Source organism: Abrus precatorius, unplaced genomic scaffold (assembly GCF_003935025.1).
Source record: "Abrus precatorius isolate BTA unplaced genomic scaffold, Abrus_2018 Scaffold6, whole genome shotgun sequence".
NCBI classification, from domain to species: Eukaryota; Viridiplantae; Streptophyta; class Magnoliopsida; order Fabales; family Fabaceae; genus Abrus; species Abrus precatorius.
This window is the reverse complement of record NW_020874406.1, coordinates 14,908,672-14,980,253: the sequence shown is the minus strand read 5'-3', so window position 1 is coordinate 14,980,253 and position 71,582 is coordinate 14,908,672. Positions and strand designations below refer to the sequence as shown.

At 32.7% G+C, this 71,582-nt stretch overlaps 7 protein-coding genes across 14 annotated transcripts; 2 read left to right on the top strand and 5 right to left on the bottom strand.

The window, feature by feature from the left end:
• Window positions 1-409: 409 nt before the first annotated feature.
• On the bottom strand, window positions 410-5,365 carry LOC113868636 (cysteine desulfurase, mitochondrial). Of its 3 annotated transcripts, none has more exons than XR_003505405.1 (2): window positions 3,840-5,365; window positions 410-612 (listed from the first exon to the last, which is right to left on the bottom strand). XR_003505405.1 is itself a non-coding variant. In XM_027504403.1 (2 exons), exon 1 carries the CDS (start codon window positions 5,265-5,267, stop codon window positions 3,903-3,905), a length of 1,365 nt encoding a protein of 454 aa, XP_027360204.1. In that variant the 5' UTR covers window positions 5,268-5,365; the 3' UTR covers window positions 2,771-2,903; window positions 3,881-3,902. The 3 variants fall into 3 exon arrangements, 1 of the variants encoding a protein (XP_027360204.1); XR_003505404.1 differs by lacking the exon at window positions 410-612 and adding an exon at window positions 2,408-2,903; XM_027504403.1 differs by lacking the exon at window positions 410-612 and adding an exon at window positions 2,771-2,903 and having other exon boundaries at window positions 3,881-5,365.
• A 2,267-nt stretch (window positions 5,366-7,632) lies between these two features.
• LOC113869380 (myb-like protein X) lies at window positions 7,633-10,185 on the top strand. Of its 2 annotated transcripts, XM_027505678.1 has the most exons (3): window positions 7,633-7,767; window positions 8,086-9,498; window positions 9,583-10,185. In XM_027505678.1, the coding sequence occupies exons 2-3, from the start codon at window positions 8,137-8,139 to the stop codon at window positions 9,973-9,975; spliced, it is 1,755 nt and encodes a 584-aa protein (XP_027361479.1). In that variant the 5' UTR covers window positions 7,633-7,767; window positions 8,086-8,136; the 3' UTR covers window positions 9,976-10,185. The 2 variants fall into 2 exon arrangements, with proteins under 2 accessions (XP_027361479.1, XP_027361478.1); XM_027505677.1 differs by having other exon boundaries at window positions 8,086-10,185.
• Window positions 10,186-14,713: 4,528 nt separating this feature from the next.
• Window positions 14,714-15,973, bottom strand: LOC113869720. The gene has a single exon (XM_027506177.1). The coding sequence runs from the start codon at window positions 15,803-15,805 to the stop codon at window positions 14,828-14,830; it is 978 nt and encodes a 325-aa protein (XP_027361978.1). The 5' UTR covers window positions 15,806-15,973; the 3' UTR covers window positions 14,714-14,827.
• A 7,431-nt stretch (window positions 15,974-23,404) lies between these two features.
• On the bottom strand, window positions 23,405-25,886 carry LOC113869901 (tubulin alpha-2 chain). Of its 2 annotated transcripts, XM_027506420.1 has the most exons (5): window positions 25,627-25,886; window positions 24,868-25,102; window positions 24,392-24,762; window positions 23,831-24,289; window positions 23,427-23,745 (listed from the first exon to the last, which is right to left on the bottom strand). In XM_027506420.1, exons 1-5 carry the CDS (start codon window positions 25,717-25,719, stop codon window positions 23,452-23,454), a joined length of 1,452 nt encoding a protein of 483 aa, XP_027362221.1. In that variant the 5' UTR covers window positions 25,720-25,886; the 3' UTR covers window positions 23,427-23,451. The 2 variants fall into 2 exon arrangements, with proteins under 2 accessions (XP_027362220.1, XP_027362221.1); XM_027506419.1 differs by having other exon boundaries at window positions 23,405-24,289; window positions 25,627-25,882.
• Window positions 25,887-28,349: 2,463 nt separating this feature from the next.
• Window positions 28,350-32,695, bottom strand: LOC113868990 (LRR receptor-like serine/threonine-protein kinase HSL2). The gene is made up of 2 exons (XM_027505051.1): window positions 29,438-32,695; window positions 28,350-29,048 (listed from the first exon to the last, which is right to left on the bottom strand). Exons 1-2 carry the CDS (start codon window positions 32,001-32,003, stop codon window positions 28,678-28,680), a joined length of 2,937 nt encoding a protein of 978 aa, XP_027360852.1. The 5' UTR covers window positions 32,004-32,695; the 3' UTR covers window positions 28,350-28,677.
• An 8,005-nt stretch (window positions 32,696-40,700) lies between these two features.
• Window positions 40,701-44,738, top strand: LOC113868377 (malate dehydrogenase, glyoxysomal). Of its 4 annotated transcripts, none has more exons than XM_027503856.1 (9): window positions 40,701-41,043; window positions 41,135-41,347; window positions 41,551-41,865; window positions 42,805-42,894; window positions 42,997-43,080; window positions 43,529-43,564; window positions 43,717-43,806; window positions 43,965-44,059; window positions 44,151-44,738. In XM_027503856.1, exons 1-9 carry the CDS (start codon window positions 40,972-40,974, stop codon window positions 44,221-44,223), a joined length of 1,068 nt encoding a protein of 355 aa, XP_027359657.1. In that variant the 5' UTR covers window positions 40,701-40,971; the 3' UTR covers window positions 44,224-44,738. The 4 variants fall into 4 exon arrangements, with proteins under 4 accessions (XP_027359657.1, XP_027359659.1, XP_027359660.1 ...); XM_027503858.1 differs by having other exon boundaries at window positions 40,747-41,043; window positions 41,551-41,862; window positions 44,151-44,223; XM_027503859.1 differs by having other exon boundaries at window positions 40,972-41,035; window positions 41,133-41,347; window positions 44,151-44,223.
• Window positions 44,739-49,016: 4,278 nt separating this feature from the next.
• Window positions 49,017-53,237, bottom strand: LOC113868781 (leucine-rich repeat receptor-like serine/threonine-protein kinase BAM1). Its single transcript, XM_027504670.1, has 2 exons — window positions 50,516-53,237; window positions 49,017-49,987 (listed from the first exon to the last, which is right to left on the bottom strand). The coding sequence occupies exons 1-2, from the start codon at window positions 53,091-53,093 to the stop codon at window positions 49,536-49,538; spliced, it is 3,030 nt and encodes a 1,009-aa protein (XP_027360471.1). The 5' UTR covers window positions 53,094-53,237; the 3' UTR covers window positions 49,017-49,535.
• Window positions 53,238-71,582: the final 18,345 nt, after the last annotated feature.

Here is a 71,582-nt window from a genome sequence, read left to right as displayed (position 1 = left end):
TCATACTTAATGCACAGGATATTTTAATCTTTATTAAGTGCTTAGTTTTAGACTTCTGTTTCAAACATGGTTCATATTAGTCCATTTTCATTTTTTCTGGCATCACATGAAGGACTAACATATGAATGTCTTTTTTTTATGTAGTTTTGTTGTTCAAATATTGAATAATTAACATAATATTTAATATTATATATAATTATTTTATTCTTAAAAATATATTTTCCAAATTAAGAGACGACAAAAATTATCTCACTAGTTATACAAAAACCATTTTCCTTTTCTTAGTTGGGGGCTCAAAGAAATATGGGTTAATTCAATCTTATGTAATTTTTTGTGAACCAAACTGCGTCAAACTTGAGATGTTTTGTCACGGCAAAAGATTAAAACTTTTGTTGTAGTCCGTTGAAAGGTTGGAATAGTTCGTCTTATTATGAGTATCCGTTACAATAATGGTTTCATGGTGTGACATGAACTCATGATTGATGGATAAGATTTGTGCATACATCTTTTGCATAAATATAAGCAGCAACAGTCTTGCCCTTGGAAAATCCTTTTGTCGTGAAGCAAATCAGAACCTCATGTGCATAGCTTCCGTTCTACGAGCAGAACTTGCTGAAAAAGCAGAACAAGCATTGATCTCCTGTAGATTAAAATCCTATGCAACCTTCCAAAATTATACGGAGTATAGCCATGATGAATGAGTCTGATTTGAAGCACACAACAAGCTAGAAGCTGGCTAATTTTATTACAGCCGTTGCATGTAATGTAATTCGGTAAATGGACCAATAACGAAAAAACAATATCATTATAAACACGTATCCAAGAGAAGTCATTATATACTAGTGATTACAATTTTGAAACAGGCCATATAAAATGCTCTGAAGCGAATGAGAATGACTACAGAATGAACAGAAACTTTACGTTAAAAGTGAAAAGTGATCGAAACAACCTTTTATATTATTTTTTAGTTTGACACTTTAAGAGATAACCATAGTTTGTGGCAGTAGTTTAGATTTACCCAAGGCCCAATGAGAAGAATATCCTGTACAGAGGGTGGCAGGAGTCACGTGAGGGAGAAGTGGAAGCAACAAAGCAAGGAGCTTCATGAACAACACAATATCGCAAAGATAAAGAGAATGTTGGTGCAAAGGTCAAGACAGACACAACTGATAAGGTAGGGGACCACAGGGAGGAAAGGAATTCTGATTCCAATTTCCATATGTACCTTTTCCTCTCAAGTTTTTTGTGCTGTAAATATCAGTGTTACGGTTTTGAAGTTGCCCCATCTCTGTGGTGTGGACAAATTGTACTACGCTGAACTACACACTAGTCATACTCTAGTTCCCATCTGATGCTGATGGGCCAGCAGCACTAGTAAGAGATAAAGCACCCCACATTATTCTATTCTATAACGCCTTTGTCAGGACATTTTCAACACTACTTTCTTTTTTGGAAATGCATTTTGAAGAATGACAAGCCTTGGCCTAAAGATCTTCGGTTGCCTAACTGTTGCAATGTATCTATACCTAACTGTTACAATGTACGTAAAAAACAGTCTTAAGAAATTACTGATCATTTGCCGTCTCAAGATATTCTCTTTTTCATCAATTTATGATCCCCAACAAAGTTCTCCATAAATCTAGCCACCCAAGAGAAATGTTTTCCAACAATTAACAAGGTAATTCAAGTGAACGCAAAATAATCACAAATCAATAATCAGAGAAAGAACCACACACAAGACAGGGACTAATTCACAGTGCAAGACACAGAGTATGCACACTGCAACGTACATTAAGCTACTCTAGTTTTTAAGACACGTAGACCTAACGAAAATGCCACCCAAAATGCAAGGAAAGAGTTTTATACATTTTGAGACTAAGATCCCCAAACAGGCTTTACTAAGAGTCTAGTAACTAGGTGTCGACCTTGTGGTCATGGGGTACGAGGATTGAGCTTTGAGTCTACAAGTTTCGTTCCTTATATCTACAAGTCACCTTCGGCTCACTAGCCATTTAAAAGTTCAGTTCCAAGTGGAATGGTGGCCACAACTCCCACTTTAAGCCACAATAACGCCTAAGGACAGAAAAAAGCATAACAACGCCTACAATGATCAGTCCATACAGAATGCATGCCTTCTCATAAACACCAGTGACAGGCAGCATTGAAACAAATGGTATACCTAATGGCTCTAACAAGAACAAGAAATGCCTTATTCCACTTAGTGAAGCCCTAATAATAACTCCAGGTCAAACTTTTATTTGCAATGTAATTTTATGATATAATATGACTGTAATCTCAACTTCCAGATTTCCATCAAATTTAGTCAAGCAAGCTGTGTTAATTTTGGCAAAATTATGTCCTGCAACTTTGATGTGTAAAATGCAAACCAACATGAAACAGAATATATGATAAAACCTCAACTGAATTTTAACTGAAGAAACTCCAAATGTGTTTCTACAAGATAGAGATGTGCTTTGGAGCACAAATATCAGAACAGTCATTTTCATTTGTTAATGATCTCATATCAAGGGCATACATCTTAACAAGAATGTCACACTTGTACAACCAAAGAAGCTTAACGAACAGTAAGCTGCACTTATCAGGAGGAACATTCTCATAGCTAATCAACAAACGTGCACATTTGCAAGATTTAAAAGAATTTTACCATATATGTATCTACCATATCTGGTAAAATTATTTCACAAGAACATGCTTAATTTTGTACTGAAAATCCTTATGTATCATCGTGGTACTGAAAACTATCATTAGATGCTACAGGGAAAATGTATCAGAATCCTCATCTTCATCTTTAATGACCTCACAACTGGTGCTTAGTAATTATGCATCACAGATCAACAAGAAGATCACATTTGTATAAAACAAGAACTTTAATCAACTGCAAGCTGCACAGATCAGGAACATTCTCATGATTTCAGTCTCTATTCAATTGAGCTATTGTAAAGTAAAAGCTTATCTGCAAAATCTCACATTAACAGACACCCCAAAAATTGAATACCATTTCCAACTTTTATTACCCAAACCGGAAGTACCCAATTTACAGGGATGACGACATGATGCACACCATCTTCCCACTTCAGAGTAAGTCAGTGAGTAACTAACAAATCACCTAACATGGAATAACTGCCTATTTCAAGTGAACATACAAAGCTAAAACTATAATGAGAAATTTATATAACCTAAACCTCAGGAAACAAAACTCTTTTGGACAGAAAAAAACCTCACAGTTGCTGATATAAATAAAATTTGAACAGAGTGGAAAGTTTCATTTAGAAGAAAATAATGATCAATAACAGATAATAGATACTTATTCAAAGCCAAAGAGACAGCTTAATAGTTCCAGGATTTTTCTTGTGATAATTTTGCAGTGATTTATTGGTGAATGCAGAACAATATTTTAGCTAAGTACCTAACTACTAGCTGTTTCAAATTGAGTGTATTTGTGTGAAGTATGATTTAAATATAACTCTCTTCAATAAATTAGCTACTGAAAATAAAACAGCCAAGCAAATTAGGAAATTTACAACGGGTTATGGGCAATTTCCCTTTATTGCATTATCATCATCTAATTTAAAAAGTTGCAGGCAAACACAATCAATACCAAGAGTGCACCATATGTAATTCGCAATTCAAGTGAAAGATTCAGTGATACACAAAACAAAATGAAGACTATATAATATGTTATGAACAAAAGTATTTATTCTGTCATCACGATGTAATTTAGGTACTTGCCAATAAAATGCATGCAATACCATAAAGTTATTAACTTATTATCATACAAAACCATTCTAGAGAACTTTTCATCGTAAATTACCAAATACCTATTGTGATTCTCAAAACAGTTCTAAGAGGCTCCCAATACCATAAACTTGGATTATCAATTATCAGTGCTGTGCCCATTGAATATCCTTGATGTTGATACCTTCCTTCACCATTTCATAAAGCGGACTCATTTCCCTCAACTTTTCCACTTGCTGAACCGTGAGCTCAACTGCCCTGTCGATTTCAGCCTCAGTAGTGAACCTCCCAATACCAAACCGAATAGAAGTGTGAGCCATGTCCTCATCCACTCCCAATGCTCTCAACACATAGGAAGGCTCCAAACTGGCACTAGTACAGGCACTGCCACTGGATACAGCCACCTCCTTCAATCCCATGAGTAGACTCTCCCCTTCAACATACGCAAATGACAAATTGAGATTCCCCGTGTATCGCCTTTCCAGGCTCCCATTCACCACCACCCCATCAAGCTTCTCTCTAATCCCATTAAGCAGCCGGTCTTGCAAAGCAGAAATCCTCTTCTCATCATACTCCATCTCCCTCATAGCCACCTCACATGCTGCTCCCATCCCCACAACCAAAGGTGTAGGAACAGTTCCACTTCGAATCCCTCTCTCTTGCCCACCACCATTCATCTGAGGCTCAACGCGAATCCTAGGTCTCCTCCGAAGATACAAAGCCCCAACCCCTTTAGGCCCATAAATCTTATGCCCACTCAATGACATCAAACTCACATTCCACTTCTCCACATCAATTGGAATCTTACCCAAAGCCTGAGCCGCATCAGTGTGAAAGGGAACATTGAACTCCTTGCAAATCTTCCCAATTTCCTCCACCGGCTGAACCACCCCAATTTCATTGTTCACCGCCATCACAGAAACAAGCCCTGTATCAGGCCTTATCGCAGCCCTAAGCTTCTCCAAATCAATCAAACCATCAGCCTCAACAGGAAGATACGTAACATCGAAACCCTCCTGCTGAAGGTGGCGGCAAGAATCAAGCACACACTTGTGCTCCGTTTGTGTAGTTATCACGTGCCTCTTCTTGTCCTTGTAGAAATGCATGACACCCTTAATGGATATGTTGTTGGATTCGGTAGCACCAGAGGTAAAGACGATTTCTTTGGGGGAAGCACCGATAAGGGACGCTACCTGAGAGCGAGCATGTTCCACTGCTTCGTCGGATTCCCAACCATAGAAGTGAGTGCGAGAGTGAGGGTTTCCGAAGCGAGAGAGATAGAAGGGAAGCATGGCATCGAGGACTCGAGGGTCCACCGGTGATGTCGCTTGCACGTCTAGGTAAAGGGGTCTTCCAGAGATTCTCACCCCCTTCATCGTCAGTCCCAGCGAGTTATCATGGCTTTGGGGCTCTGCCGCCGCAGCAGCAGTGGACAGAAGCTGGTGGCGGAGGAGACGGGCTGATTTAGTGAGGTGGTGACGGAGGTTGGAAGGAAGTAGCTTAGAGGTCATTGGGTGGATGAGGTTTGAGATAGTCCCAACAGCTGTTTCCTGCGTACTGGTCTCGTAGGGTACGAAAAACCGAGAAAGAGGAACGGAAAGACCTAATTTTTGGGTTTGATTAAAGGGGTTTTATAGATAACTTGTGTGTTTATCCGTTTTATTACGCGTGGCATTGAATTTTATTAAAATTATTAAAGTTTTTTTTCATTTTTTTTTTATCCTTAATCAACATCGAAAGTTGCATTTAGAGATTCTTTTATAATCAGCTCTCAATTTTTTTTACCTTTTTTTTAAATCGTCAGAAAGTTTTTTTTGTATATTTTATAAATATTACTAAATTAAATAATAAACAAATATTTTAAATTTAACAAATTTTTAAAAATAATATATAAAAAAAGCACCGCAGAGTCTAGTAAGTATTTCACTATCCGGAATACTAAGTTTTATTTATATGACAGGAGTTCATTGATTATTTGAAAAGAAAATAATATATATATATATATATATATATATATGGAATAATATTTTATGAGAATCATCATTTTGCAAAATGTTATAACTATGCTTGAAATATTTTCAAATTTATCTTTATGAATATTGTTTAAAAGATTTATCTTTAAGAAAATTATAAATGAACATAGTTCCTATGATATTTACTTACAAATTCAATGAAAGTATTTTTAAAATTTATTAATTTTATAAAATATTTAATTCCTGTGAATTTATTTATTTTTAAAAAAAATCTGCACTGACAATTATATCATGGTTAATATATATTTTTTGTCCTGTAAATTATATTTGTTTTTATTTTAGTTCTTATCTCTACTTTTAGTTTCTATATTTTTATTCTTTTACTTCCAGCAAAAGACTAACTGCCAATCGGACTTATATAACCTAATTAAAATTAACGATAATACCGTAATACGACGTAAACAAATATCTATATTAATCTAAACATATAATTAGAAATAAAATATCCTTTTGAACTCAGATGTAAATAGAACATAATTAATAGAATATTTTAGGATACGAGTAGATAAGGGCAAGATGATAGTATGAGAATAAATAAATTAATTAATTAGAAAAATGATAATCACGTTAAAAAGCATAATTAATTGCACTGTTAAATTCAAGATATTAACAGAATCTATCAGTAACATAACTTTCAAATATGTTGAATATATAAATTTATTCTCATATACTAACTAACTACAGTTGCTATGATTGAATAAATAAATGAATTAAAAAAATTGATCAAAAGAAATTAAAACTGATCTTATCATTACGTGGTCCTATGAAATTGTGGAAGCAAGATCTTGATGGTTTCTCATCCTTTTTGGAACAAAACAATTAACAGAAGATCCCCTCACCATAACATCCGAGTCCCTTTCTCTTTTCGAGTGATAAAAGGAACAACTAATTCACTGAAATGTGCTAACTGAGTCCCATTGCAAAATAAATTGAAAGAAAATGTAAACTTGCAGGGATAGAAGAAGACTAACATTGTACATATTCACCTAAAATGTAACACAATACCTAATTAGAGAAAGACTCACATTATCACATTCGAGGAATTCAATTCCAATTTCAAATCGCTTTTTTTCTCGTCGGTCAAAATTTATCCCTTTCGAAGAATTCAAAATAAAAAATAAAATAAAAGAGGTTTATGCTTCTGTCGACGTTTATGCTAAGAGATAGATCATCATCTTACCTTAACTATTTCTTTTTCATTTTTTAATTTATCTAGATTTTCATTTTCCTTCACAAAATATAGACAACAAAACAATTAAATGAAAGTTAACAAAATATTTGAATCCATTCACATTCTTATATACTAACAATTTGTTTTTTACTATTTCCCTTTATAAAAATAGAGATTTTCATGGATCAAGTAAATATTCAATTAAATTTTTGGTTGATTCTTGTAGACAAGTATTTTAATTAATACATATGTGTGCGCTAAGTGTAATAGTAATAACAAGGGTTTTATTAATTAGTATCATAAGATAACTAATTAAAGAAATAAAAAATAAAACATGTGTTAAAAATATATTAGATTATTAACAATATTGTTAATGAAATATTTATATTCCTTAATCGTGCATAGAAATTGAGCGGGAACGTGGCAGTTGAGTTGAGTGTAACCGACTTAAGTTATCTATATAAAGATACCACGTGTTGAATTGTAATTGGAGGAAGTTTTCTTCTCGTATAATTTCATGGATGACAGGGGACCTAACTTTAATATGGGACGGCGTCGTTTCACCTTTTCTCTACTTGACTTATAATTAAAAAATTAATGAAATGATTATAATAAACCAACAATCTATCTTTAAAATCTGGGCATTACCTTCCTATAAATGACTCTCAGACCATTGCCATTGCCATCGCAGTTTCAGCATAAAAAATAATAATAATTGTTTACATCTAACATCTACTTGCTTGTTGCTAGAGCGGTATCAGTTATCACATTCAAGTGAGAGCAGCTCCATAGTTCGTTTACTTCCTGGTATGTATGCATGTTATTTGTGTTGTGTGCTTTACGATTTCTATTAATATCTGGAAAAGTGCTCAATTTCTAATGTAATAGGAATATATATATATATATATAGTCTTCTGTTTATTTGAATCAGAAGTTTAACGTTGATAGATATGGGCATATAGCCAATTCTTTACACTTACAAGTGTTCCACGTTGTGTTTTTATCTATCTCCTAATGAGTGATTCAAATATGAGGTCTTATTTTTATTTTTTTTGTGAAGCGTGATCCATGGATAGCATCAATAATGCTGGTAAAAAAACTACATGTTTTTTTCTTTCATTTCAGGTTTCTAGGAAAATTTTGTACAATTTTGAGGCTCAATCAGGAATATTCGGCATGTTCAGATCATCTCTACAGAGGAATCCGAGATCCAAAGGCTTCAGAGTGAAGCATGCTCTACAAATATGCGTTGTGCTTGCCCTTTGTATCTGGCTGGTTTATCAAGCTCAAAATTATCGACAGAAAAAAGCATCCTATGGTGAAGCTGCAAAAACTGGCAATGAGGCTGTGAAGTTAGGGAGGAAAGACCCTTATCCTTTTGTGGACCAACCTTCTGTCACAGATGCAAAGCACAAGGAGGAGGAGGGTGAAGAACAAAACAAGCCACATCATATTAACGGTGGGGAAGATGAGACGCTGAGGCATAAGAATGAGCAAAATAACAATGAAGAGAAGTCTGAGCGTAGACAGGATCCAGTAGATCAAGGGATCGAAGAGAGTTCTGAAAATGTTGCCACCAAGAAGGAAAGTGAAGAGAATGACAATAAGGTTAATGCCAACAAGGAGGGTGATAGCGTGATAAAGGAGAATGAAGACAACGAAAACAAGGAGGAGGAAAATCAAAGCAGTGAGATTAGTGAGGAAAAAGGTGAGCAAGAGAAAGAAGATACAAGAGACACGGAGACGGATGATAAGGAGAGTGAAGAGAATGAAGAGATCAACCAAAAAAGAACTGATGTGAATGAACCAAAAGAAGAGGAGGAGAGCAATGAAGCAGAAAAGGAAAAAGAAGAGAATGAGGAAGTGGTTTCATTTGAAGATCAAGATAGGGAAAGGAACAGTGAGGAGCCTAGAGATGAACACTATGCAGGAGATAATGCATCCAGTGATGTAGGTTTTAACAAGGCAGAACAATCTGGCAAAAAGGAAAAGAATGAATTTGAGCCTGAGTCTAAGACAAATGGTACTGAAGTAGCTCATCTTGATCATGAATCTGTCTTAAATGCAACAGAACCAAGAACCACAGAAGTGATTGATTCTGCTGTCACAAAAACCAACAAAAGTCACGGTAGAGGGAATCAGGGTGAGAAAAAGCACAAGAGTTCCGTCGCTAAATCAGATGAGGAGGAGCAAGAGCATAATAAGCTCTCAAGTGATGGCGTAGACACTCTTCATTCGCTGAATACCACAGCAAAACAGTTCAAAACATCAGAAAACTCCAAGGAGGAGCACTCCAGCTTGCACAATTCAATGCTAAAAATGAAAGATTCTAAATCAGATGCTGCAGGGGAACGAGCTGATTCCACCTCAACAAATTCATCAAGAACTCATGAGAGCAACGTGACTAACGGAGAATACAATGGTACCTTTGGTAATTCTGCTCTGAGCAGAAACGCCAGCAACAATCCCACTCATGAAAGAATACCTGAAGACGTTTTATCATCCAATTCAAATGGAAATAAAAATGCCAGCCAAAAGGTACAACTCACTTCTTCGAATCCTTCATCACAGCTGAAGAAAAATAAATCCTTCAAGTTGAGAAATAGTACTGATTCTGTGCAGAATCACCGTGTAAACTCTACTCAGAGTGACACCAAGAGTGATGGAAGTGCTAATCACAACACAGATGCTAGGCAAGTCGATTCCTCTGATACTTCACCCCAACAAAATAGAGAGAGAACAGCAAATTCAGAAAATAATGCTGGCCAGCAAAATTCAAAAGGCAAAGATGCTAATGACAATGGAAATGCTGGTCATGATGGGCCAATCATTGCTTCTGATTCTTCCATTTCTGAACAGAAAAATGCATCCTCGAAGAATAATGACGATGCTGGGCAGGTTCAAAAAGAGAACACTGTTACCAGTGAAAACCAAGCTAGAGCTCAAAATGAATCAAATCGCAAAAAGAGAAAGAAGAATCAGCACACTGGATCAGATGGCCGTACCAATTTCTGAGAAATTGAATGATCCAAGGCTATTCAAATTCTTCAAACCATTAGGATGTCTAGTAAGCTTAGTAGCTTTTCCAGAAACAAATGCAGCAATCAATCACAATGATGTTACTGCCACGGAGTGAATAATGATAGTGATAATTCAAATAAATCAACTATATCTTCTAATCTTACCAGCATTTTCGTTTTTGTTGAGAGATGTAATGTTCTTTACATGGCCAATCTGTATCGGATTTTTTTTTTTTCTCTATTGAATAAGTGTACCGTTCTTTAGCTTCCTTGCAATTTGTTGTAGCAAGATTGTCTGTAAAACTTCATTTATCAAGAGTTACACTACTGCTCCAAGCATTCAGTGAATAAACACACTGAGTGGAGCCTCATTGGGATTTGAAGTTTCCACTATTAAGATCCGTTAGTTAAGTAAAAAAACAAAAGTCGCATTCAATTGCTAAGATCACTTAAAGATGAACAGCCAAGGCAATTAGTTAGTCTTTTACCAAGTCGATGGTGCCTAGACAGCTAACATAAAACGACAGTATGAATATTACTTTGATGCAAGCTAAAATGGAAGATTGCTTAACTGGACAAAACCAAAAAGAGAATAACTGTAATATTTTTGTGATGCAAAATTAATTTAAGCAAAGCATCCATTACAAGATTTCTTTTCACGATATTATTTACACTATTACATGTTTTCAAAATATTACAGATTCATCGAAAAATCTGAACATTGGGAAAAAAGCATCAAATATGTTTCCAAATTTATCTTGTTTCAACAATGGAAACAAAACACATGATGAACATAAGTGACCACAGACCCTGTCAGGTGCAATTTCTACATCACATTTTAAGAAACAATGCTAAACTACCACCCTCACGGTTTCTTAAACTTTACGAAGAGAAATGGGCTATTGCTTACATGCAACAAAATACCTTCGCTAAGCTATCAAACTTCTAGCCGTTCGTGAGCTCAAAAAGCCCATCAACCATTTAAAGTATAAGTAATTATAGATAATACCATCATCTTATGTGCACAAAAGTAACTATAGATAATATTGACCAAAAAAAGGAGTAATTAATGAACCTGTGAAAGTTGCTCTCCACTTAATGAATATTGAAATTACTAAAAGGATCAGCTCTTCATAGTTTTGTTTATGCATGATTTTGGAACTTCCAATGCGTATTTTATGAAAACATTTTGCAAGATTACATTTTAAATATATATTTTAGTTTATAATATTCAAATACTTTATTCAAATAAAGATTACAGTTTTATTTCTTTATTTCTTTTTTATCTTTTACGTGTAAACGTAGTTGAAAAATAAGAGAGCAACTATAGCTATGACTCCTTCAGTCTATAGATTTATTTTTCTCTGTGCGAACAAAGAATTTAAGGAAAAGAAAATAGAAATATTTGTTTTAACCTGAAAAAGTAAGAAACGTAAGGAGAAGAAAGATCAGAAACGGACATAGTCAAGATGCTGTTTTTTTTTTTTTATAGTCAAAAGAAAAATATATTATCAATAGTATAAGAGATACTCCAACTCAAAACAAAACAGAAAAGAATAAAGCAGAAAATAAAATAACAACAGCCCTTAGTTATGATAAAAAAATTAATATTTACAATTTTTATATAATGATTGATTTTAGCATGATAATTATATATTTTTTAAAATAGAAAGAGTAAAAATAATTAAATCTCAAAACACAATTAAGAAAACAGAAGTAATAAAAAAAGTTGTATTGAAAAGAATATTTCTATCATTGTTGTAATTTATAAAAATGGGATAAAATATTTATTTTATTTTTATATTTATTTACTTGATATAATGTCTTATTTATTTATTTTAGTATAAATTTTATTTTATTAAAAAATTAAATTAAAAATAGACGTAATGAATAACACAATATTATCTTTTTCTCACATGTATTAAATATAATATAAGATATAAGTTTGTTTTATTCTTATCATATTTAATTTTTATTTAATTATCATATTTTATCTTTTCCACCGGTTAAACTCTGTGTATATTCTATCTCCATCTTGAATATGAACATATTTTATTACACCTTTTAACATATATTATTTAATCGGTATTTTTAAATAATTTTCATACATTTTAAAGATTTATAATTTATTAATTAATTTGAAGGTTTCTTTTAGGCTAATAGTTTATTTTTTAAAATATCAACTTTAATTGTTTTTTATTAAAATTTCAAATCTTGACTACTTATTACTTTTATTTTTTCCTTTTATATTACTTTTTTTATTTTTAAATATCAATTATTTATACCCGTAAGTTGTCTTTTTTTATTTTATTTTTCTTTAAAATATCAATTAATTAGTTTTTTACTTATTTGCTCTGAATTAAATGTGCATGTTTTTCGTACAATTTTAAATAAAATTTAAAAACAATTTTATATTTTACTTAAAATAAAATATACTACAACTAATACTTGCTAATTATATTAAGAATCTGAGTGAATTTTTAAAGTAAAAAGACATTTATTATTATATTGTATAATTTTTTTTTTTGTTTTTACACTCTATTACTTATTTATTATGGCACCTGACTTCATTATTATTTATTAATTATTTTTTTATATTTTATAAAAGTCTTTTAAATTTTCTTTTACATTAAATTGTTTATGTCAAGATCTCAAATCTCAATCTTAGTTACTTTAAAAAAAAATTATATTATTTTTTCCATCTTAAATGTTAGCCAGTTATGTTGCTAAAACCAAAAAAATAAAATAAAATTAAGAGTTTGTTTGTTTTTTGTTTTTTAAAAATATTTTTTAATTAAAAGTAAATAAATTTTGTTTGTTAACGTAAATTTTATTTTCATTTTCTTCTTAAAAACAGTTTTTAAAATTTAATTTTTAAAAATAAAAAACTTCTAACTGCTGTTATTTTGAAATTCATTTTTAAGTTAGAAAAAAAAATTATCTCTAAAACAAAAACTTGTTACTACAAAAGGGGAGCATAAAGAAAAATTAGAAGGCCAAAATATCCTTTAGGAATGAATCAGGAGTAAATACTATAAGTAAATTTAGATATTATATTTAATTCAAAATCATTCTTTATTACTTATTTATTATTATTATTTTTAATGTGAGACTTCTTCATTTATGCTTATTACTTTAATAATAAACTACAATTAGTATAAGATAATATTATAATAAAAAGGTATTATTATACTAAAATTAGAAATGAATTGGTTTTTTTAAAATATTGCGGAAAATTGTGTGCAGAATAAGAAGACCTACAAGATGAACAATGGTTTAAATTGTATTTAATATATAGAACAAATCACATCTACTCTAAGTTAAAGGAATATATGATTAATATGGTATATGTGCAATTAAAGGAATATCTTTTTAACAGTAAGTTGTCAAAGATTCAGCGTAGAAAACCAGAACAAAATTACAAAAGAACCAAAGGATGCGCAGTCATAAACAGTTGTAATCATGAGTCTGTGAGGTGTATCTGAATAAACAAAAGGGAGCAGCTGTAGAAACGTAAACCAGGATGCAGGTAATTAATGAGGTAATGCCCCCCTGTTCTGTGGCCAAAGCATTTTATGAGCTTAATATAACTAAACAAATTTGACTTTTATGGGCTCAATCGATATACTGTGATATATCTGTCATTCGTCTCGTATGTCTATTGCTCTATTATCACTTTTATTCAAATAACTTCATTTAAATAAATGCTCTTTTCTATGTCAATTAAATTAATAATTTGAAATATTTATTATATATAATTAGATTAGACTGATTACAAATGAGCAAACACTCATTTAATTTGTGGTTAAAACATTATCCATGATTGAATTAAAAAAAATTCAAATTAAAAACGTAGTTCATTCATGACTCCATCAATACAACTCGCTAAATATTTAATGAGTGATATAAACAAAAATTGTCACTATTTTTTAAACAGTAATGTGTCTAATGTGAATTAAAATTATTTTTTTTTGACAAAAAAGTTTTAAGAATAATTAATTTAGGATCAGTTGTCACAATAATTAATTTGTATATAACATTTCAACTTGGTATTAAATTACTGTCAGTAAATATTTTTAAAGAATCATATATAAAACATTAAGATGATATAATTAAAAATTTGGAACATTAACACAACATATTATATATTATGTAAAAAGATAAAAGTTATACATAATTAAGAAGACTATTGAGCAAATGAAGAAAGTGACAAACCAGAAAAGTGGGGGGAAATTTTGTGCATATGAAGGATGAAAATGATTCATAGGATGAAAAATCAGTGGACTAGTAATTCCAAATGGGTAGCCACTTGCATCAAAACGGGGACTAATTTTCTTTGGCCGGTGGTAAACCCCGGCTTCGCGTCACTATATATGATCACAGAAGCAGTTTCTAGAAACAAGTAGAAAGAGCATTGGATAGTGGCCAATTGTGCTAAACCCGTAAACACACGACAAACCGATATATAGTCTTGAATATGATAAAAAATGAAAATGTGATGACCACCCAAGTGAACCGTAAGAATCAAGAAATGCGTCGCGTACTATGCTTCACATGGCCCAATTGTGGTCCAAGAAGGAAGCAGCATATCTACTGCATAAGACGAGCCAATTTGTCATATTCCATGCAAATTTCGTTCGCATGATTTGGTTCCCTTTTTCATGGCAGAAAGTGAGGGGCTAGATCCTAAAATAATAATAATAATAAAACTCATGAACAGAAAGTGAGAAACATGAGTAGCAATTGTACATTGCCTCTAAAATTATGCATACAAAAAATAATATCCTGTGTTTATTCTGTAATTTATGTTTCAATTTGTATTTGCAGTGTATAAAATAAGTGTATTTCTAGAGGGCGTTGATGTTGACGGTGGGTTTTGGCTGATGGAATTCCAACCACGATTTTCCTTCGCCAGCAACGACTCCAAGCGAGTACAACACGTCTTCCCTGCTCCACCCCGCACGCAGCAAAATCGACGACAACACTCTCACGTGCCACGCCAAAGACTCTTTGTCTTTCACTTCACACTTTTGTTTCTTCTCTTCTTCTTCCTCTTCATCATTATCATAGTCATCCATCACCGTCACCATCATCATCTCGCGTATCTCCTCTTCCCTCCACCCCCCCTCCTTCAACCTCCACACCACCCCTTCCAAGCACCCTCCCAATTCCCCCTTCACGCGCCACCACCACCTCCCCCCACGCGCCTCCGCCAGCTCCGACCAGAACTTTATCCTCCTCGCCCTCGTCGCAGCCCACACCGGCTCCTCCGGTTGCCGGCACAAAAACTCCCGGAAGAATCCGGCCACGTCGAAGCTCAGCAACCGGACATCGCCGTCGTGATCGATGTAAAAAACGGGGTTACCGGAGACGTTGGGGGAAGAAGGCATATAGCAATGCCGGTAAATTGGAACGAGCGGCGGCGCTTCGTTCAAGAGGCGGCTCAGGGCGTGGGTCGGGTCGCGCGGTTCGGGGCCCCACGAAGGGTGCCAGAAGCGGGTTTTGGAGACCCGACGGAGAATTGATGAGGTTGGAAGGCTGAGGAGAATTTGGAGTTGTTGCGATGAAGAGGAACGCCAGTTTGGGAAGCCCGTTGAGATGGGAAGGCCCTGTTGGAGGATGGCGCGTAGGTCCGGTGGGAATGAGAAATTGAAGTTTGATTGAAGGTTTGAGAATTCTGCGTCGGAGAGTCCTTTGTCTATTACAACGTTGGATGATTTGAGTGTGTGTAGAAGGTTGTTAGTGTATGCTGCGAATGAGAAGCATATTGGTTTGGGCCTTGGAGGCTTCGATTTCACTCTTCCACCGTCCTGTTCTTCAGCCATTCTCTATTCTCTCTCTAAGTGAATGAATATTGTAATTTCAAAATTGAAAATTGATGGTATCTGTAATTTGTATTGGGAATGGAACGGAATCAAAACAGAATAATCAGTAATTGCGTTACGTAGATATACTCAACACTCGGGAGAGATATATATGTAGAGAGAGAGAGTTTGACTCTTTTTAAGGATTATCATTTTGTTATTTTAACGTGTAGGGGTATGTTTATCTCTATGGGGTTGTAGCGTAGTCATGTTGTCACTAACCCACGTGTTAATCTTTTATTGGCATGTTAACATTTTCTTATTTTCACCCCCACGGTCGTCCTCTTTAGGTAAAACAGTGCCAATAGGAAAGGTTGTAAATCATATAATATAATGTCCATTGGTAGCTTTTTAATATTTAATGATAAATGATTCCCCTCCCTGTTACGAATTTCTATAGCGGGACCAAGGAGAAGATTGGGATGTACTCATGCATTAGATATGTAATTAAACTTTTTTCTTTTTCATAGTTTTTGCAAAAATGTTTCCGAAAATGACATTGCAAAACCACATTTGCAATATACGTTTTTGTTCATGAAATGTACCTCATCTCTTCATATCTACATGTGAAAATTATTTTTTCCTCACCTCCTAATTATTCCATCTAATTAATAATTGTACCCGTATCATGTAATTAAATAATTACATTGTTATTAATTCATTAATAAGATTATGTAATATAATAAATGTATGTTCATATTGTAAATCATTAAAGACGTCTTATTAGTTACTCTTTTAAAAAGTTATAGAGAAAATAATTTTGCATTTATTTTGAAATTCAAGAGGAAAAAAAAAGTTATCAAAATGAAGATAGAACTTATATGTCGAGAAAATCGTGTGATTCAAAGAAAATTAAAGACATTTTGATGAAAAAATTTATTAGTGATAATATCATGCACTTAATTGAAGATTAGTTTTTTAGTTTTGATAATTTTATATACATATTAAACTAACTCAGTGATGTGAATAACTTTTAGAATATGAACTTTTTAAGTATTTATTTATAACGACAAGCACCATTTTTTTTATTTGAATCCCAACTGTTGAAAATATTAAATGAGTGCTTAAAAAATGAAAATATTAAATGAGAATAAATTATATATATTGAGAAAAATAGGTTTTAATGATGGGTATTAATTTGATGTTGATGGTCATAATTTTTTTTCCATGATTAAAGGTATTGAGAGAAATATTCACAACGGAAATCAAAGTCTTATTAGAAGTATTAAACTATGTTAAAAGAATTATTATTTTTAAATGGCGCTTATAAAATATTAATAATTACTCTTATAATTGTTGTTACTGCTAAAAGAATTCTTTACTTAAATTTTATTTACAATTAGAAGGTGGATTATTAAAATTTATGGATTATAAAACTTTGATTAATGTTCTTACAGTTAAAAAATTATTTAAAAATAAAATAAAGATAGATGATTTATACTAGATTGAGACTTGAAAAAAAAAGTTTTCCTAAAGCTCATGTATGAGTTGTATAAATACATTATACACTCTTAGAAATTATCGCTGACTAGTTAAGTTATAACTATTATTTTAGAAATTAGATGTATAGTCTTATCAACTGGATGGAGAATCAATTAAGTATATGATCTGTTCAAATCCAAAAATTAACTGAGTTTAAAATTGATGAGAATTAATTAAACCGATTCGAAAACATTTTTAAATGGTTGGGTATCAAACTTTTTTATTTTTTAAATAAATTAAACTTTAATGACAAGTCATAAGTTATAACTCATAATTTATATATAGAAGTAGATAAGTAAAAAATATTGATACAAAATATGTTATTGTCTAAGTATAATAATATTAGAATACTATAGAAAATTAATAATTTTATATAATTATCGTATATATGCTAATAATTATATTTTTTGTTACTAAAAAGTATATTATTAATGTAATTTCAAAATAATATTTTTTAAAATTATGGGCCACCTTGTTTAACCCATACCTAATTAACCCAACTCAGCCCAATTAATATCGTCGGGTTGTAGCAAGGCACGCTATTGGATCATATTGACACCTGTAGTAAAAGTTCATATTAAATATTTAACAATCAAGTTTTTGAGAAAATCAAGTAAATATGTTTATTCTAAAATATTACTATAATTTTGATCTTAAAAATTTACGAATAAATATTATTTTTATTCATTCAGATTTTAAAATATTGTTTTTTTTAATTATTTAAGTATCTGACCATTAAACGATAAACTTGTTTTCTGAAAGTGAAAATTTGTCGCTGCGTTTAACTCATACTATAGTTCGAGTCATGTCCATACAAATTGTTGACTTCATCCAATAATTTAAGTCCCGTTTAGTCGGTCCTTCCTCAAATAATAATAATAATAATAATAAAACCAACAGGGTCGTAGTCTACTTTTACCCTTTAAACATATAAATATTAAATAATTAATACTTATATAAAATTAAGCAGTGATAGGAATATATTCAAAAGCTATAAAATTTATGAAGATTAAAATCAATGAATAAAAAAGTATTTACAAAGACTAAAAATATATTGAAGTCTTAAAAAAATCATTATTGTATTAGCTTGACAGGATGTATTTCAATTTTTGTGCTGCATTTATTTATTTCCAGACCTAACTTTTAAATAAAATATTTATTATAAAATAATCACTATTTCTTTTCCTCTTCCCACTTGTGCTATATACACCCCTTTTGTCAAATGATCACTATTCTATTGGTTATAGCATATATAAATCACATACAAACCGCATGGAATTCCTTGAATAATACGGCAAAAGGTTAATGGAAATCTACACACTGTTAATCTATTGCGAGGGAACTAGAAGCAAGACGATTGTATAAATACTATGACCAATTAGTTGTTATGGCATCATGAACAATGCCATCACCCACGTATTTTGTACACCAATTTCTTTTTCTCATATCATAGGAAAAAGTGATAAGGATATTCTTTTTCTCGTATTATTGTGGTACATGGAGTCATGTCATTGGTATTTCTTCAATCATTAATTTTTATTCGTTATGTTCCTGTTATATCAGTTTTATCCCTATATACATGTGAATATTCATTCAAAATATAAGTAGCCGCGGTTAATTTAGAATTGATTATTCTGACACCTATTTTACTAGTATGGGAGTATGAATGTATATTTATTGGAACACAGTGAATTTTACTAGCTTATCATTTTCTATGTTGTTGTCAGCTGGAAAGTGCCAACAAATAAGTATGAATGAATATGCAAAGAAAATTCTATTTGAACAATAATTTGCTGTGTTTTTCAAAGAGAAAAAATGATTAACTAAATTATGTAACAAAAGAAGATTGAGAGAAATTTTCTATAAAAATAAACTCATTCATATGGCTGACAGCATCCACGCGTGCGTGGCTCCTTCTTCCCTTGTTATATGCAGCTAAAACAATTTTTTTAAATTATTATTTGATATTAACATATATTTCAGTTTTGGTGCTGATTTTCAAATCTATTTTTTAAATAATATTTTTATAACAAAACAATCGCAAATTTTCTATTTGGTAACAGCATAGACAAACTACTCCAAACGACAAACCGTGGAATTCTTTGAACGGTAAGGCAAATATTAACAAAAATCTACACACTGCTCTGTACCAAAATTCATTGTAAACCTTCTTCACCTAGCTAGAAGATTTATCCCAATTGAGCAGAATTGTCCCATTACCCAGTAAATCTATTGTGAGATGACAAAAAGCAAAACACTTGTAAAAATGCTAGTACCAATTGTTAAGGGGAGAGAGGGCTTTTGGACTAGTTGATATGGCATTATTCATGGTGCAGCCACTTATGTCTTTTAATAGACCAATTTCTTCAGCAGTGGAGCTAGTGTAGTCCCCTGTTTCTTCTTCATTTCCATCTTTGCCTGATCCTACAACAGCATCTTCCACCCCTTCTGAAGCATTCTCTTCGTTTGCAACATTCCATGCAGTAGTTATGTTTCCTCCTTGCCGCATGAAATTGCCATTGTGGAAAATACTTTGACGGGCTATATCTAACACATCATTTGCAGTGTCTATGCTAGAAGTCAACCCAAGATTCCCATTATTAGTATTTTCAAAATATTTGGCTGAAACACAACCCATGCTGTCATTCAACACTTTATCTGATTGTGATGGTTCACAGTAAGCAAGTTTCAAGTCTTTATCTCTATCCCTTCCAAAATTAACATTTACTCCCAGAGAGGCAGGCCCACTTCCACGCACTTGGATTCCCTGGTATTCCTGGTGAACTTGGCCTTGGTGTGAAGACATAATTGGGTTTCTTTGATTGATCTGGATGTTGCAGCTCACATCTTTAACAGCATTTAAGATCTTTTCATTGTTATCTCGCTGCAACGTTGTTGGAGTAGAACGAATTGCTATTTCTTTATTTTCCAGTTTTTTAAGGACAACCTTTTCAAAGATGGGTGATTTACTCTCAAATTGAGTGTTAATTAGTGCAGGCTTTCTACTGCCAGCTTGGGGGTGAGACTCACGTAATGCTTTCAACGAGACGCATGATCGCTTCGGCCTCCCTCTCTTTTTTGGTTGTCCTGTTCTTATCGGCCCAATAACTTTGTTAGTGGGCACTTCCGCTTTCTGTTTTAGGCACGAGACTTCTTCAAGCTTCTTGAGCCGATCTTTGTAATCAGAAACTTCAGCTTGCAATTTATTTATCTCACTCCACAGCTGAACATTCTCCATTGACTACGAGAATAATTTTGTTCATGTTTGTAGTCAAGGCAATAAAATCATAATGAACAAAATCTGAGTGTGTGAGTTGGGGAGAAGTATTTACCTGAGCAACCCAAAGTTGTTGGTGCTTCTGAGAAAGTTTTTCAATTGGCCTGATGATTCCTCTTTGGAAAGAATGCTCTCCATAAGCTGAGCAGTCGGGCATCCCAGGAGTTGCTGAAGAAAAGGAAAGTGCACCAGGAAAACTATAAACATAAGGATGCTGCATTTGGTACAATTGACCCAAGCAAGAAGATGGATCCCAAGGACCTGTAAACAAGGTATCCCTTTGTATGTTATAGCTTAAATAAACTATATGCTTACTGCACAAGGAAGCACATGCACTTCAAAATAGTAGCTGGGTCCAAGATCCAAGATAGGTATATACATGCATCCATCCAAATTGAACACTTTGAATGCATCCAGGTGTATTTTACATTTCTTTTACTTTTATTTGTTAAAATCTTATACCAAAACAATGAGAATATCACAATAATTAGACAAATTATAGTATTTTATTATGTATAGTTCTCTACAATGACTCATGCCCTTCATAATATTTTTGTTTTATGTTAATTTTCTGCTAACTTTATATGTTGCATTATAGCTCTATTATCAAGTCCTACAATTTTTTAAGGTTTGAAATATCCCTGTGTTCTATGTTCAAAGACATACATTCAATTCAAATATACTCTGCTTACAATCCGAAGAAATCAGGGGGAATAACACTCCTATATCTATTGCATTTGGTAAAATACGCATCCGAACTAACTCTAAAATAACTAAAGCATGCTGCTGTCACATCAAGAGCAAAAGTTGCATACTCACCTGAAAAGCCAGGAAATGTGTATCCAACGGGGTAATAGATATTGGGAACTCCAGTCTGGGTAGTTGGGGAAGCTCCTATGGTAGGGATACTTACTCCAAGTGATGGACCACCGGCAACATGCGGTCGAGGCTGCCAAAAGGGTGGTGTTGACTGTGCTAATACCTGACCTTGCTGCAGATGTAGAAACTGCTGCCACTGATTTAAGGCACCAGGTGATGGTGCTTGGATGGGAAAGTGCATTGCCAAGAACTGTTCTGTAGCATTTTGAGGAGTGTAGGGCCATTGCACAATTGGAGGTTGTTGTTGTTGATGATTTGAGTTAGGCACACTGCCATGTGAAGGACTAGTAATTTTGGCACTTGGACCAAGAATCACATTGGGTTGTGCTTCGTTTTGTTTGTTCTGATAATCATCATATTCATCATAACAAAGCGAAATGGAATATATAACAACATAAATTGCAATATATAAGTTTCCTTGCTTCTTCATATGTGAGGTTTTCAAGCTACTCCTTATCATCTTATTCGAAGACTAATATTCCTGCCAGTTAAGTAATTTTTGCTTCTCAAACGATGATATTAAAATATTTATAATTCAGCGAACAAAGCCACTTACTCACTTGTAACCCCCTAACAAAAAGGGGCACATAAACACGGTTAAAGTGGTGGCAGAAACATGGAATGTACCCAGAAAAGGGAAAAAGAAATGGGTACAAGTGAAAAAACAAAAGAGCAGGAAAAAATAAAAACAAAAATTTGGCTTCAAAAGAAGCTGAAATTTTTAAGCCACAAAAGTTTGATTACTTCCACAGAACAAACAAAAATGCGAGTTCCATACCTGAGGTTCATCATTTGTCTGAGATTCTTGATTACAAGCGAAACAGGGTGTCTGATCCTTCGTTTTGTTTTCCATATGTTTTAATAAAAATAACCAAACGATTATTTTTGCTTGAAACCTTCCTTACAGTGAGGGGTATAACTATACAAGTGAGTGCTGCAGCAAGAACCTAGAATGCAGGGACACCCATTAGGTGCGAAGCTGTAAATAAGCTTAGGAGATGAAAAGCCTCGAGTTTTCTTCAACCTCTAACCCTGAGAATTGCACGAGTATCTACAGCTTTTTTTCTCTGCTACTGTGTTCGCCGAAGACTAGTTTTTCTGTTTGCTACGATCAAAACCCATAAAAAAAAAAGGGGGCACTGTTCTGTGACTAACCAAGGAGTCAAGGTTTGATTGAATTTTGTCCCTCGTTCAAGCTTGTAACGTCACACGGGCTACACTGGTATTTATATATATTTGTGACATTCGTCACAGCTAATATATTCAATGGAATTTAATTGGTCCGCATATTATCAAATGGCAAATTATGCTAGTTGCCCTTGCGTTTACACATTTTCCTAGAATTATGCACTATGCGTCTGTTCAGATTGCAGAATATTTTCCCCCAATATCTTGAAATCCTACACTTGCAAATTTTAACTCTACAAAGAGGGAAGGTGCAAGGATGTTTAGAGGCTTTATTGTAGTATTCCCATGATTGAATTCAACGTGATATTTATATTATATATATTATTTTGTCTCTTTTTTTTTCCCATCTTTTCTTTTCATTATCTCTTTCTTCTTTCTCATTATTCTGTTGCACTGACATTAATGATAGAGGAAAATATCGCAAGAATGAGTTAGCAAAAGACAGCTTGCAACGACGTAGTTTACATCCTTTCCCCATGCATGATAAAGCACCATTTTGTTTTGTTCAAGTTTCTTTTCAAATTTTCTAATCTTAATTGTTTCAGGACTATGGAAGCAACACTGTAGAAGAACATCAACGCATGGAAGACCGCCCCAACCTGCGTAAGCTAATATTTTTGGTTGTGTGCTTAAACAAAAGAGACCCTTTTCCAACGCATTCTCTAACTACGTACCAGCACGTGTTTGATAGCTCATGATTTCATTTTAAAATGCAAATGCGCATAATAAGTTCGCAATCGCAAAGACAATCAATTACTGCGCATAACATAAACCTTTCAATTCACAACAAAAGAGCCACAATCATATCACTGAAGTTGTTTAGTGCTGGAACAGAGCATGCTCCACCATATGGACAACCGCCATTCATGCAAACAACACCAAGATGGCAACCGAGAGAAAATAAAACATTAATGGCAACGTACAAAAAATAACAACAAAGGTTAGACTGACATGCAAAGTTCCTAATACTCGTCTCCATCCTCGCCTTCGTCACCTTCTGTGGCCTCAGCACCGACCTCTTCATAATCTTTCTCAAGGGCAGCAAGATCCTCACGGGCTTCGGAGAATTCACCCTCTTCCATCCCCTCACCAACATACCAGTGCACAAATGCCCTCTTGGCATACATAAGGTCAAATTTGTGGTCAATGCGTGAGAAAACCTCCGCAACACTGGTGGAGTTTGAGATCATGCACACTGCCCTCTGCACCTTGGCAAGATCGCCCCCTGGAACAACAGTTGGTGGCTGATAATTGATACCGCACTTGAATCCAGTGGGACACCAGTCAACAAATTGGATAGTGCGCTTGGTCTTAATAGTAGCTACAGCTGCGTTAACATCTTTAGGGACCACATCACCTCTGTACATCAAACAGCAAGCCATATATTTGCCGTGGCGAGGGTCACACTTAGCCATCATAGAGGATGGCTCAAATGCGCTATTTGTGATTTCTGCAACCGACAGTTGCTCATGGTATGCCTTCTCAGCCGAAATCACAGGAGCATAGGATGAAAGCATGAAGTGAATCCTAGGATATGGTACCAGGTTAGTCTGAAATTCAGTAACATCAACATTCAAGGCACCATCAAACCTCAGAGAGGCAGTCAGAGATGATATCACCTGAAAATATAATCAAAAGAAAGTCAGGACGTGATCTCATGAGACAAAATGATAAACCATAATTTTCCTTCAAGGCTTGAAATATGTTAAACAACAACATACTTGAGAAACTAAGCGATTAAGGTTAGTGTAGGTGGGTCGCTCAATGTCAAGGGATCGCCTGCAAATATCATATATGGCTTCATTGTCAAGCAACACAGCCACATCCGTGTGCTCCAATAGGGAATGAGTGGATAGGACACTGTTGTAGGGTTCAACAACAGAGGTTGAAACTTGAGGCGAAGGATAGACAGTGAAACCGAGTTTAGATTTCTTGCCATAGTCCACCGAAAGCCGTTCCAAGAGAAGGGAACCAAGACCAGAGCCAGTGCCACCACCCACAGCATTGAACACCAGAAAACCTTGGAGACCAGTGCAATTGTCTGCAAGCTTTCTGATACGGTCCAAGCAAAGATCAACAATCTCTTTCCCAACTGAATTAAAAAATAACAGTGAGAAAACGTTGATATAATACAATCAAATCCGACACAGTGAAAGAAGAAGCACGTTTTATCAAATGCAAGGGGCAAAAACGCTACTTGTATAGTGGCCACGAGCAAAGTTGTTTGCTGCATCCTCCTTTCCGCTAATGAGCTGCTCAGGATGGAATAGTTGGCGGTATGTGCCAGTCCTAACTTCATCAATGACAGTGGGCTCAAGATCTACAAAAACTGCACGAGGTACGTGCTTTCCTGCACCAGTCTCGCTGAAGAAAGTGTTGAAAGCATCGTCTCCTCCACCAACGGTCTTGTCGCTTGGCATCTGGCCATCAGGCTACGAAACCACACAAGAACGTTCAAGATCCACTTCATTGTAAAAGAAAACTCAAGCTAGTTTTTAAATTAACAACATCTACGAAGATTGGCCAAAAAGAACGCGCATGGATTTTAAATCTTTAAGTGAAGATAGTTACGAAGGCATTGCTGTTGATCGAAGAAAGAAGAACGTCATATCAAAGCGGATCCAGACTGAATCGACCAGATTTGTGTTCATAACCAACACAATTCAAATTATGCATTATTTAAAAACGTAAAAAAGAGCACTACATTATCCGTTATTTAATTAGTAATATCAACTGAACTTGATTTAATGGCAAAAGAATAGCAACTCTTGCACGTTGGATCTGAAATTCCGTGTGAAAGGTGTAGATGCTAGATTCAGAATCGACAGTAATCTTTCAAGATTGCAATGCCATAGAAAACTGAACACTTAGATTGCGAAGCAAGGGCAAAAGCGCAATCGGATAAATGAAAATGGGGGAGAAATTAGGGATATATTGAAATTTGAGAGGGAAATACCTGAATGCCATGCTCGAGGCAATAAAGCTCCCAGCAAGCATTTCCGACCTGAATGCCGGCTTGACCAATGTGGATGGAGATGCACTCTCTCATATTCGCAGTTGAGGAGAAGAACAAGAAAGATTTGAGATAGAAAGAAGAAGAAGAGAACAGAGTTAGCGTTTATTAAGACGCCTCTCTCTGGTGGGTTTGGGTTCTGTTCTGTTTGAGTCGCTTGGTTTCTTTCTTTATAGGTCTGGATTCGGGAATTGAACTGAAAAAAGAAAACGAGTGGGTCAGTGGAGGTTTAAAATTTAACTGCGGTTAACTTTGTTTGCCTTTTCTATGCCACTGGGGAAACGTGAAACTTTTTCCTTCCAATTTTACCCTCATTCCTCCACATTTAATGCGCTCTTTGTGACTGACCAACCTCCACGTGGATACCCATCTTTGCAATGGCCGGTTATGCCCCTTTCTAAATTAAGATTCAGACAGATAGATTATTATTTGGGGTTTCAGGATTTCGAACAGGGTGTAACGGTTATTTCATCGCATTCAAATTTCAAAATTCAAAATCAAAATAATAAATGCTTTTGTGTCATTTTCAAATCACTACCTTTTATAATATTATGAAAAACAGCACTATAAGATATAAAAATAACTGAATAACAACCAATATTTTTAAGATATTAATTTTAAATTGTTTTAATGAATATAATAATACATTCTTATTTTTCAAAATATTATTCATGTAATTTTTAACAAAAGAATGCTTTTATTTTTTTTATCAATACTTTTTATACAATGATTAACAAAACTTTATGAAGGTATTTTTTTACAAAAATTATAAGAAAAATGATAATTATTAAAAAATTTACTATAAATATTTTATTATATAAAAATATATAATAATAAATTTTTAAGAATTGATAATCATTCAATAATATATATATATATATATAATATACTTAATTAAGGTATTTAAATAATTTTAGAGAAAGTTGTATTTAAATATATAATTTAATTAAATACTTCTTTAAACCAACTAAATAAAGATCCATGTTGGATCGAGCCAAATAATTGAGTTACAAGAAAATATTTATACGTGGTACTCAAAAATAATATATACTGAAATATAATATTTTAAAAAATACAAAAATAACTTAAAAGAACTTCAAAAATAAAAGAATAAAAATGAATAGTATAAAAAATTGCTAATAACAATTTAAAAAAATAAAAAATTAAAACTCATCAATGGTATTTTTTAAAATAATTTTTTATATTTTTGTAATTTTGCTAAAAATATCATATTTTGGTAATTTTTTCATTAAAAAAAGCCAAAAAAATACACTTAAAATTATTTATTACTTATTTTTAAACTTAAATTATAAAAATGTTTATTATATATATGTGCACAACAATCAAGTTCATCAAGTAACAAATGTGTTCCTAACTCAAATTGTTTGTTAATTTTTTTTAATATAATTTTATCCAAACTTTAAAATAATCCATAAAATGCTTCTAATGATTTTAATTTTTCGTAGGTGTATGTGGACATGCAAACGTACATGTGTATACATTCATGAGAAATTAAAATTTATCAGTAAGTATCTTTGTATAAAAGTAACATAAATTATTATATACACAAGTTTATATGTAATTAGTTTAATTTAAGGAAGCACCAAAAGTATTTTAGTTTATAAGGTAAGGGAGAGTTTATTTTTTTTTAGTAAATTGTAACAGTTTATTATCTTATTTTTTATAAAATTTAAACACTAAAAAGTGATAATTAATATTTTTATATATTTTTTAAATATATATATATATATATATAAATATAAATATTAATCTTAACATATTAAAAGTACCATATCATGGGGATAATACTCAAAAATACTATATGACTTTAGTTTTCTGAAATTTATTTATATTATATTGAGATGTACACTGTTATGACACTAGTCTCTTGTTATAACCTCTCCACTGAGTCTACATTTGAGGAAAACACAGTTGACATCGTTGCATCATAAATATTGCATAGTCAGTCACTTATCGTAGTCAAGTGAAAAAAAAAAAATTGTCCTTTTCTTAAAATGAAAAGGAGATGATAAGGATCTACATATCACATGCTGTGAGCCTATGAGAATGGCTGGGCTTGTAACACTTTTCTAATGGATGCCACACAATGCTTCAGAAGATGGATTTTTCATCAATCTAATTAAAGAACCATTCTCTCCATATTTTCAGAATCGCATGTGAGATGGACCTTCTCCATCAATACCCACTTGCCTTCAAGTCTCGACAACTGCAGCTTTTTTCTAGTGGAACAACTCTTGCTTGGAAATCAAGCATTCATAAGGAAAAATATTTTACCATATCAAAGCAATCGTATGCTTTCATTGTTTTGGGGGGGAACTTTCAAAAGCTTACTGCAATTCTAGTCTCTAGTAGTAATCTCGAATAAATACTCCAACACCTCAGTTTTAATTAGCAAAACTCATGATAATATATGTCAAGTAGCAATGTGACAATCTAACACTTGACATATGACCGTGAATCATGCATGTGTGGGTCAGATGAGTGATACTGTATCATTAAAGGATGCAAGCCAGGTCTAAATGCTTATCCTTAGCACCTGCTCAACCTTTCTTTTTTCAGTTATGCACCAAAATCAGATTAAGAAAAAAAAACAGAGGGAGAGAAAACATAAAAACAGAAAAGATAAAGAAAAAGAAAAGGAAAGGGACAACACATAAAGATATATATATATATATATGCAGGAGAGTATTCCTTTTCAGTATAGAGTGGCGATACTTTTCAATTGACTACTTACTTTTACTTTGATCAAGACAGGATTCAAGAAGCATCATATGTACAAGAAGATTTACATATAATGACTAACTAAACAAGCACTCATAAGAGTTATTCAATCCTTAATAATAAATATGTTCAAAAATTCCTCTTTAAGTTTCTTGCATACAGTGCCATCAATCGCTTTCATGTAGTGCCTACCACTACTGCAATACAAAATTTGGGTCCCTCCGTGGAGAGCCTGGGAAACCCAACACAGCATCATGACTTGGGACCTGACAGTTTATGGTCCTTGAGCAATTCAACTACCCTTCTCATTGTGGGTCTATTAATGGGAAACGCTGAGGTGCAAAGTAGGGCCACGTTTAAAACCTTCTCAACCTCTTCATAATCACAAGTCTCTGGGTTCATTCTTGGGTCCACCACCTGGGTCATAATATTACTTTCTCCAATATTGCCACTTCCTCCTTTAGGAGATGTTGATAGAACATTCTCAGTGACCCATTTCACCAGATCCTTGTTCTCACCAAATGAAGAGTCATTTGGCCTCTTGCCGGTGATCAATTCCATCAACACCACCCCAAAACTATAGACATCACTCTTCTCAGTCACTTTCATTGTATAAGCGTACTCTGCAATTGGATCAATTAGGTAGATATTAGCAATCAAGATTTTCAAAATATGTTCTAGTAAATTAAGTAGCCATAATTGTTGCTTAAACTTTAGATGACATCCACCCAGATTCACACATCCACACCCATCTCAATCATCTAAATTAATCACAGATTCTTCTTTCTTTATCTGGATCCCTAAATGCAGGTGCAACTATGCATTTCTTTATCTTTTTTTTTTCTTGCTATCTAGTTTGACTTTATTTTAAAAACCAAGAGGTGGAAACCAAATGCTTCCTCTTTGGACCCGCTTCGGTTGCTTGTTTTTATGGTAGAGCAAAATATCTGATGGATATACCTCCAAATCTTTTTTCATAGATAATGAGAAAAGAAGAAGAAAAGAAACTGACCTGGAGCAATATAACCATACGATCCAGCAACCCTTGACATGGAACCCTGGCTGGCCTCACGCTGCAAAGTCTTAGCTAGCCCAAAGTCTGCTACACGAGGCGAAAACTCATGGTCCAGCAATATGTTGTTACTCTTCACATCCCTGTGAACAATGGCGGGCACACAATCATGGTGCAAATAAGCCAACCCTTGAGCCACACCCACAGCAATTCTGAATCGCCTAGACCAATCCATCAACTCCACATACTTGTCCTCAACATGCAACAAATCCCCTAAGCTCCCATTCTCCATGTATTCATACACCAATATTCTAAACTCATCAGCACTGCAACTAAACAACAGTTTCACAATATTAGCATGCCGGATCCTACCCAACGTTTCAATCTCGGACCTGAACACAGAATCCATATCAGGCTTTTGTGTACCAACCCACAGTTTCTTCACTGCCACTCTTTGCCCTGTCTTCAGCTCCACCCTATAGACCCGACCCGAACTTCCCATGCCAATAACGTTCTCGCTGGTTAAGTTTCCAACCATGTCTTCTTCATTGAAACCCACTCTTTGGAACGCGGTTGTCATAAAGGAGCGTTTGGATTTGCCACCAAGAGCAAGCGACTTGCTCTTCAGGAACCACAATAAGGACCCCACAAGGAGCACAACGCAAGCGACTAAAACGACAATAGCAACGAGAGAAAAGGGTCTGCGTTTGGAACAAGAAGGTAGGGTTTTCATAACCCGGCTACACAGATCCGGGTTTCCCATTAGACCCGACAAGTAAACTTGGTGGTTGAAACCCGAAGGAAGCTCTCCATACAACTTGTTATCTGAGACATTGAACTGGTTCAGCGTTAGGTTCGTTAACTCCACCGGAATCTCCCCTGTCAGCGAATTAACGGCGAGATCAAGGTATGTTAAATCCGGCAAGTTACCAAGTTCCGGTGGGATAGAACCGGAGAATTGGTTATGTGACAAGTTCAACTCCGTCATGTCAGTCCAGGAGCTCACGTTACTGGGAATTTCGCCGGTGAACGTGTTTTCCTGCATTCTAAGGTTCTGCAACTTTCTCAATCCGGTTATGCACGTGGGAACTTCACCGGAGAACCGGTTCTTGCTGACGTCAATCTCCACGAGCTGATCGAGTTCACAGATTCCCGTTGGGAACTGACCGGAAAAGCTGTTACCAGATAAGAGGAGTTTGGTGAGTCCCTTGGCATTGGAGATGGAAACAGAGACTGAACCTTGGAACCTGTTGTTGGCCATTTCAAGAAACTGAAGCCCACGAAGGGTCCAAAACGTTGGTGGCACCTGGCCGGAGAGTTGGTTGTTCTGGATTCTGACATATTGTAGGGAATCACACTCGGCGTACTGATCAGGGAGCGTTCCAGAGAAACGATTCGCGAACGTGACGAGACGCTGAAGCTTGTTCCTTTGGCAGAGGTACTTTGGCAACTCTCCTATGAAGTCATTGGTTGAGACATCGAGATCCTCTACGGCAGAGTTTCGCCCAAGATCTTGTGGAAGTTTCCCAGTAAAGCTGTTGTTAAAGAGTTTAAGTTGCTGCAGGTTCGGGTTTGAAGCTAAACTTAGTGGGATTTCTCCATTTAGAAAATTATCGTTCAAGTTGAGAGAACAGAGATTCAATGAAGCAATCGTGTCTGGTAGTTTTCCGGTGAAGCCGTTCTGAGAGAGGTCCAAACGAACTAAACTGCTGAGGTTTCCTAACTCTTGGGGCAGTTCACCAGAAAGCTGGTTTTGGAAAAGCTCAATTTGTTGCACGTTTTTCAGACCCGAAATGCTGCTTGGGATGTTACCTGTCAAGGAGTTTTGAGACAAATCTAAGTTCTTGAGGGAGATAAGATTTCCAATGGAGTGTGGGATGTCTCCTACGAGGTTTACATTGGCGAGGAACAGAGTTTCTAAGTTTGAAAGGTTTCCGAGCTGGGGAGGTAAAGGTCCTGGTTTGAAGGGGTTATAAGCGAGTTCCAAACGAGTTAACTCACTGAGGTTGCCTAAAAATGAAGGGATTGTTCCGCTGAGAAGGTTTCCGAATAAAAGGAGCACACTCAGTTGCGGAAACTGCCCAAAACTCGCCGGAATATCGCCGGTGAAGTTGTTCCTGGAGAGGTCTAGTTCTCTTAGTTGAGTGAACTCTTGTGGGAATTCTGGTAAGTCTCCGACGAAGTAATTGTCGGAGAGGTTCAAGAGACGAAGGTGGGAACAGAGGAGCAGAGAGTTGGGGGAGATGGCATTGCCGAGAAAGTTGGATGCGAGAGAAAGGTTTTGGAGTGTGTGAATGCGACAGAAACCGAAGGGAAATTCGCCGTAAATTCCAATCTCGGATAGGTCAATTGACACAATTGATTGGTTTCGTGTGTCGCAGGTAATGCCGGTCCAGTTACATGGGTTGTGGTACCCCCAGTTTTTGAGACTCTTGTTTTTGTCTTCAAGTTGAGTGTTCTTAACCTCAAGAAGAATTTGAGACTGACTCTCTAGGGACACCCCTTGAGTTGAGCTTAGTAAACATAGTACTAAAAGGGGAAAGAAATTGAGACCGAGTTGTAGCATCTTCTACACTTTTTAAGAGAACGAAGCGAACAAAGCTTTGCTTTTGTGAGGGTGAGATATGAGAATGCTTGAATTTGTAGGGACCTTGTTTTGTAATTTGTATGAGTCAATGCCTAACCGCGTGAGTGAAGAAAGGTAATCACGGAGAGAGCTCTTCCTATTCTTCTTCGTGCATGGAAACGGTGATAAGTTGGAAGCACACGGGCAATAAGTTGGAACTCACGCGGTTCTCTTTGTTGTAGTAATTAAAAGGCTCATCTTTTGGGATTTTCACTATTCAGTGGAAGAGGGGCGTTGGTTACTATGAGAAAGAAAAAGTTGGAAGAGTAGTGGCAAAAAGGAACTACTTTTTAAGCACTAATCTGCATGCGAAAGCAGAAGCAGAGAGCATAGGACACTGCACGAAAGAGGCATACTTCCAGAAGAAGAATCATTCTTGGGATTGCTTTCTTGTGGATGGCACATTGGCACCAGCTAAATGATATTTGTTCCTGGTATCACGAAAGGGATAGGTGCTGCAGAATTTTGGATATGATTTGGGAAAGTTTGGTGTGGATCAATTCGAATTAGGAACCGATTCCCTTTCCTCCTATTGCGTCCTTCCGGAGGAATAGATTGGAAAAAAAATAATATATAACTCATGTTATTTTCTATTTTCAACAAAGTGAGAATGCATAAAAGGTAAGAACTTTGTGGTCTTAGATTTCGGACACTCCATGTTCCCAAATTGAATTCATTCCACCCAACACCTACTATCCTCTAAGAAGAACGACTTCGGAAAGATACGTATGTGTATGAAATAAATAACCACAGTATTTTCTACACATGTTTAAAATTTTAAAAATATAATTAATTTATTACATTAAATTTATATAAGCACAGAACATACTTGTAATGTACCGATAGTTCATAGAAGCCTCTTGCCTCTTAAAAAGTTTGTAGTCATGTTAGAACAGCTGGAGACTATAAAAATGATTCGAGAATAGTCTAACCTTTAAAACGCTGCAACCGTTCCCCCCACATGCCTCAAATTGAATAAGAAAATGACCTTTTGATAATTTGAGCCAAAGTTAGCTATAGTACCAAAGTCACACTTATGAGAATTTGGTAAGCCCCATTGCTGAGATGGGAAAATGACAATAACATTATGCATCCTAATTCAATTCCAAAACATTACAAGATCCATTGCAGATTTGAAAATACAATTAAAAAAAATCCAGAAATTAATGCTTGGGTTGGGAAGAATCTGTAGCTCTGGCTCTGCGTCGCCGTGAAGAATCAGCTATTTGGTACAAGACAGGAGTTGTCTCCCACTTCCACCCTCCCTTACAATGTTCCCGAGGGTCACTGTAAATAAACAAATGGTTAATGAAGCTCTCTTCTTCTCATTCCACTTGACCGTATTAATAGTTCGAATTGCATAAAGTTTAAAAAAGCATCAATTAAATTAAATAAGATAGTGGTGATGCAATCAATGGAGCCTCGTTGAAATAGATTTAAAAAAAAAAAAAGACAAGGACAAAATGTGGCAAGGTTTGCTCATTGCAACAGCCAAGAAATTAATCTAAGCATGCGTAGGAACTTAACCTGACTTTCATGATGGATCCTTTGGCAGCAAATACTATACAACATATACAAAATATGAAATAATGAACTATATAATAAATGCTATTGTTGACTCCACAGTTGTACTGATGAATATTGTCACTTTGTCAGTGCCCCTCCCCATTAAACTTGATAAGGTGAGTGTGACCTTTGCAAGTTGGCAAAAGTATAGTTCATAGGTCGGGATAGATCATCATTTGGTCATTGAACCAAAAAAATGACAGCTCTATTTACGCGTCATGAGGCAGTAGTTTCATGGTTCTTTGTCATAATGTCATGGACTAGTACCTAGTTACTGGTTATGGGCATCACTTGCAATTGTAATTATAACGCATATATAAATAACCTTTAATTGAAACAGAAAAGTCGAATTAGTTGAGCTAATTCAACCATTTGGTTTATAATATAAATTGTAATGGTGATTGGTGGTAGGTCAAAAGACATAGGCTATCACATTCCCTGTTGCCACATCTAAATAGAATCATATAAGCGACAAGAGAAGACATACTAATCTTCTGTTTATGGTATTCCTTTTTTGACTTGGTTAACGAAGATTGGGAATAATATTGTCAGTTAGTCATTGGATTGGACTCCTTAAATAATCTGTCCAAATTGAAATGTTTTTTAGCACTTGAACTTTTGTAAAGTTGTGTTGTGCTGGTGCCATAAAACCTGCAGCACGGCAATCCGTATGTCATATGATTCTATGTTGCAACAAATGCGCTACACATATTGACTTGTTTTTAATGGCGTACAAAAATCTTGTACATTCTTTTGAAACAATAATCAGCTACCGCTGCATTATAGCAAAACAAATTATATAATTCAAAAGAAAACAAATGGATAACTTAAAACTTGATTCCATGAAGATAAGCCACAGACAATGATCCCTCTGTTTCCATCTTTTAATTAACATCTTAGTTAAATACGGAATTTATAACAAAATTATATCGTAATTCTAACCAAAATAATTTTCCATTGGTTTTACAAGTTTACATTTTATATTATCTCGGAAACCAAAATTTGGTATTCAAGGAGTGAACTGCCGCACTTTTTGACTGTATAGTAACAAATAGAATCATATACAAATTATCATATGAAAAAGTACCAAATGAAAATTATTTTGAATATAGAAGCATAAAGAAAACTACGTTTGGCAAGTCACTGGTTTTTACTTCAATTTTCAAAGGTCTTCATGTCTTCATAATAGATATGATGATCTACACTCGTTATTACACAAGATATACATGAGATATTTAAGAATGTGGTGTATCGATGATGCTGAAAATTTCAAAAGTGGACATTGAAGTAGTTTGGAATATCTCATAAAAGCATTATGAATTAGCCAAACTGAATATATAAGATTGGAGTCACCTGAAATCTCACAGTTATGACCTTTTACTGAAGCATATATGTATACAATGATTCCAAATATTGGTAGGATAATAATCATTTGACATGTCTTAAGATATATAGACTCCAAGCGAAGAGAGACAAAAAGAGAAAAGGGAAAATGATAGATGAAAAGAGAGAGATAAAAAGGAGTGAAAAATTAAAATGGGATAATCAAGATTGATGATATTGGTGAATGTTACCACTTTGTACCATGCGAGGAAGCCTTGGTAGGAATTGCTTATATAGATTTACCACATAAATTAAGCATTTTTCCTGTGTTACGGGTTTGTAGCATTGGATGAGGTGTGGGTTGTTTCCAAGGGTACACTCTGTACAATTCTCATCTTCAATAAAATTTACCCGTATTAGGAACGAATGGTTCAAGGAGTGCTTCCGAATTCCAATTTCTTATTGTTATATATTCTATGAAAATGGTGAACCTTTATTAAAAATAAATAAAGGTTTTGATTAGCGTATTATTATGATACTTGCTGAGATGGCTTGTCGTGAAGAGAGATTAAGCCTGAATACACATGCTCAGTTTGTCGTCAAACTTCATGGATGATCATTATTCATATTTCTTCACGGAGGGCTAATCTAACAGCCAAACTTGCAAACTGCGTTGCTAAGGAGAGAATCAAATCAATAGGGGACGTCAAACAAGAAGAAAACTTTCTCTACAAGCTATTTCCTTTTAATTTGAATAGAAGCAACCACGAGCTATGGTAAACAAAATATAATTTAAAATATAAATACCATCTGAACAATAAGTTAAAGTATTGATTGATAAAATTTCATCATGATAATAGTTATTTCATTTCACCAGAACTCGGGCCAGATGCTTGATTCGATAATCAAATAATAAGATAAAGTTAATAAGGAATTACGTACCATGCTCGAAATTATAGTCAATAACCTTTTTTCTTGACAACTAATTTATGACAAAATTCAAAATAAAGAACAATAACAAGAACTTAAAATTTTGTATGAAACAATGAAAAGTTAGGTGAAGAACAAGAAGGCGAATGATTCTCACTATATCATTGCCACAATATCAATAATTGGGAAGCCCATACACACGCATGTAAACGACCAGAATATCAAATATCCTTCTAGATAATGATGATTCATGATCCATGACCCATGATAAAAACATTGGCCTGTTCTATGTGCTTTCTCCTCCTCCTTTTGATTCCTCAAAGGAGCAACAGTACGAAATAGAACTTTCAACCAATTCATTTTTCTTAAATAAAAGGAACCATAAAACTAAAACTAACACTGCCTGGCTCCATCCTGTCTGCCTATTTTTTTTCCTATCTAAAAGATAAATATTTTTTATTTTAAGAAAATAAAAAGTGGGAATTAGAGCAAAGTTACATTGCAATTCTTCGCCTTCCAAACTGTGCAGATATGATATGACCTCTATCAACTTCACGGTTCATACAGACCAAGGAGTGTTAGCTTATGTGGGAGGGTCTTTTTCTTTGTCAATAAGGGTATGTGGATGTTGGTGTTTTCCTCTTGAGAGAAAGTTGCGAACAAAAGGATGTGTAGTGAGTGTGTAGAGCCCATAAAGTAGTGTTTTCTTCTCTTCATTCTTTTCTCTCAATTCTCAAAGTACAACTCAGAAGAGAGAGTATGAGAAAGAAAGAGAAGGAAGGAAGAGAAGTATGGAAGAGAGAGATGAAAGAGATTGGTATATAAGAGGAGAGGGCCCAGATTGGTTAGAGAGAGAGAGAGAGAAGAAGTTTCGGCTAAGCAAATGCGTTTCTCGGCCGGTGATGGGCCTTTTTCGACTTACGCTTTGTCCCCATTTTTGGTAAGACACAAAACTCTCCTTTTCTCTTTCCCATAATAATAATCTATCTATTTAATTATCTTGTAATTGTAATTGAGGATTAATGTTTTTGTGTTCACCCTACAACGTAAATCATTGATTGATGTCCCACCCCAACAGCTACAACCTCATGGATGGTTGATGCTGACGGTTTTTTATGCAGTTTTTGGCCGGTTTGTGTGACAAAAATCCTGTCAAATACATCATTGTTTTATTAGATAGATGACATCCCTTTTTCATGAAAATTCTTCCAATCAAACCATCATTCATTTCTTAAAAGATACCCTTCTTTCTCTTATAACATATTTCACCCTTTTAATTTATATAATGTATGATTTTCAATTGAGTTTTTTTAGCTAATTATTTTTTAAAAATTGAGAAAATTTATTTATTTTTATTTAACTCTCCAATTCTTATTTCTTGCTTAAAATTTTTAGCTATATATATTGAAAGTCATATATATATATATATATATACTGTTTTAGCGGATTTTCTGCATGTGAAATTAACCCTCGTGTTAAGGACAATGATTCAGTAAAGTCCAGTCAGTCAAAAGTGACGATTTCATTATTTGGGGCTTTGAGCGTCTCAGGTTACAAGAAAAGTTTGTTTGATATTACACTTTATTTCCTTCATAACGCACAGCTATTAAGTATATATTTATTCACATTTAAATAAACTAATATGTTATAAATCTTATTTTTGAAGGGAAACACACCTTTCAAAATTAAAAATAATGATAAAATTTAAGCATTTTTAAGAAATACAAAATATAATTTATCTTCCTATTTTTTTTTCTTTACATAAGCTATTTTGCTTATCCAAATGTTGACTGGATGAGAAACGTGCTCATTCAATTTGCATTGTTTAATTGCACAGTGTGAATGAGATTTTCATTGAACTGAAGTTGGTAAAGGCAGACAACATCTGACGCTCACCGTGTTTACTGGAGATTCCACTTTCCAGCAAAACGAAAAGCCTTAAGAAATCATCGAACTCAACAATACCTTAACAAGCAATTATAATTATTAAATATTATATACTTATTTAATAATTTATTTATCTGCATTTTATCGTCTATTATGTTTATTATTTTTCTCTTTTTAAATGTAGACATCTCCATAAATATCTACAAAACAATTTTCATTAACAATACAAGACAGGAGAAGCTAGCACGAGAGGTAATCATTTTCTTTGACTATGAAGAAATGACGGTGTTGTGCCTTCCACTTCATTGGGCAATCCAACACGCCCAGCCCACTGTTTCTTTATATACAAATTTAATTTAATTATATATTTTATTTAAAAAATATATATTATTAGAAAAAGTTTAAAAAAAACTTAAAACGTATATACACAGAATAAAATTATTAACTCAGAGAAATAAAAAATAAAAATATATTTATACATAATTAAGACAGATGTAATTTCGTGAATTCAAATACCAATCAGCTAATAAAATAACTTCTCTATTACTAATAAGTGATAGTCATTTTCAAGATTTTAGAATAATAGAATCTAGAACTTCCTTCTTATTCAAAACACTATTAAAAAATATAATTTTATTTTTATGTAACTACAATTATACATAATTTTAACTTTATAAAATTAAAGTGTAATAATCTATGGTTAAAATTTTTAGTTAAAAATAAGATTTGATAAAATTTAGAGTTAAGAAAAAATTAATCCTCCAAATATTTATATTTTTTCAAAATTTAATCTTTAAAAAAAATCTTTATATTTTTTTATCAATAATTTATTATCTTGTTATGTAACAATCAAGTTAATTAACATAATTTAATTTAAACATAAAAGACGAGAAAGGTCGGTAATAAGATCATATTCTTTTTTTTTTTTTAAATAAAATTTTATGTTATAAAATTAAATTTTAAAAATATAAAATAAAAGTATAAATATTGTATTAATATTTATAAATTTTATGTCATGTTATATTAATTAACTTAAATATTACTTAAATAAATAATAATAAAATTAATAAATCATTAATAGACTAATCATATTTAATATATATATATATATATGACTTTATTTTTTAAAAATTAAAATTGAAGAGCTAAATAAAAAATTCTAAACTTTTTTTAAAAAAAGTTAAAAACTTATTTAAACCTAAATTAAATATAAAATTGTCAATTCAATTAAAAATTGCTTTACTAAAGTTAAGTTTACACATAGGTATTAAAACTGAATCAGCTAATTAACTTGAAATTGATCTGCTCACTTGTTTGGACAGTCCAATATTAAAAATTAGTTTCAATTGGTCTTTTCATTTTTTTTCTTTCTGTTAAATTTTTATGTGTTTGTTTTAAAAATATTTTTTGAATAAATACAAAAAATATATAATATTATTACTATGTATAATTTTGTCGTATTTTTTATGTTATAGAACATGTAATATGATCTTTTATATTAATTTTATTTTTTTAAATTGATTTTATATTTTGTATATTAATTTGTTTTAAATACATCATATAACATTTTAATAATTTTTTAATTATTACTAATTTAATTCCATTTGAATTATATTTAAATTAATAGATTATAAGATAATATTTTATCGATTTAATATTCAGTTAAATTATAAAAAAATTATTTTTGCATGCATTTTCCAATTTAAAACACTATTGACTCTTCAAACAGTTTCTATAACCATCACAAGTCATGGCAGACACCTAAACATGGATTTGGAACCAAACACGTCTAAACTGAATATGAATCCACGAGGGTCCTCTAAGGTACCTTTTTATTTCCATGCATCAATAAAAAAAAGAATATGATCTTCTTATAATCAATGGCAGAGATCCACACAACACAAAGTATTTTGAGAGAACAAAGCAAATAACATGCGCTTATATATATTATAAGGTTTAATTTTATTCATAACTCATACTTTATAATAACAATAATCATGACTAATGTCTTAAATAAATTTTTTTTGTTTTAATATTTTTATTAAAATCATAATAATGCATTCTCTTTATAATTTTTAATAAAAGATATTTATTAATTTCATCCTCAATTTAAATGTAAATATAAATAATTAAAACTACCACAATTCACTCTTTAACGTAATATTTATATAAAATAGAAAAATAATGGAAGTGCATTTTTCCGTTTTAATTACAGTTAATTTTATAATTTTAATGGCATATATTAAAGCAATAATATTATTATTATGTTAGGTGATAGCTATAATGTTTATAAGATTGAAAGAGCACTGTATATTCTTTTTAAATTAATAATTATGATTTATTTAATATCGTAAAAATTAAAAAATATTTATATTTTTAAATAAATTACTAAAATTATTATTTATTAATATAAAATTCATAGTTTTTATTATTTTACGTATAAGAAAATATAAAAATAACTTCATAATTACAAGCTAGCCTAAAAATTCTCTTATATATATATTATGCTTGGTGTCACTTCTGAATATTCAATGCATGGGCAGTTTGGGTCTGTCCCACTTGGCCCAACATTCATACCTAAAGATGTGGATTAGGAGGTACGTTATGGGCCACGCCCTCCACTAAAATATTCTTCCCGTCCTACAAGAATATGAAATATCATGGGCTTATTTAATAAGGTGAAGTGAAGACCAAAAAAGGTGAAGTGCAGATTTAAATCCGCTACTACTGGGCCTTAATCTGAACATATTTTAAAATCAATAAATTTTAGTAGTACATTTTCTAATGCATTATTTTTAATATTTTTTATGAAGGAAGATCGTTGAAACTCACCAAGCTACGTATTTCACATTCTAATTAATTGTTTATATTTTATACGTAATTTCATGAATTTCCATTAATATAAATTAATACCCAAAAAGGGGAAAATATGTTACTGACAAAAAGGTAAAAACTGAGAAAAGTTCTAAGGAAAAAATGAACCGGAAATGAAAATTCCGAACACCCAACGGGGAAGCCTAACAACAGCAAAGAGCATTAGAGCTGATAGGTAAATCATTGAGATAAGGTCAATTTGCACCTTTCCAATCGGCACACACAGACCCAGATCACATCTTTTTCCACACGCAAGCTTTTTATATACATACCAATCATCATACTCATTCACATTACAATCCTTCCCATTTCACCGTGAAAGGAAAGTATGGAAGCAAATTCATATGCCAACCACCGAATTGCGAGAATCGCCGGTCACCTCCTCCCTCCCAATCCGGAGGTTAGTTTCGTCTTTCTCTTACACCAACAGTTTGTTCGATTATTAAGAATAATATCATCGTTCGATTTTTTTGATGTATTTGATTGAACAGACAGATGATGCTTATTTGAAGCATGGCCGTTGCCGTGCCAAAGGTGGTGCCCCTGGATTCAAAGTGGCCATTTTGGGTGCCGCAGGTGGCATAGGACAACCTCTTTCCATGTTGATGAAGATGAACCCACTCGTTTCGGTTCTCCACCTCTATGATGTTGTCAACACCCCTGGCGTCACTGCTGATATTAGTCACATGGACACTGGTGCTGTTGTAAGTTCCTTATTCCTTTTTTCATTGGCATTATAGGAATTGGATTTTACAAAAATAAGTTGATTTGTTTTTCTGAATTTTATCTAAATTAATAAACTTGCTGTGGTTGACCTTGTGCCACAATCTAGATTTGTGAAATTAAGTTGATTTTTTCAATTCTGGTTGCATTGCTTGCTGGCATGACTAAAAGGGTTGGTATTTAGGTTCGAGGGTTTTTGGGGCAGAAGCAACTTGAGGATGCACTTATAGGCGTGGACTTGGTGATTATCCCTGCTGGTGTTCCCCGCAAACCTGGAATGACAAGAGATGATCTCTTCAATATAAATGCCGGAATTGTTAAAACGTTGTGTGAAGGAATTGCTAAGTGTTGTCCTAAAGCGATTGTCAACTTGATAAGCAATCCGGTTAACTCCACGGTCCCAATCGCAGCTGAGGTTTTCAAAAGAGCTGGTACTTACGATCCCAAGAGACTTTTGGGAGTGACGATGCTTGATGTTGTTAGAGCCAATACGTTTGTGGTATGTGCTACTTCTCTCGAAATTAGTATGGGTCTTTATAGTTGCTGGATAAATAGGATAGTGAATTGACTTTTATAATGTCAACTGCAAGAAAATCGCCAGTGTAGCATTTCTGTTGTTTTGAGTTTTGACCATGCTTATGCATACTACTTAATTATAACCATCTTTGGGTAAGTAGAGCTGATCTGCTCTTTTGTCATTATCTTTTGTATTCTGTAGTGCTGTTTCATTTATTGTATATGCAAAAGGCAATAATTTCCTTTGGACCCCTGTAATTAACATTGCTAGCTTAAAGAAAATTAAAACAATCTTTGAAATACCTGTGCTGGCACTGTGATTCTCATATATCACCACTACTAAGGTGTATACTACAGGGAAGGTGATTGAGAATAAAGGATTAATAGTCAATACACGTAGTAAGGAAATCAAAATGGGGATAAAAGAGAGGGAATGCTCATGCTAATAGTTTTTAGCATAACTGAATGCCAATTTGGCATGTGATTTGGTGTGGCAGAAGGGAATTCAATCATGGAAAATGAAAATATAACGGTGAAGGATAGGAAATGTGAGGTCAGACAGAAATTGAGTAGGAAGTGTAGAAGATATGCTGGTTCCTTGAAGAACCTGTGGCATTGTCCTCTATCTTGATTTTTCTTTTTGTTTTACAGAGAGTGAGAGATACAATCTGTAATCCTTCTTTTTTACTGTGGTATCAGTTTCAGAAGATGGAATACTGGTTTTGTTAATACTGTATCACTCATACCAAATTCCAGTTTCTGCTCATCCATTTAATAATCTAGATTTTGTGGATTTTTTAACATATGGTTGAAATCTGGATCCCATAAAGTTTCTGTACTTTTAGCTCTCTCGTATTATTTTTTAATCTTATATATGGAGTTTCACTTCATTCATTTTTACCTGTTGGGCATAAAACTGCAGGCAGAAGTTCTGGGTATTGATCCAAGGGATGTGGATGTCCCAGTTGTTGGGGGACACGCTGGAATAACAATTTTACCTCTACTTTCTCGGGTCTTCACCAAAACTACTACTCATTTTTAATGGTTACCATATATGGTTTTGTATGCCTAAAAATGTTATACTTTTTACCTGACAAAATCACCCATTTATCAGGTTAAACCTCCTTGTTCTTTCACCCCAAAAGAAATTGAATACCTGACTGATCGCATACAGAATGGTGGAACTGAAGTTGTTGAGGTGAACATCTATATATTTACTTCAATCTCAATTATTAACATTCCAAACTCCAATCATTACTCATCTGTCAACTGTGAAGGTCCTAATGATAAACATATTACATATTATTTGGGTTGGTTTAGGCATTAGATGATTCAAATATTACCAGGGCTCAGACGTAAAAACACTTTGCCCCCATTCTTTACATTTATTTCACTTGGTAGTAAGCAATTCTACCAAGCCCTTGGTTAATATATTGATCAAGTGGCTTGCCTGGGAAGTTTTATGAGGAAAGCTTTTCTATATGCAGGGAAACTTACACGTGAGTAATTTAAGTCTGAAAGTAATGACTAATCTGTCTTAGTGAATGTATCCGTTAGTGTCCTTTGGCAGTAACTGATTACTCCATTGCTATGGATTATCTACAACATCAGAATTTTGATTTTTACAGTCTTGTAATTTTCTCTAGGCCAAAGCTGGTGCTGGTTCTGCAACACTATCAATGGTTAGTATTCTATTTTTACTTTTGGGTGTGTGTGCACACGCTTGTGATTGTTTCCCCTTTTTTGAAATTTCGGTTATGTCATTTTCTTAACATTCATGACAAAATCATTTTGGTTCAAGTAAACGTAATATCAAACATGTAATGAAGTGCAGGCATATGCTGCAGTAAAATTTGCAGATGCATGCCTTCATGCCCTTAGAGGAGATGCTGGCATCATTCAATGTGCATATGTTGATTCACAGGTATACACAAGCCTCTCTTACTTAAAGATCATCTTAGAGTTGCTAATATGCTATCCTTCCGCCCCGTAACATTTTAGCAGATTGTAATGTTATGTTGACATTGCTAGAGTCTAAGCTTGATTGAATGTTTTCTTAAGAACTAACAAAGTCTATCATAGGTGACTGAACTCCCATTCTTTGCATCAAAAGTACGACTTGGCCGAGGTGGGATTGAGGAAATTCTTCCTCTTGGTCCCCTGAATGATTATGAGAGGTATGCAGTGATTGCTTACAAACGAATTTCTTATTCATACAGGTGAAACTGAAACATTAGAGTTTATCAACTTTTACATTTATTTCAACAGGGAGGGTTTGGAAAAGGCCAAGAAAGAGTTAGCAGCAAGCGTGGAGAAGGGCATTTCTTTCATCAGAAAATGAGAAGTTAATGATTGTAAGACCTGAAAATAAATGGTAAGATTGTTCCGTGTCCGTTGTGAGATCACAATTTTTGAATTAGTTATTTGATATGTATGAATCTGTTTAGAACTATGTAATAAAAGGATAGTATTCTATGTATCATCAAACAAACAAACAAGTAAACGAACGTGTAATAATTGCAATACTGGATTCCAATTATGTGGGATCAGAGAACAAAAATTATGGACCAGACCAGATCCAAGAGCAACCACTTTTAATAAACTCTGCCAATAACGACCAAAAACAAGGAAATTCTGCCAAACAAAGGGCCTTACGTTTACAACATGTGGATTCCGAGGACAAAAGTTTTGGGCTTTTTATGCAGGGCTTCATACCATTAGACTAGAATAGATACTTGTGGGCTTTCTCTTGAAAAAAAAAAAAAAAGATATTTGTAGGCATTGTTTTAAAATTTTAAATTAGTTGTCATAAGTTTATTATGTTGACTTTAAATTTATTTAAATCATTTATTTGTTATAAACATTTGACATGTATTATACTTTATAATTAATTTATTATATTAAATTTTGTTAGATATTTTATTTGTCGTGTTTTATAATTAAGATATATAAAACAATTTTATTTAACTAAAATGTGAATAATGAATTTGAAGTATCTAGTTACTCGTGAAAAAATAGAACATTAAAAATAAACATACAAATATGATTTAAAAAAGCATTGCCTTTTTAAAATGTAGGTACAGAAACGTGTTATTTTATTCCAAAAGTGAACGTTAATGTTAGCATTAACTGTCAAAATCCTCATAAAACAAAATTGAGATGGAACTTGTTTGAAAAGGTGAAAGATTATATAATTGTTTGAGAGGTTACCTGGTGTTCGTCTCCCACCGAATTTGCAAATCTTAAGAGTTGTAGAAAACTTTAGGGCACAGGAAAATCTGCTCTGCCCAAAATGCTTAAACAGGTGGGATTTGGGAAATCTTAAATTGGTATTGTATTCAGAAGGCCATGTGAAGTCATCATCAAAGTCCACAGTAATCTTTTACTGCTTTCTTTTTTCATATATATATTTTTCCTATTATTTTGTCCAGTTGTTGAAAGAAAATTAAAATATTTTTATCAATAAATAAGTAAGAAAACAAAATATATAACTATGATGATTAATTTTTATAATTTTTAAGTATAATAGCAATTTTTTTTATTTTATCTTTATTTAAGGAGGTAATCTTTAACAAATGTACTGTAAATATTTTTAATATTTCTTAATCAAATAAAAAAATAAGTCTGAATGAAGCAAAGAAAGGGCAAGAAAGGTGTTTGCATTCTCAACATTCACGATGATCAGTATATAAATAAGTTTGCAAGAACGTGCCTTTGAGTGAGTAATTATAAGTTTAATTATAGATCATTTTGATTTTATAAAAACATAAAAATATTTTTTTTATTTTTTAAATTAAAATTTGTATTTGACGTTTGTATCGGTTTACTATCCTGGGAAATTTGTAAGATTTTGATAAAATTTCGTATGATTATTAGCAAAAAAAATAAAATCGTACGATTATTTGTTAACGACAATCGATAATATGTCAATAACTAAACAAATTCACTAATAAAAAATTGCTGATATTTTATATCTGTTAATAATTTATGAAATAATAAAGGGAGAAAATTGACACACGCTAGTTAATATTTCAAAAAAATTGTAACACAAAATGAAAATGAAACATCACGTGCTCACTCACTGGCGATAACACCAACATACAAAATATATCTATCTATGTTAAGCTTTGCTATATCTTCCTATATTTTATAAAAGTAAGTGGAGTATTAAATAAGAAAAAGCTATACACTTATTATTTTGAAATCATAAAATATATTAAATAATTTTTTATTTGATAATAAGAAAATTTTACAGGAATAAAGATTAAAAGATTTATAATTATTCATGTATGTTTATCTTATAAGCAGGTAACAGACATTAATATGTGATATGAGTTCTGAGAAGAAGGAAGTGAACAGATCTGGTAAACATATAATAACTACTGCGGTTTCTGCAATACTAAATGAAGTCAAAGGAGAGTAATGAGATGGAACAGCAATAAAAGGGAGATCTTGTGGGCAACCACACAACACAAATAATCAATCACTCCACCTACTATTTGGAAATATATGTCGTGCTGCATCTTCTACTTTTATTGCATATACTTGCACTGTTTCCTTCCCTTCACAAGATATAAGGAACCTTTTTCTTCAATTTTAACCCCCCCATAAATAGAACACTATACGTATACTTTACAAAATTAGCGACATGTAAATCGTACATTTAAAGAAGAGGATATGACTTTTGAATTATGATTCATGCACGAACAATTTATTAAAAAACAAAAGTCTAATATAAATTCCTCTGCCTTTTCTGGTAATATTAGAAACTCAAGAAATCAGGTAGCCGCTAAAGAGAGACGCTAAGATCTTTGCCTCTGCTATTGGGCGTAAGCTAATTATTATCTAATATTTTATCCCTTTCATAAATTAGGACTTTGCCCTTTTGAAGAGTTTTTGTGAAAAGTTCCAAATGCAAACTGCTAAGTAAGAATCTTAGGAAGGAGAGCTCAGCCAATTACTCAAAAACAAAGAATTGCACAGAAGAAAATCCGGAAGACAAATGCTTTCTGATCCTCTTCCTATAGTGCCCTGTCTTTCAATCTACATATCCCAAAAGTAATAATTCCCATGCAACAAGTTATTATAGCATTTTTTCTTTTAATTCTCTTTATTATACTACTTATTTTTATATGTTATTCTTCTTTTCCAATCTTTCTTATAAGAATTATTGTAAAAATATATATAAAAATGGACTTATCTTACGTGTAAATGAGCAATAGGTGCAAGCAAACTGAGAATCAGTGGACCAAACGTGCTAAGTCCCTACACTCCCTCTCCTTGTGAGTTTTGATAGATTTTACGGTAAAGTTGTTTGTCGTTTTGGGACTCATTCAATTTTCAAATTTCACCTTCCGTCTTTTTTCCTTCAATCTTCAATTTTGGGGTACCCAAATAATTTGAACTTGGAAGCCACACCCAGTGATTGTTTTTCGTGTTATTACATATTGGATTTATCTTGCACTCAATACAGCGAAGGAAAAAAAAAACAGATGGGTAGACTTTGTCCTATGCATATGGTGTCTCCGTTGTGGATAGCTTTTTTGGTTGAATTCCATGTTCCAATCTTTAATTGCCCAATCATAGAGCAATAATGACTAGTTTGAGTATTCTGGGGTTAAATTTAGATTGATGAAAAAAGTGATAAAATGAGACCGAATTAATTAGAATGAAATAAAATTGTATTATATTTAAATTACTTAACATGTAATAGAATGGAATAAGATGAAATATATTTTTTATATTATTTTTTTATAAAAATTATTTTTATATGAGCCAATAACAGTTGAAGCATAGTAAAATTAGTTCTACGAAAAAAAAGTCTTTTTATATACAAAATTTATATCCAAAATATTGTTTAAAGAAAATTAAACATTTATCATAATATTAGATTTGTCACTCTATTTCATTTTATTTTATTCCTCATTAGATATTAATGAGGTCCTTTACAGGTGTATCACACTCGTTTTAAGCCGTTTGAGCTTGAGATAATTATTTTTATTTCATTCTTTTGTTAATCTCTGTTAATGTTTACTTTCCCTTCACTTATCCGTGTTCCATCATTCTCTTTAAAGTGATTTGATTGATATCAAGTGCTTTTATTACGAATATCTATTTGTCTTAATATGGGAAATTCAAACTATTCCGGTCATTGTCTTGTATTGTAATCAAAGAACCCCGATCACCGTACAACGTAGCCACTTTTTCCTCACATTGCTGCAAAATCAAGTGTCCTAAACAACCATTCCATCCCGTCGTGGTGGTAGTAGCATGCAAAATCAATCTGTTTGCTTGCAACCTAGTTTTTGGATTTAGAATCAAAAGCATATTATGAGAGGACCCTTGTCCCCTTTTTTCTTTTGAAAAAAAATGGAAATTCTCTAGATTTGAACGAAGGCTGAGAGATATACACAATCACCCCTCAATCAGCCAGTTACTGAAATTTGTCCTTGCTTACCTTTTAGCAAATGGCGTAGGGCAAGTGGTACCAGAAACTTCAATTCCGCGGTAGTCTTTTTCTTTGTTATTATATGTGCACCAACCCTAAATCATAAATCATTTTCGTTACTTCCTTCTAACTCTAACCAAGGTAACCTTTCCTCACCTGACTCTGGTCTGTGGGTAGGGCTATTCAAACAGAGAAATTTGTGGAACAACTGTATTATTATGGTACAACCTAGCCAAGGCATCCCAGGCAAAGGCTTTGGACACATACTAAGTTAATTTCCTACGTACAAAACATCGGTCAATCTTATTCAAAAATAGGTAAAATATACTGTACGAGGTGAAATATGATAACTCCACTAATATAACAAACTAATATTTTGTTGCGTGGTGTTTGGTGGCTTCCATCTAGCCCTCTCTGCGAGGTTAAATAAAAATTTAAAGGCCTTTATTAACGCTGGCTACCATACTTTTGAAGCACTGTGGTCCACTCTAATAGTTCTGGCGGATTAATGCCAAATAAGTTTGAATCTATAAATAATCGATTACAATATTACTCACTTTTTGTTCTCTTTTGTTACCGGGGGGTGGAAATTACATCCTTTTTAACGTCCTAAAGTCTCGTGCCAACTAGTTACTTTCATCTTTTAGCATGAATGAAAAAAGCAAAAGGAAAGGAGTTCCAAACTACTGTAAAAGCCTCGCGGCATGCCCGATTCACTCAGAAATTTTCTCGAAATAAGTTAACATCTTGGAATAAGCTAATCCAAGCCCGAGTGATAAGACTCAGCTCAGGCTAATTCTGCGCCAATCCACTCAGGATTCATCAATAATGTTATAAACCATACAATATACCCGCTGTTTCATACCCAACCCGTTTGTGTCATTGTGTGTCCCTTTCACTCTACCTGTCATTGATCCCCTCAACAAATAATACAACCCATGATGTTTACATTGCTCCCCTTGACCCCTCCTCAGTGTAGGCTCAGAACAACAACAGCCAGTAACATAAAAATTAAAAGCAGTACCACATGATGAAGACAGTGACTTTATAAGAAAATAACCCCCCCACCATTCCTACTGTACAAAACCATTAAAAAGAATTCAAACATTAACACCGTAAGTCAGAAAAACCCCAGCCCCCAGAAGAGAGACAGGAAAAAAGAAGTAACTGCATAAGATTAACCATTCCACACCCAACAGAGCACTTCAAATGCTAAGAAGATCGGGTGGTGGGGATTGGGGTGTGTTGTGATGATCTTTAGAGGCTGAGGTTGGAGATTCTAAAGCGTTTGATGATGACAAAGAGGATTCAGTAATTGTTAGGTCCCCCTGTTTAGAACCAGGTGGCTTTGGAAGTTCTGTCAGTATTTGAACAACCTCACGCATAGTTGGTCTCTCTACTGCCTGTTCTTCAACACACAGCATGGCCACATAGAAAACATGCATCACCTCATGAAGGGGAAGTGAGGGAAGTCTAGGATCAAGAACTTTTAGAACTCCTTCCTTGTTAGAGTCTGTCATTTTCCTGACCCATTGCACAATGTCCACACCATCCCCAAATTCTCCAACTGGTTTTCTGCCTGTTATAAGCTCTAAAAGAACCACACCAAAGCTGTACACGTCGCTTTTCTCATCAACTTTCAACGTGTAGGCATACTCTGCAATCAAACTCAAACTTGTATCATAAACTAAATAAAATAAAGCAGCCACCTTAATTAGAAATAAGTAAAACAAAGACAATATGTGAAAAGTAATAAGTAGTCCGTTTTATCTGACATTTTGCCAATCGCCATCAGTTTCCCGATGTGAATGACTTTAACCTATAACTTCACTATTTATCCACTCATAGGTGGGGATGGGAATTATGGTCAAAGTTCAAACGGTGCAGAGCTACCTACCATTTACTTTCAGTAGTTGGCTTAGAAATAGACTAAATTAGGGGACAAATCAAGATATCATCATTTGTGCACGATAGAAAATCAAGCTAAAGAAAAACCACATAGCAATATTAATTAATTTAGCGGCATCCCCTCAATATCAACACTCTACACCTAAACAGTGATGTTTAGTCAAAGACTCAAATTCTGAACATTGATTAGACGAGCAATTATGATCAGGAAAAGAAAATTTGCCAAAAAAATTAAAGTTACATACAAGTCATCAATTATGTCAAAATTGAACTGTACCTGGAGCTATGTATCCATAGGAACCAGCAATAGCAGACATGCATTCAGATGTTCCGGAATCTTGCAGGAACTTGGCAAGCCCAAAATCAGCAACATGGGCTTCGTGATTAGAATCAAGAAGGATGTTGTTGGACTTGACATCTCGATGAACAATAAGTGGAGAACAATCATGGTGAAGATAGCAAAGCCCCTTGGCAGCCTCCACAGCAATCTTATACCTCGTGTCCCAAAGCAAATGACCACCTTTCTTTCCATGAAGAACCTCACCTAAACTTCCATTGGGCATGTACTCGTAGACCAAAAGATTTGTCTCGTGATTTGAACAGAACCCCAACAATCTAACAATGTGCCTATGTCGGATTCTCCCCAAAGTCTGAATTTCCGCATTGAATCCATGATCATGGGAAGAGCCTCTACTCATAGCCGGAAGTCTTTTCACAGCAACCTGATCCCCATTAGGCATAGTCCCTTTGTACACAATGCCAGCACCTCCTTTCCCTATTATGTTATCCTCCTTCAAGCAATCCAAAACATCATCAACAGTAAACTCCAAACGCTGGAACGCGGTCAATTTCCATGCACGAGCCTCACTGGCCTTCTTCAGTGACCGAGCCTTGAAAATTGCCGCAACAGCAAATGCTATGGAGCATGCAAGCAGCCCAATAACAAGTAACAGCTTCAAAGAAGAAGAGAGCCCTTTAACATGAGATTGGTGTGAGCCATTGGCAACCCCATCCTTGCAAGCACCCAAATAAGGGCCACACAGGTCAGGGTTTCCCAAGAACGACGTGTAGTTGAAGTAGCTGAATTGACCGGTACCCGGAACCAAACCAGACAGATTGTTATACGAAAAATCAACAGAAGTTAAACTCTGCATTGAGGCTATGGAGGCAGGAATGCTACCCACAAGATGATTCCTCGAAAGATTCAAGTAATTCAGTATCCTCATACCAGTTATCTCATTTGGGATATCCCCAGCAAGCTCATTGCGGCTAAGATCAACGAAAGTTAAGAGCTTGCACTTACTGATCTCAGGCGCAATGGGACCCGAGAACTTGTTGTGGCTAAAATCAATCTTTGAGAGCTGTTGCAAGCTCCCAATCTGAGGAGGAATATGACCAGAGAACATGTTTCCATCAAGAAGAAGCTTCTGCATGCTCGAGAATTTTCCAATGGAAGGAGGCAAAGGCCCAGAGAGATTGTTGTTGGAGAGAGTAATCTGACCAAGATTAACAGAAACAGAATCAGCCTCAGGAAACTCTCCTGAGAGATAATTGTCCTGAAGCTCAACCTGAGTGAGTTTTGGAAGTCCAAAAAGACCCTTAGGAATAGACCCATTGAGGAAGTTATCACCCATTCGAATCCGGTTCAAGGATTGACAGTTCCCAAGCGATTCAGGGATTGGACCGAACAGAAAATTCCCCAAAGTTATCAGAGTCTCAAGATGGTTCCCAGTACACAAGTAAGGTGGGAGTGTCCCAGTCAATTTGTTCGAAGAAACATCGACGAAAGTGAGCTTCCCGTTCTTTCCCAAACCCTCGGGAATGTTCCCAGTGAAGTTGTTCTCCCACAGTTGCACCACTTCCAACGCCGGAAGATCCCCTAGAAAGTCAGGAATAGCTCCGTGAAGCTTGTTTCTGAACAGGTTTAAAAGCGTCATGTTCTTCAGCTCGCCGAAGCTCGCCGGAATCTCACCCGAGAGCATATTGTTAGACAAATCCATCGACTTCAGGCTCTTCAGGTTCCCCAGCTCCGGCTTCAGTGACCCCGTGAGCGCATTCACCTGAAGAAACAAAGTATCCAATTTCTGAAGCTTCCCCACCTCTGCCGGAATCTCACCGGATAACCCGCAGTACGCGGCGTCCAGCCTCACCAACGCCGACAAGTTCCCGATCTCCGGCGGAATGCCGCCGGTGTACGTGTTGTAGTATCCGATGTAGAGTTCCCGTAGGCTGGTTAAGTTCCCGATCTCCGGCGGAATGGTTCCGTCGAGCTCGTTGCCGGAGAGGGCCAGGTACTGGAGCCGCCGCAACCGTCCATACTCCGGCGGGATCTGGCCGGAGAAGAAGTTTCCTCCAAGGTGCAAATGGCGAAGATTGGGCATCTCCGCGACGGCGAGAGGGAGTGCTCCGGTCATGTTGTTGTTGTAGAGGTCGAGGAGCTCGAGGTTGTTGAGGCGGGAAAGCTGGGAAGGGAAGGTTCCGTTGAAGACATTGTTGGAGAGGTTGAGGAAGCGGAGGGCGGAGAGGGAAGAAAGCGACGGAGGGATAGGGCCGGAGAATTTGTTGTCGGCGAGGGAGAGGTTGGACAGGAATGGGAGATGAGCAACGTCGTCGGTAAGCGTGCCGGAGAGGTGGAGTCCAGTGAGGTTGAGACCGGTTACGTGGCGGCGAGCGTCGCAGGTAACGCCGAGCCAGGAACAGTATGGGGTTGAGGCATTCCAGGAAGAGAGAACTGAGGGGGTGGCGTCGGTAATGGCTGAACGGAGAGAGAGAAGCGCTCTGTACTCTGATATTGGAGCAGAGAGGGTTTCAGGGAAATGGAAATGAAGAAGGAGAACCAGAAAGAGGAAACGCATTTTGGGTATGGAAGAAGAGAGAATGGAGAAGAGAGTGAGGCCCCAAACTGAAACTGAGAGAGGGAATGAAAGCCTCTTCTCTTATCCTAATGCTTGAAATTTTTGTGTGAATATATGAATTTAACTCTACTTTTTCTATTCTTTGTGAAAAACTGGGCGAAGATAAAGAACTATAAATTTATAGATCAATCATTGACCCACGGTCATTGTGATTGTTGAGGCTTGAGTTGGTGCAGAAACGGTGGATCCACCCGTTACCAAATCTTTTTTTTAATGACCTACTGCTAATAGATAATTGTGAAATTTTATTTGTTGCATGTGTAATGGATGATGCTACTAGTTGTTAGTAGTTAATGTTACTTCAAACTTACTTTAATCAAAGACTATTGATGTGTGTTGTTGGTTATTGAGAGGGAGATCATAAATTCAAGAATCTATTACGGGTGACAATACTTATGTTTGTGATGGTTATTCATCATTAAATTAGTATAAAAATTATATCATTAAAGGTGTCATTTTTAAAAATATATATATAGCAACACCTTATTGAATATTGTGTGACAATATGTGAAATTGAACAAAAAAGAAAGTGTGGCGTTTCTTATATATATATATGTATAAGGTTTAATAAAAAACAATTTTAAAATACCTATAAATATAAAGATAAAAGATCAAAACTAAAAAAAAACTAATACCTGTATAAGAGGAAGAATACAAAAATTTTAAATACCTTACTCTCTTTAACATATGCTCAAAACGTCGCTACTTAAACCCTATCAAATTTGAGCATACAAGTGTGTTTTTCAGACTATATCTTCCTTACTAAATCATTTTTCTGCATGGGACATTGGAGCAACATCAAAATTTTATTTTCAGAAAATACCTTCTTTCCAGGAACTTAACAAAGACATCTTCATAAAGATTAATAAGGAATATATTGAAAATGTAATTTACTATTATAGCAAGTAAGGATTCTATAGTCTGTTTGTTTGCCTATTTTTCAATTGTTGTGGTTTATGAAAATAAAAAGTGTTGCTATACATCGATTGTATTTCAATTGTCTAGTTTTGGCATGATATGGGTAACTTTAGATAATAGTAAACTAGTTTCATGTAGAGAAGGAAATTAAAATCTTTATTGGAGAATTAACTCACGTAGGAATCTAGAAGGTGCAATTAATGGTAAAACTGGATATAAGACTCTGTTTCTAATTTGTTGTGATTAATAAATATTTTTATGTAGTAACTTTTTCTTAGAATACAGTTGCTATTAATGAAAACAAGTTGGACGATTTACTTTCAGCAGTTTCTGGTGCAAAAAATTATTAAAAAATAATATAAATTTTAAGAAAAAACACGAGGTCATAAGTTAATCAGAATTACTAAAAGATAAAAATATATTTTTACAAGTATACTCTATGAACACTTTTCATATAATTTGTCGATACCTTGTATTATTTTATTTTGTTTATTTAAAATCTCTAGGTTTAAATGTTTAGTACATCTATTGTAATTAATGTACAACTTTTGGAATCTCAATAATTTGTAATTTAAATTTAATAAATTTTTTCAGCTGTCGTGATCAAGTGTTTCCATCAGCTTTTATCTAAATAAAAGTTTCAAATAATTAAGAATTAAGAATATTTTAAAAATTTGGAAAAAATAATGAAATGCAAACAAATTTAAAAGATATAAGGTTAGAGTTTTTAAAATAAAAACGAACAAAAAGTGTAATTTAAGCATCTTTCAATAAAAATATGTTTTTCTCGTAAAAAATAACAAAGGTTTATAAAATATAAAATTGACACTGTTATTAATATATAATTTTATCATTTTTTTTTTTGTTTAAAAATGCTGTTTCATCAATACAACATTTGAAAAACCATTTCATTCTCTAAACACGTTGATTAATATATACACAAAATATATTAAACGAAAGAGCTTTGATGTAAGAGCCGACAAGTAAGTACATCAATTATTAAATTTCATCATAAATATTTAAAATTTATCAATTTTATTTTTAAATAAAAAATAAATTTACTAAGTATATCTTTTATTTGTATCAGATCAAGTCAAGATTTATCTTAAAAGCTTAAATATATTTGATAACTTTTTCAATCTTAAAACTCAAATCAAATTACTTTTTAATATATTTTTAACTTAAAAATTATTTTATAATAAAAATTTCACTGACTTAGTTGTTGACAAAAATAGACCTTAAAAACTTATTTTATAATGATCTTTTAAATAATTTATCCAACTAATCTTTAATTAAAAACCTAAGTCTTTATGCAAACTAATAATCCTACATTTTAAATAATTAATGAATATGTAGTTTTAAAAGACGTTATAAAAAATTAATACAACAAAATAAAAATAATATTTTTATTGTCATATTATATATTTAACCTTTTAAAAGACCTTAAACTTCCCCATTTTAAACCTTTTGAAAAAATCATAGCGTACTTCATTTACTAAATAAAACTAAATTAATCCAAACTTGCCTCAAATCTAAGCAAATGATTAACGTGTTTCCAACCCTTGAAGAGTTGAGCAAAAGGCGAGTGTTTGGCAATGGGCTAAAGCTTGAACGCCTTGAGATTTTGCAATTCAACAAAAAGAAAAGCCTAAAACATTAGGAGGTCGTTGTCTGTGGAGTCTAGTCCAAAATTGTGACTGAAATCAAGGAAATTCAGAACCAACTTGTTTTGCTTTTTGACAATCATGATCGTGCCTTGTCTGTCGTATTCTCAGTCAAATGATCTCCCAAAACCCTTCATGTGCGGTGTCAAGCCTCCGTAAGGACCCGCCAACAACAGAGGAACCACTAGGCCTTTGCAGTTCGCTGTGTTAGCTTCTACCGTTTTTTCCTTTTCCTTCTCTGAAATTAGATGAGAAAAATACACATCGTGTGAAATTAATGTTCTTATACCAATAAAATTTGTGCTCAATCACGAGTTCTACAAATCTTACAGTGTTAAACCTGTCGAAGTAATAAATTTTGACGGAGAGAAGTGAAATTCAAGAAAGAAAAAGGATTCTTGTTTCTTTAAAATTATTATTTGTTATTATTGAATTAACATAGTCCATATATAATTATTAAACAGTAATGATTTTGTTTGGTTGGAAAAAGGTAGTCAAACATTGTTGAATGTGACGAGAAGGGAGGGGGGGTGCAGTTGGTGTTTTCATTAAACGCTAATACGGTATCGTTGGGTGTCTTGGCTTGTGAGCTGCTTCCATGATTACAAGACCATTTGATTGGGCTTAGCAGATTAAAAGTAAATAAGCACTGAGTTGAACGTGGCAACAAGAAGCGTGGGGCATGGTTCCATTTCCTATCTTCTATATACCCAGCCACTGACCACTGAAGATCTGAAGCCATCAAAATCACGTAACAACAGAAGCACTCAGAAAGATGCCATGCCATGCAATGGTCCCCCCTCCTTCCTTTCCCATAGCATTACAAACACAAAGACCTCTGTTTTACTGGAAGCGGAAATGACCACCCAATCACCACCATCGACATATAATACAAGTCTTTATGATTGATTTTAAGTATTTAATAATAACATAATAAGATCAAGAAAAATTATTTAATATGTCATTAAAAATAAATATTTTAAGATATTTTAAATATATTTTCGAAATAAAAATTTTAAAATAAATAAATAATAAAAAATAATGATGTACAATATTATCCGCTAAACATACGAATAATTCTATTAATTACATTAATTGATAGGTTACTTAATGGCCTTTGCTGTGAGCGTCACTTTGCGAGTAACGAGAGGGTCATGTGCTGCATTGTCATTGGTAAGTTTATGGCCGGGAGATCCGTGCCCTGTCTAGCTAACACCACATGGTTGAAAGTAATCGGTGAAACCTTTAACATGAAATTAAATTAAAATTAATTATAAATATAAAAAAACACTATTTTAAATTATATTTATTTTTAAAAACCAAATTACAGATTAATTTTAATAAAATATACAATAAAAACGTATAATTTTAACAAGGAAACTGTTTTTTATTAAAAATATATAAAATTTTAAGAATATAATATATAAATACTATCAGTTACATCACCAGCTGATAAAAATACTTATAAACATTTAGAGCATTTTTGAAAGATGATTTTTGAAGAGGGGGACTTATTTTTATATTTTAGATAAATATATTTAAAATTAATAATTTTTAAAAATAAAAGATATAAATTAATAAAATAACAAAAATTTAATATATTAATAATATATTTTTTATCTTAAACAATATATAATTTTTTTAATATAAAATTAAAAAATAAATCCTCTCTTCTCTTTCTTTTCAAAAACTCTCTCCTAAATATATCCTTGGGATACGTTTGTTTGTATTTTTAAAAGAATTTTCTTATATATATATATATAGTTTTTAAAAAGAAAAAATCTTTTTAAAAAATATAACCAAACATACTTTAACTATTTCAAAATTAATATATCATATCATATTTTTATATGAAAATTTGTAATATAATATTAATTTCTTACATAAAATTTTTAAAAAATAAAAAGTGTTTTATTTTCTAAATATTATCAAAGTAAAAGTAAAAAGTAAAAAGTATTAAAACTTCAAGAAAGAAAAATAAACTTTGTTTTAAATAAAAATTATAAATAAATGTATTTATTAGACTATCCATTTGTTAAATTATTTATCTTAAATTTGTGAACTATTTTATTAATAATAACAAATAAAATACACAAAATTAATTTTTTTTATAGAAAATTGAATCATCTGTTATATTTTATATATTTAAATTCATTTGACATGATATGAACAAAAAATTGGACATAAATAAGGCGTAATAGGATTGCTTTAAAATATAATAAAGGCTTAAGGCCTAAAATTAGAGAATAAAACTTTGTATCTTTTATATTTTTTAGAAGTTAAAATCAAATAAAATATTTATAGGAATTAAAATAAGATGACATCTTTAAGGATTAATTAATTAATTAAGTCTAAAATATAAAAAATAAAGATAAAAGAATGAAAACTTAAATATATTAAGATTGAGAAATGATTTATAAATAAATTCTTAAAATATCTCATTATTATATATTACAAAGAAAATATCAAATAACAATGAATTGAATCTAACATGGGAGATAGATAATGTCTCAAAAGAAAATAAATTAAATAAAAATTGAAAAGTGAAGAATAAAAAAAATGGAGTAAAATTATTTTAGTGAAAGGAAGATCTGTAAAATTTAATATAATTATATATGATTGAAATTGATAATTAATAAGGATTATAGTGACTAGTGAATTCTCTTTATGTTAGTGAGTACATTGTATACATGCACATTACCCACACCCCTTATTTAATACCAGCTAATTCTCGGATAAAAGGCCAAGAAGTATTCTAGTTGATTTGGGTTTGGATTACGATCATAAGTGCGAAAATTGAAATTAAGGAGGTTTCTTAGCTAACTAGGTAGGTATGCCAACATCGATAAGGAACAAGAATAAGCAGATGTCCTTCCGATGAATCACAATCATTCCGGTCTTGAAGAAACAATGATGTCAGTAGGTCATTCGGACAATGCTGGTTTTGAATCCAAAGATATGCACTGCTGACCCACCTTATGGTTTCTAGCTTTTTTCTCTACTAAGGGGTCAGTTAGTCATTGTCCTTGTTATCACATTTGATTAATCAACAAAGAGCAAGTGCCTCACTTCTACGTGTCATTCTTGACCACTTTAATCGTAATGACACCAAAGGTCATCTTAATATTCTTATTAACTGATGTTTAATGCATCATTAGTGCAACTAATCCCATTGCACGCTAAGGTATTACTGAAAGGCAAAGAAGATTGTTGGGTTGGCTCCCAAAGAGGGTATTTTGGGGACCCTTCATCGTTTTAGCTTGTTTTTAATTTAATTATAAATTTCCAGTTTATTGATAGTGAAGTTGGAGTTGGTTCGATGAGTTATGTTGGATTTATCTTCATTGGATTGGAGTTAGAGCAATAATGCTTTTTGGATTGATCGGAACACAATATGTTAGCCCAAAGCACTTCCCTCTCTGAAAACACGTTAATGTCCTACTCGAGTTAAGAGTATTTTGAATGTCTTTGGTTTTATTCTCTTTGTCTGTTTTTCGTCTTTGCAACCTAAGGCTTTATACGTGATGTGAAATCAGAAGGTAAGAATCTTCGTATGAAGATGGATAATGAATGTCACGATCGGACAAAATTACGTAATTAATAAATAAGATGAGCGCTATTGAATAAGTTAAGTTTTTGAAAACACAAGATAATCTAAATTTCATAAGTATTTCTTTTTATTCAATTTTCCTGCTTGAAGAGTAGCCTCGGCCTTATATTTACATGATTTTCAATGATTAAACAATGAAAAAAAATTAAAAATATAACTCTCACCAAAAAAGTATAAACTATATATTAGTAAAATCTAAATCAAAACATAATAATAAATACTTGCTGTAATATCCGTAAACTTAAAGAATATTATATATTTTCTTTAGATTAATGGTTATGATTTTTTTAATACATTGAAAATAAAATAATATTAATATTTTTTAAAATTAAATTATTAACTTTATTATTTATTAATATAAAATTAACATTTAAAATTATTCCACCTATAAAAAAGAGTATCAAAATTATTATAAATTTTATCTAAATTTTTTTAGCTGACGTCCTTAGAACTGATATAGACCAATATGCATGTAGTGTATCCTATCATTGCCCTCATCAACATATATTCGTGACTATCCCCTCTAATTCTTAAAAGAAAAAAAAATGTATAATGTGCCTTCTGATTTCTTAAGCTATAATTTACATTCTAGAGTTTTGTAACGAAATAATTCTTCCTCTCTATATTAAACAATAGAATCACAATATGATTCATGCTTGCTAATGCTAGTGAACTTTGATGTCCTTGGCAAAATTTATATTAGGTCCTTTTAATAATGTAGACCATATGCTTTAGAGATTATATCCATTTTGGTAAAATTAAGTTTAGAAATTAAATATTTTTAAACGAATAAAATAAATAAATTATTTAAAATTTAATTTCTCAAGATATGCATACATACAAATGAAATTTTGTTAATTTTAATTTTAGAAAATTATACTAGAATTATAGTGACAAAGATAATTAATAATATTATATAAGTTAACATTTGAAAAATGATTCTTTTTCTGTATAAAATTTAATAATTCAATAAATATTTTAATTTCTACGTTTATAATATATTATAAATTTTCAAATAAATTCTAAAGTATATTTATAAGAGTTTTTAAATTCAACAAAAGTAACACCTTAGACATGGGCCTCAATGGCTTATGCCTTGAGCTAGCCCTACTAAAATATGAGAAGACATATTTAATTTTAATAATAACAAATTATAAACTTAAATATAAATAATGAAAACTTAAAAAATCTCAATCGTACGTAGACTAAAATATAAAAACTAAACATGGAATTAAACCTACCAAATATTATCGGTAGGTTAACGACAAAGTGCTTAAATGTTGGCAATATGCAACTATCATTGAGAAATGAGAATTGACAACAAAGAGAACTACTTAAACTCATAAATGCGTCTTTTTGTCCTTATGGACCACACTTTTGCTTATCCGTTTTCCCGCATGATGAGCTTGAGCAAATTTATTCACGCCACAAAAGCCACTAACTTTTTGTTCACCAAATTTTAATTCACATAAACAGCTTACGGATTTAAAGTTAAGTCTTACCTAAATTTAATTTGTAGCATTAAATAATTTATATTTCTAAGTATGAATTTTTATTAGGCTGGTGTAACATTTTATAGGGTATAATTTACCATATAAAAAAAATGTTATTCTTACACATTGGACAAAAAATATGATAAAATGTACATTCTATAAACTAATCAATCTGTCATATGAATTTCATGCCCGGTTGAAGAATGTGAAAGGTGTGGCTTAATTTATTTTATTTTATTTTTTGTCAAATTGAGTTTAAGTTAAATGATTTATTTATATATTTTTGACATACTAATATAAAATTTTATTATTTAATACTTTATCCGAATTTCAATTAACTTTGCTTTAATTGTATTTTAAATTTAAGGCTCTTGTAACGTTCTGAATTTTGTAATATTGATTATATATATATATATGTGTGTGTGTGAATGGATGTTAGAATGTACACTTGAAGGTGTGATGAGCTTGACGGAGATGTGATGTAACATATTTTATGGTTACATTTAATGTTTTATTTTGATTAATAAACACTTTTCATATGTTTTATTTTAATAGTTTTTACCATTTTCTACTTATTTGAATAAATTTGGCCTATTATAAATAAATACTTTAATTTTAAATTTTCAGTTATTCTGACCTCTAAATACTCTTTTGGCCATAACTTTTTCTGCATATATCATTTTTGGCTAATTTCAGTTGCATTGGATTTTACACATTCAGGACTTCAAAATGCATATATGTATCGTTGTATTTGAAGTTTTTTTTAATTTTTTTATGATTTTTGAAGTTGAGACAGATTTGCTGAATATTGTTGCGGGATTGCATTTGGACCCTTGTTATTTAATAATTGTATTTGGGCTTTTAAATATTATTGAGACCCACATTTTGACCACTTAATTTACACTAATCAGAACCTATAAATAGACTAATAAGGTTCTAAATTTGGAGGTGATTAGACACTTTGAACTTTTAAGACTTGACCGAAATAAAAATTATTGTTTTTACTTTCTCTCAAACTCTCTTGTTCTTTTCTCATTCTTGTGTGGGTTAAGCGTTTCGATGGAAGGCTAAATCTTTCGTTCAATCTGCGGAATCCAAACGCTGTAATTTCAACTTGAGTTCTACACTAATTTTTTCGAGTTTGTTCTCTTTTTCTCTCTAATCTCAGAATTAGTTATTGCAATCGTGATTGACTCTTTTGTTGTTAGATTTCAAATTAGGACTCAATTGATGCTCTAATTTGATAATTAATACGAATTAGATTAAATGATTATTTTATTTAATTCGTAACTCTATTCAATTAGGTTATTTGATTGAATTAATAATTGAATTGGATGATTGTTTAAACGTGGATTTAAATCTTTAGATACTGTGATAGTCAGAGTTACACGCAATTCATATTCTGTGGAATAATGTTTCTTAATTCATTTTTTACTTACTTTAATTTTGTTCATAATTTAATTTGATTAATTCTAATTTTCAAAACCCTAAAAACCTTATTTTCATTTTTTAAAAGAAAACCTAAAATTAAATTCGACTAAGAATGTCTCCATAAATCGACCTAGGTTTGACTCTATACTACAAAATCTTTAAAAAAACTTAGTTATTTTGATGGCAACTCGGCAATCGTCTATCAGGATGTATGTGTGTTTGAATCATGTGGTGATGATGTGTATAAATGTATATGGATAAATATGTGAGTATAGAGTATATAGGTTGAGAATATTTGACAATGCCTGGTCTGATTGATTGAAAATTTGGCTAAGTGTGGGTATTACAAGGTGTTCTCACTATATCTAGAAGGCCCTGGGCGAAGAGCATGAAATTGTGCCATTCTCACTGTAGCGAGAAGGCGATAGTGGATGGTGCATTTTTAGGTGCAGTTTCGCTGTAGCGAGGTAACGAGATTCTGCAGAAATCAAAATGCAGTTTTCTCTGAGATTTTCGCTATAGCGACAAGGAGCATTGCTGAAGCTAGAGTGTCTCACTATAACAAGGGTGTCGCGACCAGAGGAGTATTTGAAGAGGTTAAGGTTTGAAAAATTCATTTTTCATTCCTCTCTTCAAAATCTCTTCAATTCTCTCGACCCAAAACCTTATTTCACCTATTAAATTGCCTCCAAAGCCGTTCGGGAGTTAGATTGAATATCAAAATCATGTTAGGAATGCTTGAAGGTAAGTTTTAATGGTTAGAGTTTTGGTTTCTCATCCTCATTCTTTGTTTTCTTGGTTTTCCTTGATTTTCATGGGATTCTTCCATATAGTTAAGATGAAATTCATGAGTGAGCACTTCCTTGGTTAATTTTGTGTGTGGGTCTTCAATCCGAGGTAAGGAGAGACTCTACTCTATCTCATTGTGTTTAAATGCCATGTATTTTTGCTATGTATTGCAATGTGGTCGAGGTAGAAGGTAGGAAATTATGTGTTTGGGTAGAAATTTGGTATGAAATATGATATAGTAATTGTTAGATGTTGCATGTGATAGATATTGAACATAATGTAGTAGAGATTGTATAATGTATGTGATGAAAATGAATTGATTGGGTGGATTGTGTTGAAAAATACGTGATTAACTACAATGTAGTCGATGTTGAGTAATAAGTGTGTTGAGAACGACTGTTGTACTTGAAATTATGTTAGAATTGTTGTGCGTTAAATGTGACGCGAATGAATGTGGGCATGTGTGCCGTGTATGAATATGAATACTATATGTGGCTGAAATATGTGTGAAAAGGCATGTTAAATGTAATTGTGAATATGTTATAAATGGTTCAGCGATACACTGGAGGTGTGGAAGATAAGGACAGTATGAATATTTTGGGAAAAAAAGGGTGGTGGTGACACCAGCTGCACACTCTCCTCCTGACTAGACTTCTGACCAATACCTTTGTCAAATGACTCATGACCGCATACGTTGTATCTGTGAGGCAGGGATAATCGGCGACCATCAATGGTGTGAAACTGTAATCACAGTGCTACATTGAGCGTGACTACGTGCAGTGAGCACACATGTGTGAAATGTTGTTAGTGTAGTGAGCACACCAGTTGTAATTTAAAAATAGAATGTTTGATGAGTGTTGTTTATGATTGATAATACTTGATTAAAATATATTAGAATACATGTGGGTGTATAAGGTGAGTCTCTATGTTGTTTGTGTGATGGATAGTGTAGAGTATTCAACTTTATATTTATTTTTCAGGTAACCAAAACGATCAGCACCGGATTCTGTGAAGGAATGGATAATACTGCTATAAGACTTAGATTTTATTTTGAAATTGTGATATATTTAGAGTAGTCCTGTAACAGTTACTTGATCAAAATTTGTAAACCCTTATTATTATTTTGAAATACTTTGATGGAACTCTCTATTGAGAAATTATATTTAGATGAAAAATTTTATTATTCTTATTTTATAAAATTTATCATTTTAAAATTAAATTAAGGTGTTACATGTTTTTTTTTTTTAACTCATGGTCTTTTTTTGAAGTTTTGGCACATTAATATAAAATTTATTAATATTTTTTTAAAATTCAATTAACTTTGTCTAAACTTTACTTTAAGTTTGGGTTGGCTGAGCTTGTGGCAGTGGTCTTATTTTCTTCTTTTTATAGCTTGAGTTTTTTTTTTTTCAATCCTACAAGCCTATTTTTTAATTCTTTTATTTTATTCTACTTGCATTTTTTTTTTTTTGAGCTTTTTGATTTTTTTTTATCACTTTTTATTTCAAGTTTTTCCTTGGAACTTGCAGGAACAGGATTTATAAGAATTATTATTTCATCATTTCGGATACAGTACTTATATACATACGATGCAGTGTGAGTGAGTAGCTTCTAACTAACTTAACTGAAAGTTGGTCAATGACATGTTTAGAGTAACTTATTTCAAGAAAAAGAATTTTTTTTTTTTTCAATTGATAAAAATAAGATATTATTTTTTTGAAATTAATTGGATCAAATATAAACTAAATGCATTAATTTAAAAGACGTTTACCGTATAACGCATTAAAAGGATTAATTCCATATCAGACTGAATTTAATGAACTTTATATTTTGAAGGGAATAATTTTCGATAATTGTTTTTAATGTTGTGCTTTATTCATAAAAGAAAATAAAAAGGATTTGAGAGATAGTATAAATAATGTAACACAGAAGTGATTGATAAATCGATGCATATTTAGGAAAATGGATTTCTTTTTATTAATTTATTATAATTATAGGAACTTCTGCATTCAAGGAATTTTTTCTCAAAGGTAACGATAGTTTTCATATTTAGGTCTCAAAACTTTCTCTACTTATACCTATATGTATCCCAAATTGTATCAAAAGAAATGTATCTGATTAACATTTTGACATAATATCAAAGCGATGGAAGACACATAAAAGACTTCAGCATATTCTAGACATTGTCATACATAAATATTATTTTTGTATCCAGCATTAGGTGCAGATTGTTAAATGATAATTAATATGAATTATTTTGTCTCATTGTGTTGTTGATTTTTAGCTTTAAAAGCATTTTTTGAAGAAAAATCAAATTAAAATATTATGTAAAGTTTTAGCATATTATAATTAGTCCCTGCATCTTGTGTGATCTTTTAGCTTTTATATTGGATTTACTTTTGACACAAAGGAGGAGAAAATGAATTAAAGTTTGACAAAATGATGTTCATGATCATGGGCCAGGAAAGTTAGTTTTGCCTATCAAAGTCATGTTTATAACACAACTCCAAGTCCCCACCCACCCCCTTTTATTTTTTATATATTTGTTCAAAAAGCAAATTCTGGATATTGAAGTTCAGTAGTGTGAAGTGCATATATATTAATTCCATTAACAAGAAATATGAAAAGTTCCTTTCTAATGCTTTTTCCGATAAATAAAGAGACATTTGATCATAAAGAGATATATGGCTTTAATTTTTGCCCATGCTATGTGACAGGTTATTAGGTTTCCTGTTGATTGATTGCTCTGCTCATCCCCATCTTTGTGGTGAACAACTCGTTACTCCTGTCCTTATTAACTTCAACACAAAGATTATATGTGTATTCAAATATGAGTTTTTGGATTAATTTTAGAGCAGTTTGTCTTTTACAGGTTTAATGTCTAAGAAAAAAGTTATTTTGTTTTCAAAGCTTTTCAACTAATTGTTTAATTATAAACTATTTTAAACACTAAACAAGTTAGACCACTTTACAAATAGGGTTGCATTAATTCTTCGAGAGAAAGATCTACATTTAATTTGTTTTAATCCAAATTTTGTTTTGGAAGACAGCAATAAAAATTTACACCATATTAACATATTTTAATATAATTTTAAGGTATTTATTATAAAATATAATGATTCTTATAATATGATAACTTATAATTAGATAATAATGTAAAAACTTTACACCATATTTACATATTTTAATTTTTTAAAATTATCATACATTCCATCCGGGTCCTTGCACTTAAAATGCTTGAACTCAGTTTACCATTTACTCTATGTTTGGTGTCCGAATTATAATTATAATTCTATAAGAATTCGAATTGGTTGAGAATTATAATTTTATGTTTTGTTAACTCAAAGAATTAAAATGTAGAATTATAATTCTAAGTTAAAATTAATTTATATAGTGTGTTAATAAGACGTAATTGATTATAACAATTTTCATCAATCTCATGATATAATCGCCTCAAAAGTATACTTCTTTCTATATTTTTATCACTCTAGTCTATTGGCTCTCTAAGTATATTTCTTTGTTTATACCATAAAATTATTGTAATTACAGTAATAATTATTGCACGCATTAGTTTTCTCTTTTTTATTTCTCTTCTACTCTTAATAGTTCTTGAATTTTTAATATTTTCTTTGACATCTAACAATTCAAGAAAATTATCAAACAATTTATTATACAATTAACATAAATAATATAATTTGTGTCAAGTGCAAAAAAATAATACAATATAGTTTGCAACAAGTGTAGAAAGTGCAAAATAACAATACAATATAGTTTGCAGTAAAGGTAGAATAGCAATACAATATAATCAACGTGTAATAAATATAACAATATAAATATATTAAACATGTAATAAATGTAAAATAGGAGAAAGAAAAAAAGATGTAAAAGGATAATATGAAGAATAGGAGGAATATAGAAAACTATTTTTATTAATAATCAATGTAAAACGAATAAAAAGAGAATATAGAAAAAAGAAGTAATATTAATAATCAACGTAAAAATATAGTTTAAAGAAGAGAATATAAAAAAAAAAAAAACATAAGAAAAAGAAAAAAAAATACAATGAAAGAAGAGGAAAAGAACAAAAATCATGAAGACGAGAAACTACAAAGATAAAGAGACACTATACATAAAAGTATATTTGTAAATTATGATATTAAAAATTTAAATTTCTAAAGTGTATGTTAGGAATTAAAAAGAACCAAATTTAGTTGTAAGAGAATTCTATAAAATTAGTCCATTAAATTATAATCTCAATTTGAAATAAACATTTAAACATAATAATTAAAATTATAAAATTCAATTACAATTTTAATGTTTAATTCTATACTCAATTCCGTACACTAAACAGGCACAGGCACTTAAAGTAAAAAAGAACTACTATTATGGAAATCCATTTAAACTACATCAAGAGTAGTGAAATCACATTTAAAAAGGAATACTAACGTCAACACAAACAAGCTGAAATTTATATATGAAAGTAATATATTTTGTCTTAATTGGTTCCATTTTTTTTTTCATTTAGAACATGAAATATAATCAATAAAAAATTTATTTTATTTCTTTCCATAAGATATGGACATTTTTACCACTCAGCAAACATTGCAAAACTAAGGCTTAGAATGATATGAATAACTCATAACTATTATATATATATATATATATATATATATATATATATAATTCCCATAAAATACAGAAAATAATAAAAATTTTAAGCTCATTGATGGTTGCCCAATTTGTATCCATCCTAGCTTTTCCTCTTTCTTCATAGCTTTAGCTTAATTACGCACTAGATGCTTATTAAGCGACAAGCGAAGTACAACCTTAACGCTTTACATTTTACAATCCACCAATCTGCATAAGCACGTCAATAATTGTGCCATTGGCATGCCCCAAAGTTTCCCAAAGAGGCCGAATCTGATCAATGTGAATCAATAAGTATCACAACGATCATCCGTCAAAATATGGGATGGGATAATGACCAGTGTCCTCATTCTCAATTGAACCAAACTTACTCCACCACTTGGCCTAGTTTTTTAGTGCATGTTTGGAGACGATCATAATTATATTTTTTAAAAGTTATTTATGAAAGTTTATAAAATTAAATGATTGTTTCTTTAAAATAAAATAAACTAAACACGTACATAATTTAAATGTATATGTGGGAAGGTTAATAATAATGGTTTTCTAGTTTGGATTTATTTGAATTCTGAAGCTATGGCATTCAACAACTTGAGGCTTATGGAGAGGCATTGTCTGTATGTATGTCTCCATCCATCTGTGGGACTAAAAAGCTTTTTCGGATTCCTTCTGGCAAGTCCTATCCTATGGGCAGAGTGGTGTGCTTGAGGATGGTAGGCAAAAGGTGACACACAAGAACAGATTTGTTGTTTCTTGAAATCTATTACCTCAAGTCCTTTTCAATTTTTGTCTTGCATGTCATTTATTTTATTTTATTTTTGTCTTTGTGAGACCTTATTTTTTATTAGGCATATTTGCTTAGACATTAGCATATCACCATTTGTTCCCACAGAAAGAGCACACCGACAATCACACAAAGCAACTTATCTCTTCTCATTCCAAAGCAGATTGCTTCTCTTTCATCACACTTTTGCATGACCAGAAGCGACTAGGGAGGGGACCATAGCATAGGGTGCCACTTCCTTCCATTAAAACCCAATTCAACATCTACTCTCATCAAAACACTTCGGCCCACCTAGATAACAAGCCCAATTTATTGTATCCATTCTTATGAATTTCTAGTTGTTGCCCAGAACAAAAAAAGTTCATTTCAATTTTCCATTGACAACGTGACTGGTCATTTATGCCTGATTAACTATATGTTAAGAAATGCCTTATTAAAAAGTAAGATTCAAAATACATGTTTTAAATTTGAATTGAGGGTTTCTTACTGGTGCATTGTCCACAAGTCTGCTATAAATTTGAATTAGAATGGGATCATAGTAAGTTAAGTTCACACAAAAAGTTTACCGAGTCTCTTCGGGCACTAAATTTCAACAGAGAATCTTAACCAAAACTACTTGCATTCTAGTAGATTATCTTCTTTTTCACGCTATGGATTGAATCTCCTGCGTAACCCAATAAAGGTCTGAGAACTCCTCTGTTCAATCATGAATGGATTCAGAGCTTCGGTTAAGATGCAGCCTATCATTAATTGATATGGGCTTTTAAATAAGAACTTGGACTTCATGGCCCATGTGAAATGGAGTAACTAGTCACTTGGGTAATTTTGATCAGATACACGCGTTAATCCAAAAGAAAAGCGATTAGTTTTCAATTAATTACAGAGATACCATTTGAATGATTTATTTTATAATAAAAAAAATATTTGTTCAAAATTTTCATTCTAAATCATTTAAATATTAACGATACAGAAATCAATTTTTTTTATCATCACATTTTAAAGGTAGCTAATTAATAACAAGTCAGCCAAACTAGGGACTCAGCTATATTAAATATATTAGCTTAAGGGATCGAATGTAGTAGTTATGAATGATATTTGTAGAAAGAATAAAAGCTTAAATGTTTTTAGAAACAAATGTTGACAACACTAATAAAATTTAAGTAAAAAATGATATACCTTTTACATTATAAATAATAGTAATAATAAAGTTTCGAGTTTTGACGTTTTATTAAAAATAATAAAGTATTTTAAAAGTTTAACACGCTAAGATGTCAGATTTTGAATGATGACTGCAAAAAGTTTATAATCGTTGCCAAAGCCAGTGTTGTTAACCTGTCTTTCCGTACAATTAATCTCCATCCATTTTTCCTTACATTCGTTATTTTCTTTTGTCGCTAAAGCTGCTTTTTGACCCGTTGATAAGGAAAGATCCTGCGATTTGATTTGTGGTATACTGAACATTCACAGTGTGTTAGACACGAACCAACATGTCAAATTTGTAGTGCCAAACTTTTTTGATACAATTTCTTTGAATGGTACCCAAATGGAAAATTATCATTCGACACTTGTTAAACGTGTATGAAATCAGTAGATGGAAAAGAAAAATAAAAATATAATAATTGTATGCAAAAATTCAAATGATTTGTTAAAGAGCCCTGTAAAATATAAATAATGAATGCTATGGGGAACTTTTGCTCCACCACCAAAAGTAATAATAGGGTTGATCGTTGCGTAGCTCCCCATCATGTCAGAATTATTAATATGTATTAATAGAAAAGCTAAAGTTATATTTTAAATGAAAATTTATCCATGAAAACTTAAACTTTGCGGGTAACTCTTAATCCTGATGTGGCTCTCTCCTTCAGCTTCATCTACACTGATCAAATTAACAAAAAGAGTTGCTCCAAAGTCAAACTCATTATTCTTTATCGCAATTTGCAACAAATCAAGACATTGCCTTGCACAGTTTGGGTTAGGCTGCGAGTAGTTGACATATATAGCGATTGAGAAAAATAGAGAAACGACAAATTAATATGAATAGAAAAGGTTTTACATATTTTTTGTAACATACTCACCGACCATTATTTGAACCAGTAGAATCAAAGGGTCTAACCAAGCCTGGGTTTGTTGTGTGTGAAAAGGGAATAAGAGATCAGTGATTCGTATATAACACGAGAGGGGGTAGCATAATCTAGCTTAAGATGTTTGAATCCAATGAACTAAACAAAGAACTAAATTTTTAAACTTGGCGTCACAATTTAATTAAGCCCTTAGATATTATATTAATATTTATTTTCTCATTTACACAATCTCTTTTTTTAAATAAATATTTTTTTATAAATAAAAGTTAAAGTGATGAAAGAATGATTAAACGAGCCGTGGCCCAAACAGCCGTCAAATCCCAACTTAAAGTAAAAGTTTACGGTGACGGTTCGGCCCCTTTTCCGGAGAGCCCACTAAATGGGACCCAGCCCAACCATTCCTGTTTGATGTTTGGTATGACCAGAACAGCACAACGCCAAAGTATATGCAGCTTTATTCATATAATCATTAATAATCGATCAATCATTAACCATGTGTACAAAAAAATTGCATTCTTGCCTAGTTTTTAATGGACATTAACAACAATTTTTCAATGCAGGAGAAAGTGTAAGATAGTGATGTGATAGACGTATTAATAAAATAACAATAATAATTTTTTATATAACTATAACATAAGTCTTTTTTTATTATTTTTATGATCAGGACTTCAAAAGCCCTAGAGGCTTATAATGGTTTTTTGAATAAACTATAATAATATGATAATGAGGGGTATTATGATCGAACTGATAATATTATAAATAATCAAACATTGCTCTAGAAAGAAGAAAGGTACGTGTATATTGAAATGATTACCAGATTAGCAAGGAGATCACAAAATCTGTGGCGGGACCAAGCGGTTTCCTATATTAAATTGCAACTACAAATTTGTCTCACATGGACCCATTATCAGCCATTCCATGTCAAACACCAAACTAATTGATCATTTTATTAATATCTTCTTGCTTTGTTGACACACGGACGATGTCTATCCTAAGTTTTGCGTATATTAACTAA

Coding starts and splice junctions, on each gene's coding strand:
- LOC113868781 (XM_027504670.1), bottom strand. CDS start 53,093: ATGCGTTTCCTCTTTCTGGTTCTCCTTCTTCATTTCCATTTCCCTGAA. Junction 49,988..50,515: donor CTATGGATACATAGCTCCAG/GTACAGTTCAAT, acceptor GTTTGATTGCAG/AGTATGCCTACACGTTGAAA.
- LOC113869720 (XM_027506177.1), bottom strand. CDS start 15,805: ATGGCTGAAGAACAGGACGGTGGAAGAGTGAAATCGAAGCCTCCAAGG.
- LOC113869901 (XM_027506420.1), bottom strand. CDS start 25,719: ATGAGAGAGTGCATCTCCATCCACATTGGTCAAGCCGGCATTCAGGTC. Junction 25,103..25,626: donor GCCTCGAGCATGGCATTCAG/GTATTTCCCTCT, acceptor GTGGTTTCGTAG/CCTGATGGCCAGATGCCAAG. Junction 24,290..24,391: donor TTAATCGCTTAGTTTCTCAA/GTATGTTGTTGT, acceptor TTATATTTTCAG/GTGATATCATCTCTGACTGC.
- LOC113868990 (XM_027505051.1), bottom strand. CDS start 32,003: ATGCTACAACTCGGTCTCAATTTCTTTCCCCTTTTAGTACTATGTTTA. Junction 29,049..29,437: donor GTATGGTTATATTGCTCCAG/GTCAGTTTCTTT, acceptor ATCCAATTGCAG/AGTACGCTTATACAATGAAA.
- LOC113869380 (XM_027505677.1), top strand. CDS start 8,137: ATGTTCAGATCATCTCTACAGAGGAATCCGAGATCCAAAGGCTTCAGA.
- LOC113868636 (XM_027504403.1), bottom strand. CDS start 5,267: ATGACCTCTAAGCTACTTCCTTCCAACCTCCGTCACCACCTCACTAAA.
- LOC113868377 (XM_027503856.1), top strand. CDS start 40,972: ATGGAAGCAAATTCATATGCCAACCACCGAATTGCGAGAATCGCCGGT. Junction 41,348..41,550: donor ACATGGACACTGGTGCTGTT/GTAAGTTCCTTA, acceptor GTTGGTATTTAG/GTTCGAGGGTTTTTGGGGCA. Junction 43,565..43,716: donor GTTCTGCAACACTATCAATG/GTTAGTATTCTA, acceptor AATGAAGTGCAG/GCATATGCTGCAGTAAAATT.